The sequence below is a fragment of the Anopheles marshallii genome, chromosome 3 (assembly GCF_943734725.1).
Source record: "Anopheles marshallii chromosome 3, idAnoMarsDA_429_01, whole genome shotgun sequence".
In the NCBI taxonomy this organism is placed as follows: domain Eukaryota; kingdom Metazoa; phylum Arthropoda; class Insecta; order Diptera; family Culicidae; genus Anopheles; species Anopheles marshallii.
In genome coordinates this window covers 75398429-75470517 of record NC_071327.1, presented here as the reverse complement: position 1 = coordinate 75470517, position 72089 = coordinate 75398429, and the positions used below count along the sequence as shown (strand labels likewise).

The 72089-nt window shown below is 46.1% G+C and overlaps 1 protein-coding gene across 1 annotated transcript; it reads left to right on the top strand.

The window, feature by feature from the left end:
• The first annotated feature begins 25743 nt into the window (after positions 1-25743).
• LOC128712158 (BMP-binding endothelial regulator protein) lies at positions 25744-67166 on the top strand. Its single transcript, XM_053807052.1, has 6 exons — positions 25744-25846; positions 30387-30463; positions 46622-46721; positions 46801-46977; positions 65174-65610; positions 65880-67166. Exons 1-6 carry the CDS (start codon positions 25744-25746, stop codon positions 67164-67166), a joined length of 2181 nt encoding a protein of 726 aa, XP_053663027.1.
• The last annotated feature ends 4923 nt before the right edge of the window (positions 67167-72089 follow it).

Below are 72089 nucleotides of genomic sequence, written 5' to 3'. Positions count from 1 at the left end.
GCTTGCGCTTGCGTTTTCATTTCCGATTAGAAACCGGCAATTCGTACCTTGGTGCCGAACGTGTGATGGAAAAAAGAATTAAATGCACAGCGAAGGTTTTGCACCCTGAAGGAGACGTGTTGCAGTTGGCAATGTGTGTACCAGTGCGCTGGTAAGGTGTTGTGGGCGTAGTGAAAGCCTTCTTTACTGACTTCCCTGTTGCGTTCGCCAGGGGCCCGGGCCAATTCTGATCCGATTGCGATCGGTTTGCAATTATGGGTTATTTGGATAGGAGCAAGATAAATAAATTAGCACCTCCTCAGATAGGTTGGCCCGTTGGCGAGCTACGGCGGGATAAAAGTAAAAACATCCAAAGGGTCGAATCACGGTATTGAGATACAAATGTAAAACAGTGCAAGACTCATGCTGCTCTAGGCTTTGGGGAGTTTTTCTTGGCAAAAGGTTATTTACGGTAAGGGATAAAATTTGGATTTTGTGTATGATATATTTGAAAAAATAGTAGAAAAATGATTATAATTTATGGTAAATCTCACAACAGAAACTAATTGAAATTAAAATAATTAAGGGCTATTTAAGAAATTGGACAGCGATTTAGTCATAATATTAGCATTTATTATTTGAACATTTTTAAATAAATTTCTCTATGATTTTTAAAATAAATTTTCATATCTTATAGCACTCTAATCATGCACTGTAAAGTGAAATTTATTGTTCACTTGTACAGCAACCCACGAAGGCAAATACACCGGTTCATGCTCAGACATGAAGTGGCTGAAAGGAGTATTTTGACTTGTTGTTCATACATTCTTTGTGCAGTCAATTAAATAGAGCAGCAAATAAAGAGGGACATGAGATCGTGTAATTGTTTTTTATTGGTGCATACAAGCGCACATTACTCTCTTTATGCGGAATGAGAGAAAAAAAAACGTAACGTTGAGGGACTTTTCGAATATATTAAGATACAATTCGAGACGTTCTACTTTAACACTAGAACTAACGGATCAGAGATTATTTCATTTTCATCTTCATTTTCCTTACATTAATTTTTGATGTTAAACAATCTCACCGTAATCGATGTATGACTTTTACATATCTGTGTTGTAGTACAAATTTACAAATATATTAAAACATAATCCAACTTCTTAAAAAAACGTTCAAAACACTTGGAAGTTCTAGCGTTAAAGATTTGTTAGTAAAATATTTCATGTTACGCTCCCGATCTCAAACTAACCACAGTCCTATGATTGTTTACCGAGTAGGTGTATAAAATATATGTACTCGACATCAGGTGGAATATGTTTACCGGACAGGCGAGTAGGACACGAAATGTCTACAGCACGAGGTATTATTTATCGTTACACCGTCTCGAAGACCTTCAGTAATATCAATCAAAATTTCCACACCGGTCGCGGTACGGAGCCTTGTGGAGGCAAGTTAAGCAAATAATGCTTTTTTCGGGCGTGTGAAGAAATGCTACAACCCGGGATAAATTATTGCATTGTTTGCTTGTAACCCAGCGCTGCACGTTGCTTTACGGTTGCACGTGAAATTATTTATTCGGGAAGGACTTTATAATAAAGCTCGCAACCAAAATAAAGCGTATGCGTTTGCGATGGGATGACTGGGTCTTAGCGACCTAAATCTTTCGTGCGTCTTGCAGGACACACCTGGGACAACAACACGGGATCTCGCGAACCGGAAAGTTACAGTACGGCCAAAACCTTCCCAACGCAACCAGCCGCTAATGAGGGTAAAATGATAGTTTACTATTTATTTGTTTTTGCCGCGATCGGTCGGGAAGCTAGCTGGCCGATTACCGGTACCGTCCGGTAGTACGCATCCGTCTAGTACGTAGTAGTAGCCGCAACCAATGGCAGCTGCATGCGGCGTGCATCGCGCTGCAATTATTGCCTGCACGCGTCTCGTTTCGCACAAGACAAACAGTCACCGGCGGGCAAACTTTATTGAACCTTTTTGTTTTGTAATCAGCCATCGAACTCTGGCCACGGAGCGGTACGGTCTGGGAGCATCCTTCTAGTTGTTTTTTTTTCTTTCCAGCACCACACGAAGTATGGCAAAAGCAATCGATGTGCACTATCGAACCGGCTGGAGCATATTGCGAGCGATAGGCTGCTGCTCGCCGGGTCTCCGCGGGTCACCATTATTGTTTGTGTCCCATCGAAGGGTGTTGTTGTCACCGTTACAAACATTACACACTGCACTGCAGTGGTTTGATAATCCGTGGCCAATCTATCCGCTCCGGTCGATGCGATAGGGCCGAGTGTAAGGGATGGTGTGAGCAGACCGGCGAAGCATGGGGCGAATAATATTATTGGTGAACTTGGGATCTTTTGCCTTGCTGGGCACCGACTTTTGTTTTGTTGCTGTTGGCGAGCAGTGTTACGCGTTACGCGCGCAGTTCCCAGCGTCAGCTAATTGGACGGTGTCCTTCACGGGGGCAAAACTATTAAATTGATGCCACGCCGGTACGGGAAACAGAAGCATTGTGGTAAATATTTGTATTTGAAAACAGCATTTGAGTGAAATCCAATTTGTGCGATAAGAGCTGACGGAAAGGACACTATTGCTGACGTTCGGTTTGATTGATCGGTGTACCTTAATTAATGACGTAGAAGAAAGGAGTGATGTAAAAGTAATTGGTGATCTAGCTAATTACATAAGTTACATAAAATTATATAAGTAAAGTGATGTGATTTTATTTAACTCCTCGCTTATTAAGATCGTCCAGTCAGTACGTACTTTAAACTAAACTTAATATCTTACATAACAAATCGAACGTTTAATGAAACAAAAATCTTAGACTATAGAACTTATAGCTAAAAGAATGGGAGACATTTCCTTCTCCACCCTTTTATGTTAACCATATCCATGGGGGACTCGAAAGCAAACGATCTCGGATCGAACAGGTGGCGATTTTAAAGGTCCAAAGTTATTCCCGCAGTAGAAGTTTCGATTAGTGAAATGAAGCAATACTGGAAAAAATACTGTTGAGTAATATTGCCAGTGTAGGAAAAAAAAAATTACTTCACATTCAAAAGTTGTTGCATGTTATTCTAAAATTACGTTTAAAGTAGATTAGGAGTAGAAGATTCCATTGGCGCATCGCTATCTTTTATCTTCGTGCCCCTTGGTGTATTGCCAAGTGATTGCGTGTGACTTTGCGAAGAATTGGAGACTATTTCATCATCTAACGCTAGCCTTGTACGTGTAGAAGTCAATGGGGACGAAAAATAGAACGATCAAAAGGTATGTAACGCCAGCAATTCCCATCGTTCTATTCGGCATACATGTCTCAGTTTAGTTGCATTACCTTTTCCATGTTGTGAAATGTTCCTGTTAATACAGGAAACAGTGTGAATCATAGTATTTTGTACCATCCCCCAAGTTATTGTCGCCGCTCTACACGTGGAACACTCTTTGGAACTCCGTGCCTGGTGAAGATGATTCACCGATTAAACTGAGCAGCTCGACGCAACTCGACTGCAATGTGCCACGCTCAGTTGGACAGTGTTGGACGTAGCGTGGCCCGCCGGATGGTGATGCGCGCCGTCATCATCCTCCTATCGGTGACTTCAGTTCGATCTCGAGCGATGGTGATGATGGTAAGGAGGTGCATATGTTTCCACGAATTCAGAGCATGTGTCATGTCGTGGGGTGGCGCGTTGGGCGTTTTTATTTTTTTGTAGTATTATTGCTCTCCAATTCTGTGTTGTTCGTGCTGGATCGATCAGAAATGAAAAAAAAAAAAACAACAACAACGATGCTGATCTGGTTGCTCGCTTTGATGATCGTTTGAGCAGATGAGACGATCCGGTCGGGAGTGACCATTCCATCATTACCAGATGCTAATTTTGTTTGACTGCTCATGCCCAGCAGATTGGAATGTTGGCGCCAATCTTGTTAAGTTGAAATGGTTTTGTGAGGCGGGAGCGCTGGTTGTAACTTGCGATGGTTTATACTCGACATGGACTGGCGCATGATAAATAGTTGAAATGTTATTAAATGAGTAAAAAAGGATAATGAAACAAAAAACGACAAGAATAGCTTATTTCGTTACTTAAATTGAGAGTCATTATTGCTTGCAATTCTAAAGAAGATGCTTTCGATCGAATATTGTTTTATTTTCATCACCACACTTAATGTCTCGTCAAATTCAAGCATAAAATGTACTTGCCATAGGTAAAAGTGTGATGAAATGGAAATGACAAAATTTTTCAAACAACCTACTTCGCGCCGAGAGTCAGCAACGGGCGAGAGAGATTACATTCGCTGAGCGTAACTGCTCGAACCTTGTACCTACTCGCCGGAGAGCTGCCCGAATCGTCTTTCCCTTCGGAAACGGTTTCTTCGTTCGGTGCGGTGTGATTCTACCATTCATTTTGAATTTATCTCTTCATCACAGCGGACACGAACGCGCCGTGCTTGTAAACGCTGATCTGTAACTATTTATTGTGTATAAGCACGATACATCGTGCCGCGATTAGTAAACGAAACCAACGCTTGCGTTGGTCGCATCGGCGTGAAGCTCGCACGGGGCGGTAACTTTGAGTTCGGAGTGGAAAACGAAACAACAGCAGCGAGGAAGGAGTTATGGAAGAGTAGTGAAATTGCACCCGGTATGCACTAAACATATTTAAGGATGCGAAAGTTTACGGACATTGCATGGCGCAATGCTAGCGAATTGGGTAACGAATTCCTAGTGCGAATAGTAGTCACGGCCTGCTGGGACTCTCTGCTTCGATACTAATCGATAGCTCGGTTAAGAGATGTGCTACACCAAGTGTCTGTATCAACGTAAATGGTGCACGCAATACGCACGGACCTGTTCCCGCCAATTCGCCCTGTAAGCCCTCCAGATTGTTCACTTCCTACCTTCCCGGTTCCCATCCTCATCTTCAGACTTCACCTCTTCCATCCCATTTATCACCCAAATCCCCCCACTACCCCCCCCCCCCCAAGCCAAGAGCGGGTGGCTGTAGGGGTGTTACTTTTTCCACCCTTTCACATTCACACACACGTGATCGCGGCGTTTCGAATTCGTGTGGCACCCAAGTGTTGCGTGAGTTACATCTAGTGTTTTGGTGTTTGGTGAGCGCGTGTACGTGTGATTGTGATGCGTTACGGTGATCACTCATCTCTGCAACGGAATCATTTGCCATAGAAGAGGAACTTTACGACTGGAGAAACCCCGCGTGTGTGTGCAGACTCTTTGTTGCTAGCAGTGCAATGTTGGGCGCCCGTTGTTCGACCGACTCCCCGCGATAGATCTAACCTGTCGGCGTTAGGCTCGGGTTTGCTGCCAGGGTACAGCAACTGTTTGCGTCCGTGTACGGCAAACCAATCATCTTACCAGAGCCACAACACGGAGCCAGTTAACCGGCCAATCTCGTGTTGGGTCGCTTTAATGAAGAGTGACGTTTATTGACAGCCCGAATCCGTCCGGCTGCCGTAATTTTGATTGATTCTGCCCTGAATCTCGCTTCCTACTGTCCTCCTTTGCAATCTCCTTCCCGGCCGCCATTCCCACCCTCATTCGCTCCTATTAGGACGATCGGGCAATTGGTTTGCGAGTTGCAATTTCATCAGCGTGGTAGGGAATAACATATTTAACGTATTCGTGTGTTTTTTTTCTATTGTTGTCTCCATCACAGTCGGTCGGTTCGATCGTGTTGTTTTTAGTGAAGTGCATTTGCTGTTTGTTGCCTGTGCGAGGGCATTAGTGTCGGTGTGTTTTGTGATAGTGGGTGTGCTTGGTTGTAAGTGAGAGTTTATTGGGCACGACCGTGCAGCCAGCAGTGCAGTTGGTTCTGATCGAGTTCTCTATCAAGTAGCCGCCGGTTGACTGCAGGTGATCGGTTTTCCATCGGCCGACAAGCATCTGTAGTCTACCGGAACGATCCTAAGGCCTTTTGTACCCCGGGTTTATCTTTCTTCTCGTCAACAGTAAAGGTAAGTCCTCAAGGATGCTACTGCTCATCGCTGCTTGTGAATGTGTGAGTCGTTCCACGCATAGCTACTCACCAAAAACCGGTGGACAAATCATTAGCGAGGGATGAATATGTAAATGTAATACCTCCGGGAGCTTCACGTCAGGTGGAATGTAGCTTTGAGTGCGTGCTCTCTCTCTCTCTCATAAAACTGCTGGAATTCCCTAAGGGTGAGCTTCATTGATTTAAAGGTGTCATACGCTAATTGGACATTGGACGAGGCAGACAAGGGTACAGGTGTACGTCTTGTGGAACAGGTACCACCGAGCTCAGATTTGCCTGTTAATTACACACCGATGTATCTGGATCCTCTACTACCTGTCCCATGATATTGAGGCTTCGCTTTAAATCCTTTCTCCGGCGCAGGATTCTGCACTTGATGTTGTGCTCCACAAGTGCACAAGTGTTGTTTGTTTTAAACCTAGCCGGAGGCACATAGCCTCGATCTCCGGCCTCCGTAGCTCGATCTTCAATTGATCGCAGTTACCTATACGGAAGCACGGCCATGGATGGCCGTAAAATGGATGTACCGCAAGGCAGCCGATTGGCACAAGCAAGAGCCCTACTAAAGGCCCTTACAAGGACTTATGGATCCCGCCCACCGTAGTTTGCCAAGTGCTCCACCCTCTTTCGATAAAGCGTGCTGGCGTGCGGGCTCGGTGCGTAACCGTTGGGCCAATGTCGATTGAGCTGCTATTCCTGTTTGGTTGCTGTTGTAATAGCCGGTTTCTAGCCGAAGAGGGCTTAAAGTAAATGAAACGAGAACGAACAATGCACATCAGCCGCACGTTAATCGTCACTTACCAGACTCACTGTCACTGGTTTGGTATTTGAATGTATTGATAACAATCAGTGTGTACGCGGTCCACCATTTCCTTTCGATCAGTATCGTTCCCCCTCCGATGGGGCCGACGGCATTTTTCTTGTGCAGAATTGATAACACCCTGCCAGCTCATCGCTCGCCCAGTCCGCGCCTCCCACCCCCCCGGGAAAGGGTCTCCGGTGTGATTTATGTCTGGCCGTCGTAATCAACGGTGCTTCGCGCGTGTGTGCCCTTACGCGGGATTTCACAATCCCCAACCTTCCAATCAATGACCGGTTGAGCAGCGAATGTGAACCGACTGATCGCCACCGGAATGCGATACGAGTTTGATGAGTTTTGCCGCCATTGTGATCTGCTGTGCCTGTGCGAAAGATGAGGCATGAAAGTTCAAAACCCCGTATCAGGTACGACGCGGCGACAACGGGAAACAACGGGTGCGGGAAGATGAAATATTGAAACAATCAATTTAGTCCATGTTGAACAAATTGTTTGTGCTTCTTGTGCGATTCACCGACTGCTGGTGGAATGATTTCCATGTCCGCAATCATGCGGTTTTCGGTGTGTAGTTGTTGCTTTTTTGTCGGTTGAGTTGAGAGTTGAGCAGCACCGTACAATAAGGTCATTTTTTCCTCAAAAATTTTCTGTGTCGTTTTGCACTATCAAACGGCAAAGTGCGCAAAACCATCGCGGCCCATCACCACAAACCCGGGAGCCCAACCTTATCGCAGATTTGATGCCATTTCGTGTGGTCGTGAGGCGCACCAACAGCACGAAGACACGGCATTATTCGACCAACTATTTTGTGGCGTTGATTGTGCGTTGGCAGAATCTGCTGCTCAAACAGCTGTTTGATGGCGTATGTGTCGCGAGAGTAGTCGATGCAAGAGCAACATGGGTGACTTCGGCTGTTGGCTGTTTACCAGCGCGTCCTTATCAAGCCGAAGAAATGGTCTGGAAAGTATCAGATGCTTCAATCTCTACGCTCTTCCAGAACGTACTGTTCAATTTCAGCTGTTTTATGTGTTTGTACCGGCGATACAAAGCAGAGATTAACACAATTAGTTATGTAATGTTTATCATTGAAGCACGAATTATTAATCCCAATCACTCCGTAGCAAAACAAAAAAAAACATGAAATCGCGGCCTGGCCCGAGCAATTTTATCTTGCAAGCAGCGAACGAAATGAAACGGTTAAAATGTCCCAGCGAGATCTTATGTGTTATTCAACAAATAGAGCAAAGGATTAAATAGAAATGCCGACCGGGAATTCATAGGGGACCGTGTGGCCATGGCGAAACCCCCAAGTGCGATGTCCGACGGGATGGTTGCGGTGTGACGCGTGGGGCTTGGATGGGTTGTCAGCTTTGGTGGCGTGAACGTGAAAAACGTGCCACGAGTTGCTAAGTGGAGCCGGGACACGCTGCAAACCGGTCAATTTCGGCGATGAGCACGGCAGCAGCTACGCCCTGTGCGTACAAAGACGTTCTAATCAAATTAGTAAAGTGACCAGCGTGAGCGGAGGTTTCGTCAAACGGGTTGAAAAGGGGTTGGATGCTGCGCGGCCAGGGGCGGCGACTGTGAAGGAGGATTTTAGTTTTCGACAGGCTGTTTTTCTTGGCGTTGCTATACCATCTTAATGCCCCGTTCCCTGCACTGGATATGGTGGTATTAAGGGAAACATGTTTATTCATGTTGGTTCGTTGTTTGTTAAATGATGTTCCTAGAATTTGGGATCATGTTTTTTGAGAGAGAGAGGTATTTTTTTGGACTTTTATTAGGTACAAAAAAAAATTATCAAAAGATAGCAAATGTATCGAGCTCTTGCATAATTGGGAAGAATGCATGCAAAAAAGATTCGATTTTGATAAAAATTATATATTTGCTACAAAAAAAATGTGGTGGGACCCGCTTGAAGTTCTCCGTTATGAGTTTTAACGATAAATCAAAGAAAACTTAGTTCAACTATATTTTATAATGGCTAGCCAATATAAGCACGAAGGTATTTTGTCCAGAATACCCCGCTCTTCATTATTTGCCTCTTGGAAAAGTTCTGCACAACCAACGTATGAACTTTATACCTTCCTTCAAACGCCACAAAAGAGTCGTACCACTTTACGCAATGGGTCAGTTAATGATGATTTACCATATCACTAACCAAAACGGCAAGTATAAGTAACCACCGGAACGGTTCGCTCGCACACATCGCCGTTTGTGTCGGTTCGGTTCACGATCTGACCCAAGGACGACCGTTCGTGATTCGTCGCGGCCCTGTTTCTCGCTGGTCCATTAATTGAAACTATTTCATTGTTAATTAGCGCCATCTCGATTCCGGAGTGAAATCAGTTCACGGCAGGTCCCTAAGATTTGCCCCGGCAGGCTGCACTGCCTAGCGGCCGTTGGACCAGTCTGGTTGACTGGCGTTCAATCGAATTGATTCACCATAACCATTAACGAAAGGGGCGCGGGTGAATTGCGCCGGGGACACACCGGGTTATGCTCCTGGTTTCTGTTAGCACCTCCTAATCGTATCCACATCATCCGCACCGACATTGCACGCGCGTCTGCTTCGGTCGCTCGCTGGTTTTGTTTGTTTATTTACTCATGTGTCACCGTGCGTTTTGTGTACTTTGATTTTCATCGCAGCTCGTATTGTAGCGGATGAGTGTGTGTTACCTCCCCCGTCTTGCAAACGGTTGTACTGGACGGGCCGGGCTTTACTGTAAGCCTCTACTCATCATCTTGGAGCTGGAACTGGTGCTTTGTGTTTTGTTCTGCTTCTACGTGTTGTTTATTTAATCGAATTGATTCGATTGTCATTGCCGATGATTCGACGAGGTACGTGGATCAGCTGAGTTTGTATGCATCTGTTCAAACTAATCTGTCGCTTCGCGTTATGGATCTCTGCAAGATTGTAAACGGTTTGAGCTAAACCGTTTTTTTTTCTTCTTGTTGTTGCTGTTGTTTGTTCAATGTCTGAGAATTGGTAAAAATGTGTGCTGTGAAAACTGTCCGATCGTGGTGTCGCTGGAAGCAAACAATCATGAAAGAGGATATCCCCGCACAAACCGATAGCGTTGGGGGCATTTATATAACCCCTTATTAGCACGCCGAGGGCAGTGGGAACTGTCACCCAACTCCCCCAACAACGGAGGACTGGAGCGCTGCCCTCCCCTGGGGCCAGCATCGGCACTTAAAAGCTGTCACGCAAGTTGAGTTGGCGCCTGGCGCCAAACGTGAGTCCCGATGAATCCAGATGGAGAACTTCTACCACGGCTGGTGGTTTCATCTTCGCCGATTTTGTAGTAGCGTCACAAAGCAAAACAAGCAAGCAATACAAGCAAGGACAGAAAAAAAAATGCGCGCGAGCGGCGGAATTGAGGTTGAAGCTTTGTTTTGACAGTCGGACGGATCCGGATCTGGACGCTCCACCCGAACGGTAGGCAGCGGGTGAGAAGCCCCGGGTGGATTAGGAAATCTAAGCCGAAATCGTCTGCCGCCAGCGTTACGCGGTTAAGCACCCGCCAACCCGCCACAAATGATGTCACGTTAACGGACGAAGCTTAACCTCCGCGGCCGGCTAAAAATTGGAAAGGAATTTAAAGCCACGCTAAAGTTTAAACAACTGTCTGGACCATCGGCACCGTCTGTTCTGGCCGGATGGTACATCTGGAGAAGGTTTGACGGAGGTGAAGGCTTTTTTTTCTTTTCGGTGTCGGTTTTTGTGCCGTGTTGGTTGGTGTTTGTTATTATTGTGTCTTGGTTTATTTATGTACAGCATCTTTTTTCTTTTCTTAATTCTCTCGAGCAAAGTTGCACATTTCTTACTACAATACACGCCCGGGGCATTTGTTTAATGGGACGAGTGGATTGAACGGCGAAAGCGAAGCGAAATTGTTTCAAGAGAAGTCGCCGCGTCGTCTAACTTCTAAAGATTTTAATGGTGCTACCACTATTCCCCTGCTATGACGTACGACTAGATTAAGGACGATGATAGAGAACTGTGCAAAGGATGGGTAGAAAAATGTCTAACGACGAACATCCAGCACCAAATGATGATACAGCAAGATTGCACCACAATTGATATCCCGCGAGGGCCTCTCCTTGGGAAGCTATTAGATAGCGGGCGCACGTTAGCTTTCGTACTTATTTTCCTTTCTGGACGTTGCCGTACTGGGGGAGTTTGGCAAATTTCTGGGAAAAAAGTTCTATTTTTGGAGCAATTCACCAGGACAAGGTTTGTCGAGATATAACCAATTTGAGAGCTATATCTGAGAGCTCGTTTAGCTTGGTTTTGCAAGTAGTTAGTCGTATTCCTACATCTTGGTTTCATGATTGGTATCCTAACTGCTAGATGATGGTGCCTAAATCAGGTTCACCCAGCATGCAACTGCTCGTCAGCAGAATTTTCTGGAGGATGTCTCTGTATGCTTGAATTACCATTCCAACCAGCGATCATGGGCGCTTTTTTCTTCACGCCAGCTTTGTGACGTGGGTACGAGCAGCGTCCATCAGTTCCGGTTGTAAACACCGTAAGTCATCAATTTTCTTTTGCAACACGAGCCATTAATGCTGAGGTTGAGGAATCCCCCAGGTCCCAAAATTGGTGGCGCTCAAGACCAATAACAACATGGAATCAAGAATTCAGTTCGCTACAGGAAACTCTATCCACTCGCTGGTCTCAAATTACGGACTTTGCATCGGATCGACCCTGGACGCGAGCCACGCACACCATCTTGTCCGGTTTTGCATGCGCGAATAATTGCGCCAACTAAAGTTTTTGTCAATGGGGTAATAAGAAGACGCAGAAAACATGTTGGCTTGGAATCGTAGCGGTGACGTAAAATCCTTTCCGTAGTTCGTAAGTACCTCTCAATTTGGGACTAGAACCTATTACCTATACGACCCAGTCTTCTTTGGGAAGTGCTCACACAAGATTGTTCTGCATCTAACATTTTATGAAACTTAGTTCTAAACGGTACGAAGAACGTCAATGTTTGCCAGTTCGATTGTCACCTCAGATTGGGCGTCCTCGTGTGCTAGTTCCGATTTCTTTCCTCAACTCCAGCTGATCGGTGCACTTTTCAACGGCCCGTTCGGATGTTCACATCCGTAAACTTGATCGGTCTGGCCGGTGACAAATTACACCACACCGCAGCAAATGTCACCGGATCGCGCACGCACAAGAGACTGCTGTTGGTGCTGTCTCAGTGTCCCCATGTTCCCCATGCACGTTACGCGCCGGGAACATAATTGCATCCATGCGCCCGTCACCGATTAGCACAGCTGATTGGGCACCAGGTTCCGCCTCGCTGTAGGTTATTGCTTGCCTGGCAACGGGTAGAGCCAGAACACTCGAGAGTTGTAATTGGAACTCTGTAGGTGCCTCTTTTGTCGGAGGATTACAGGGTGAAAGGTTAATCACAGCAATGTTGGAAAAAAGATCAACACAACATCAATACTCTTGGCAAACAAATTACGAATGCAAAATATAACATCACATAGCGTACTTGAAAGAATTCCCGCCCGGTAAGATGATAGCAAGCGATGGTAGAAAGAGGGAAAGATCCTTCTCCGGAAATAACAATCGGGCCATTGCGAATGTGAGAGAAACTGTGGGACGACGAAGGGAGATAGAACCAGAAGAACAGACACTGTAAATAACACTCATTAATCAGGAACGCGGTCTGGGGCGCAAATCCAGTGGTTTAGCGCGATTACCAGAAGTGAAATTGCGAACGCATGTACGCCCAAATCAAGCGATGGTTAAACGGGTGTCCCACGGTGATCGATCGACCGGTTACGTCACAACTGTCACTGCTGCAAGGCGACGGTTTCGTGCGGTGGAGATCGTTTGAATTTTTATAGCTTCATTGTTCCCCGGTGTGCTGGTTGATATTTGTCACCTGACCACACAACGCCCAACGCTCATCGATGCCGAAAACGTGCCCAAAACCGATCGGCGCTAGATCTGTGCCCGTACGTGATCGGGTTGCTAATAGTGCGGTAGTTACTGGTCGGAGTACTATTGTATTTCAAGTTCTCATCAAGAAGCTTTCAACCTTTGTTGAATGGAAAAATGCAAAGAACTCGAAGATCACGATCAAATGTACAATCAATTAACGTTCGGTGGAGCTCATGTTGATTTAATGTAAGAAACCATCAACTCATCGTCACGATATGAGAATTTCGGTTTTGTTTTTTTGATTGTCTTTTGGTGTCTTTTGAGGATTTCTTCATTTGATATTGGAAATGTGAATAGAGAGTTCTGGTCGATTGCATCAGCTCTATATCTAGACTAAATATAAGGTCTTGAGGACCTAATATCAGACTTATGAGGTTTGTGGACGATTACATAAGTCTGGTATAGCGCTGATCTACTGTTGTTGGAACTTCGATCATGCCGAATTCAATTCCCATTAGCTTATCCGGAAATCAGATTTCGTCATATTGTAATGAAACTGGTCCGGTTTGTGTGCATATCTAATAAATAATTAAACGTCTTCAAAAACATACAAAAAATCCATCTCTTTAACTCCAATATCAAATGATTTTGTATTTTTTTGGAAACTATCTCTTTGTATATTTTTATATCCCTTTATGTCATATACTACGAATTATATACAAGCATCATGAAGAAACTTCCTGATTGGAATTATTAAATGTTCCCAGTGTAAAATAACGAATAAAATCTACTCCCAAGAAGCAAGAGCAGCATGGAATGTATCGTTAATCGGTCAATAAGGAAGACGTTGCTCTTCGGTAGGTAATAAATTTTTCCACACTTAATGGCAATTATGGTTTTGTTTTTTATTTCAAACCATAACCCAAAGCTGGAAACCCCAGTCGGATGGAGTCGAGTAGAAATTTATGAACCGGCTCAATCTTCCGACAGTGGTGATGAGATACTAAATAAGCAGTAAATCCCCTTTGCGAGCATGGATTTGAGAGGTGTGTTTGAGTTCATACGTCAAAATCTGGGCAGTAAGTAAGTGGTTCGTTTCATTGTGTAGAGCATAAATTTGAAGTTAAAGAAACGTTTATACAAACGGGTGGCTGGGCAGCGTACAACGATATCGTAACCGAGTGCAGTACGATCTCGGATAACTTGTGTTCGATCTGGTGACCTTGATCAGAACAGCGTCTTCGCTCGCGTACGTATAGTATGCGTATAGTTGGTGAGCAAGAAATACATCAGATGGAATGGTTCAACGTGGCCACAGTTTAGACGTCGCTTCTCCAAAGAATCGTAAACAATCCGACCCCACAATGCAGGGTAGGGTTATTCGGGGGATCTCACCTCGGAGCCAAGCGGTGCAACAACGGCTGGCGTCAACGATGACGATGGATGCGACGAACTGGGACGCGTAGACGATGCGCCGGTGTTACGGCTCGGTCTGGTTTTGGACACGGGATGCTCGGGAAGGATAAATTAGTAACTGATCTAGAGAAAATAAATAACACTAATTGCGTTTGAAGTGAGACGCCGATGCCGCCGTTTTGCGCCGAAGTGTTATCGCTGGTCGGGTGGAGATCTCCCCGTTCTGCCCGTACAGCAACCCGGTAGGTTGAAGCGAGCGATCTCCAAATCATGGACGTTAGACCGTTTTGCGATTCGTGATTGAGTTGTTGAGTTGAGGCTGTAAGTGTTGGTTGGTTACATGATGGCGGTCACTGTTTATGGGCTCATTTGATTGGTAGACTTACCTTTTGTATGTATTTTTTTTATGGTCCATAACTTAAGATTATGCCACTTTACGACAGCTCAGACACACGAAATTGACGACAAATAGTTTGAGTATCGTTAAAAAGCTGCATTAAAAAAAATGCTCAGACAAATGCAATCATGTGCCTTTTACATAACGTTAAAGCGTTAAATATTTTATCTACTTCACCATCCACTTGGGAATTCGCTTCATTTGAAGTGAACTTGCGGCGCACCATGGATTGACTGTTCAAGGAGAGTTCGAGGCAAAACTGTGCATGTGTCTGTTTGTGAGCGAGTGTCTGAAGTACGAAGCCTCAAGCGATCGAAATGGTAAATTGATACAACGATCGGACCAGCCTCGACGATCACTTCCCAGTTGCAGCCGTTGCACGGGATGCTGCAGAGCGGGTGTTGTGAGAAATTTGTTCGATCACTGCTTGGCACCGGGCTCCGGGACGGGACGCAAGCGAATCCGGGACAGAGCGCCCTTTTTTTCTCTGATCTCCCTTTACGATCAACCACCCGTAAATCGTCGATTGATCAATTGCCATCTCGTAGCTTGCTGTAGCTTGCTGTGTCCGCACAGATACGGCTAGATGTTGGCCCGACCAGCTGGATGTGATAAAAGTGAACGAGAGCAAACGATCAAAGTTGTGTGTGGAGATTGAAATCAACTGTGTAAACCCTTCCTTGTGATGGAACGGGTTGCATATCGGGGCAGCAGACAACCCCATTCAGGTGCACCTTGCAACTCTGCCCGCCGGACAGACCGCCGCGCCAGCGTCGCCAAGAAGCGAGTGGTCCACCGTACCGAAAGTAGTTGATCTCACTTTCGACCGTTACAAGTGCTGATGGGAAACACATCTTGTGGATCGTATTTTTTTTTGTGTGTGTTTTCGGTTTATTTACTCGATAAATTTTCCTCAACAACTGCGGTGTAACGTATGCGGACTATAATTTTTTTTCTTTTCTCTCCCTATCTTTCCTCACCTGTTCCACTTGCTGTACGTATACACTGAAAGGGACGCATGGTGCACCACGTGCCCGTTTGCTATTGCGTTTTATCAAGGGTGATTATTTCACCGCACGAAAAAGTCATTGCGGTAAGGCGTACAAATTGCATTCGGTGCGTTGTGCGGGTAAGAAAACACCTAGGCACCCGGGTGAGAGACACTCAGGCGTAGCAGTTCGAGTGCAACACGGACCGCATTTTCCCTGTGTGAATAATCCATTCCCAACTTGCTCATCGACCCGGTGCACTGGTGGACTGCCCTAATGCACTACTAATTTAATGGTGTAAACAAGCAATTAGAAGTGATTTACAAAAGTTCCGCCCGGATACCCCGGTCCCCGGTGGCGATGGTTCGGGGCGTCTCCATATTGGGACACCCCGTGGTGCGTAGCAAAGCATGGCGCGTAATGGGGGTATACCGGTGATGCTGTTTACACGTGAGAAAGTTCCGCACTACGACGGTAACGCACCGGTGGCATGTTTCGTAAAAGGGCAGACAGCCGTCGGGTTTTTTGTTTTCACGGAACAAGGATAGCGTGCGGTGTTATTTTAACTCCGTTTCGGAGGAAACTACATCTAATTCCTGGTAGTGGGATAGTTTGGCTATGCTGCGGAAAATTGCACCCACAGCAACACAAAGGCACATTTCAGTGGACGGGTAATACGTTCGCTACGAAACACAATTCGCGGAAAATCCTGAACGATTCTTTGGAGGTTGATCGTTGATCGTGCAACCAGTGTAGTGATGGGAAAATCGTACATCGGTGTCTCACAATTTTGGGCTGGGAGTTTTCCTTTGTTTCGTGTGGGATGTAGTTCAACTATATTGCAAATTAAACGTCACAACGTAATGAATATGGATACGAGATAAGACATCTTTTTTTTCAAACGCTAGTGAGCGTCACACACAAACCTGTTCGTGGTGTTTATCATCTGAACATCTTCCCAAAAACATTACCCAAAATCGAGTAATATTTCATAGGAACTAGCATTCCAACAGTGTGCTTATCTTTCAGCATGAAACACTGCTCCATACTCCGACCAGCTATCTGCTGATGCGATCGCAGAAAGAAAGCAAAAGTACAAACTCATCCCAAAACCAACAAACGAACGTTACTGTTGGCCGTACGGCAAATCGCGAAATGTACACACATTGATCCACACACCGGCACGAACAGTTCTAGCATTAGATAATTTCCATTTATCTAAACATTTACACTATGCAGATGGGCAAACGGGCAAAATTGAATTCGCGCCCCCCCCCCCCCCCCCCCCCCCCCCCCGCGCCCTTCCCGAACTCCCATTGTACATTGACTTCCAACTGTTGCAACACTGGCCCGACACACGTATCCAGGCACGATAACCCGTATTGGTAAGATCTAATGAGGTAGAGGTAGGTAAAGCAAGAGAAAAAAAAGCACAATTACCTTTGGTGTGTTGGACACCAAGAGGGGAGGGGGGGGGGGGGGGGGGGGGGGGGGATGGAAAAACAAAAATGGTGCGATGAAGCGAGAAAATGAGCGGTGCACGATGCAAGACTTTGTTGCGGATACACAATGTGTTTTTTAGGGGGCGATTTCTTGCCCTGAAGGTGTTAATCTGATACCATTAGGCAGGGCAACTAAAATAAACAAGGCTGGTCAAATAGATGGGGTGGGGTTTCGGTCCCAACTGGCACCCGCACCCTTCACCCGCCAAACGGCAGTGCGCGCAAAGGTCACTGCCGGTTTCGGTAGCTACGGTGAAATGCTCAGTGTTTGACCTCCGGCTACGGTTAATGGACCCACCGCTCGGGTGCGGAAGATGAGTGGCTATTGTAATGGTGCCGTTTGGCAGCATCCACTTGGATTACTTGGTCGTGCATGATAGTCGCGATCCGGTCTGTTACTTTGTAATTAGTGGCCAGATGATACGGCGGTTCTTGAACATCCCGACAGACGGCCCCCCGCATCGGAATGTTTAGCAAACTGATGGGTATGCTTTTCACTGGTTGATTGGTCATATTAGCCACATCATGGTTTTGTGGTTTTCGAGAAACGCGCGATACGACCGCGATTGGATATTGGCAACACCGGTAGCAACACGGTTCCCCAGATGATAAGGATATCTTAAACCGCGCTCCGGTAGCCGGCCACACGGCGGTGGTCTGTGGTGAAACTCTACAAATGCACGGCGAGGGGATCGAATTTGATAGATGGTCGGCAGCTATGGTAACAGACCGTATTGAATTCCCTATCCATCGCAAGCACCTTGACCACCGGCGTGCACAGCGCCGGAGGCCTGCAAAGTAGATGATCTATGTACACCTTGGTCACCACTTACAGCCCAACAAAGTGTAGCATTGTTACTAATGTCCCCGTAAGACACTGTTCGTGGCCATCGATCACACCAGCAACAGCAAGAAAAAAGTCAACTACAATGTGCAATACCTCCATTGGAGGTGGTCTCGAACTGCTTCTTTTTTTTCACTATTGGTGCGCTATAAATAATGTAAAGATAGTGGTACAAAGCGTGTAAAAAAGCTCTCCCCTCCTCCCCCCTCACGTCCCACAACCGCTGGAGGGAGGCTCTTTTTTTAACGTTCGTACGTTTCAATTTACGAGCTTTGGGGTGGTGGTGCTGCTGGTTACTTTGTACTGGCGGCGCTGGCCGGCAATGCTGTGGAATGTTTTACAGCCAGAACCGTAATTTATGGAACGGGCAAAATGCATGCTGAAAGCAATTTATGAGCATTTTCTTTCGGTAGCAGGTTGGTTCTTTTTTTTTTGGTGTTTGTAGTTTGCCGAGTGCTTTTAGTCGATGTCGCCGTAGATCGTCGCAGTTGTTTAACTATCGTGCGCCATTAACGAACGGTGACACATATTGATAGGATTTTTTGAGGTTCGTCCCGAACCACAGTCCTTAGAGCCAGTGGCCAGTGATGCACACGTTCATTGACCCCCCACCATTGGGGAGGAAAAAACCATCGCAGACTGGTCGTTTATCAGGGAGGCCACAGAAATGGGCGCAAAAGTTTCACCATTCATCTCGGTCGGTCGATTATGGTGGAAAGTTTTCAGTACCTTCGGTCTGGGGACCCGAACAAGAATATATCAGTACCAGCAAATACACGGCGCTGTAGATAAAAGTCAGCATTTGACCATCCGTGGCAAAGAAAAAAAAATACAATTTTGCCAGATTTATAGCTAGCAAGTCACAATAATTTGGAATTACCAATGCCATCCATTAAAGTACAGACGCAGCACAGTGCTTGGCTGCTTATGGTCGACAGAGCCCCATGAAACCCGTCGCGACCGGAAGAGCGTACGCGTGCATGTTTCGGCGACTTAACGACTGACGACACGAAGAAAGGTAACTCCCCAAAAAAAACAAAACAAAAATCCCCAACTACGAAAAACGAACATTCTCTTCAAACACGGATGTATCTCGTCTGCCGCCTTTGCAGCATTCAACAACGGCCAAGACACCCTGCAACGGTTGGCAACTCTTTTGGTACCTAATTAACCGCAAGCAAATTAGACAGGATGACTGGCTGGGTGGAGAACGCATCGCCGGTCGAACTCCTGCCGAGGGAGATCCCTCGCAGTTGTTGCGAATTAGCAGCAGCAAACCGTTCGCCTGTGCCGCGCCACTCTAAACACATGTACCACGTTATGCTATCGGTGGTCTAAGCCGGGTGCGCTTCTGCCAGAGCATCCCCACGTTTCTAGGTTCTCCAAATAAACATTGACCTTCTGAGTTTGTGCCTGACTGGTACTCTACGCAGTATCCGTCACATCCGCTCAGTTTTCGTGCGAGATACTTCATGGTTCTGTGTGTGTGTGTGTGAATGTTTTTTTTTTGTTGGAGGTCCGGGAGGTTTTGAAGAGTACTTTTCCAACTCGTTTGGTGTGGTGTTTAGCTATTGGAAGCTGCATCAACACAAACCCCTGTTGCTGAATGGTGTGACCCCGTTGCGACGGCCGAACGCTCGGAACAGGCCGAACTCGCGTTCTGACCTCGAGAGGCTACGCAATGTCTACCGCTTCTAGCTTAGCTGCTGTCGGTTCCATCCAGCTCCATTCCTATCGCTCGACGAAACGTGTTGCGAAGGACCGTAAACCGTTGGGGCACTTCGGTGCGACGTGGAATAATTAACAGGTGTATAAATATTTACTTCCTCATAATTCCTGCCGCACATGCGTTTGCGCGAACGCGGAACCGTGCGGGTACGGGTGGGCCGGGTGGATACGCGACGGTGTAGAACATGGTCTTCGCTAGCCGCACGGTGCGATGATTCGCACGGTCAGGTGTTTCGTCGCGTTTTGCTTTGCCGACCGAACCGAGCGGACGCTGTTCGCAACCGTGATGATGAATGATCCTTCTGCGTTGCGTCTTCAGCGGCCAAGTGACGTCGTGTCGTCTGTGTTACGGGGTACGGATTTCGATGCCGCGACCCTTTTACGACGCGACGCGTCCGCGGTGCTGCGTACGGCAGTAGCGATGGCACAGATGGCACGCTAAATATCATCCGCCGATTATCGAGCGCGAGGCAGAATCCGGGGAAAGGGTTTCGGGTTCGTTAAATATCGCTTACGAAGATGCGGAGGGCTGAGCGGCATGGAGTTGGGCGTGTGTCTAACGGGTCTAGCGAGCGCTGATTTACGGGGCAACACGACCATTTGGGACGGTCTTGCCTTGCCTTCCGAGAGAAAAACCCCGCGAACCCGGCGACGATGCGCGCGTATATTTATTTCACGCGCGCGCGCTATTCATTCGGTGGTATCGTAAAAGTGAACCGGCATAAGTTATGATTCGATTTGATATTTCCTGATAGCCAAGACCAAAACCCCCCGCGGGAAGCCGGGGTTTGGGCGCGGGTTGCGTTTTGGGGGAACGTTGGGTATCGTTTCATCTACGATACAGGACGACACGAGCATGATGTAAAACCGATGCGAAAACATGCGCTCGGCGTGGGGAAGGTTTTGCACACAGTCACCAAATGGTCGTGTTTTATCTGAATTTTAATGTAAGCTGATCGGTCGCCTGAGGGGAAGCTACTTAAAACAGTTTGCTAATCGGTAAGATACACCGCTGGACGGCTATGCTAAACAGAGATGACGTATAATCGATGTAAATGATTTAGTAGCATTAATGTCTATGCGACACACTCGCTTTATGTGGTGGCGGTTAAAGTCCGGGAGAGTAGTGAAGAATTTTTCCAAAGGAATATTTTAACCAAAAATTGTAGCATTTTTGCTTGTTATTTGGTTTGTTTATTGCTTGTACTAATATTGAAAACCTATCAAGAAGCAGTATCGGATAGAGAGGCAATAAAAAGTTGGAAAAAACTACTTACATTCCAACCTCTGATGCTTTGTCTGCAAGTCATTCGTTCTGATGATTGACCAGAAATGGTTCTAACGAGTGATGTCAAATTAAGTACGCCCTCGGGAAAGAATCTTAAAACAATCCCCTTCAAGAAAAGTGCAGGAAAGAACAAAACATTTGTACATCGTAAAGAAATGACGAGATTTCCTTCCAGCTCCCTCCCACAGAGGAAGATCTCCACAAAAAGTGTGTGAAAAATGTACGCACGCAGATAAATGTGCCGTTCGATGACTTCGTCAAAGTGGTCAAAAGAAGGCTGTGCCCTTTCGAAGCAGATGGATGGATGATGCCTCGGTACGATCAACAGTCATGGGAAAAAAGGCAATGCCCACCGCACGCTGCCGCCAGGAAGCTTGTTGAAGCAAACGGAGTGACAGGCCTACGGCGGTGGTAGGAATTATGGCATACAAACTTATCAAAACGCTAATGCGTTGAGCACCGATGGGCACAGAAGCCGGGGACGGTGGGTGGGCGGTGGACGTTGCCCGCGAAACAAGACAGACTGCGAGACTCTCGAGCCGGGAATGCCAAGCAACACAGGGCGTTCAGGCCGATTCAGACCGCCAAGCCTTCGGTATTGCGTGTAGTAAAAAGCAACTCTCGCAGCACCGAAGTTCAGCTCGCGAGCACGGACTGTTTCTGGGGGGGGGGAGGTGTTTTGCCCAACTCACCGCCCAGGTTTGGACAGTGAGCGACCGGGATACGAAACCAAAACGGCAATTAAGATGATGCTTCAGAGACGAGCTACATTTATGCATGCACACTCGTTCGCATTTAATGTCTTAATTAACGACCCCTCCACGGTCTCCGCACCCGTGTTCGAGTGCGCGGCATGTACCAACGGTTCGGGACGGCATCGGTTGAAGCTGAGATTTTAATGCTAATTGTTACTTTTATTGTTACTACTGGCCACTATTGGTAATATGTTTTCCGCTCGTTGCACACGGCGGCATTCCAATTTCGGTGGTAAGACATTCTTTTCCGGGGGCAAAAAGGCGAACACACATTAGGGATGCTTTCTCTTCCACGGCAGCTGTTTGTGGGGTATTTTTTGGGAGTGCTGTTAGGATCGATGGTATCGTTATTTGTTATTCGGAAGGATTAGGAAATCTAATCCAGCGGTGAATGTAGTGGCAAAATGGAAGAATCGTTACATGTTACACGCATGTCTAGACAATAAATTGAGGAATTGTGGTTAGAATACGAGGAAAAACAATTTATTGGCTTAATTATAGCTGAGATTAGCTAAAGTCGAAAGGAAGACATAAAAAACAATTTAATTTCATCTTCCCAAAACACACATTTTCGACTTTTTAGCTCATTGACATGTGCAAAATTCCTCAAGTCACTAGTGAAGTGTGAATAAACGATTGTCACATACCCCAAAGAAGGTGCTAACAGAAGTCTATTCTAAGGCAGTCGTGTGGTAATATTGAATCACAAGCTTGTTACTTACAGAACTTCCACAGAGTTCCCAACATCCGTTTGGCGTAGATCATGGATTTTGAAACGTTCTATTTACCAGAACTACCAGAACTTGCGCTTCAAATCCCACTACATTTAACAAAGGACATTAACCGATCCACACAAACCTCCTGCACGATCGCGGCCCGTCGCCTCACTCAGCGTTGATCGTGCCTTCCCTGCAAAATACTTAAATAGCCTTAAATAGTGCAAGCATCGCTCGTTTGTTGTTCCCCCCTGTACGACAATCCCTGGAGAAGAGTGAGAGACCCGCGTGCCAATTTTTCGCTTGTAATTGCCCGTTGGGCCACTTATCTGAAATGGTGTTTAGTCTACGATGCGCTTTTAGTACAGCGAACGGGGTCTCTCCTGTGGCAAAACTCTTGCACAAATGCGCGCGCACTCTCGTAATTCTTGGTGTGCCCACCGACCCGGTGGTGGTAGTATAGAGTGCCCGTTTGCTTTTGGTTGAAGGCGCACACAAGTCCGTGTCTTTAAACGATCTAATCTACACACTCACTCACTCTCGCCCGCGGGTTTGTGTGCCTCGGCTTGATGAGATAGTTACTATGGTTAGAATATTACTTCACAAATATTCGCAGAGTGAGAGTAAGACAAACGGAGCGCGAGAGGGCAAGTACAGAAAAAGGGAACGAAGAACCCGAAGAGGAGCGATGGTAGAGAAACTCCGCTAACGTCCTCGCTCGAACCCGGAACATGGTTTCCTGTCCAGGGATTGAATGTGCTGTAGGCTCCCACGCTTACCGTTTGTGCTACGAGGCGATGGATGGCTAGTGCGTGTTTAGAGAAGCATTTTATACGCGCTGTTCCCGGGTTGCTTGACCGATCGGGAATGGGCAAGAAGCAGCGCGCAGAAATTGAGCCGGTACCGGGCAATCAAGACTTAATTTGGCCATTGAGATCGTTTCTTTTGTTTCGAAGAAATTGTTCGGGCAAAGTTACGGGTTTTTACACACTCTTCCCTTCTGGCCGATCTTGCTACATTTTTCTGCTTCACGATGTGCTACCGACCGGGAATCACCTGTCCATGGTTGTACACTTTGGTCGGTGTCTCTGGGCAGCGAATTGCGGCATTCGCTATCCGATCTTTGTAGTCTTTACGCTAGCAACCACGTGATCACGTACGGTCGGTATGTTTTAACCTGCGATAGGTAATTGATTTGATTATTGGAACACCGCATCGATCGGTAGGGGAAGGTTAGACGCAAGGCCTTAGATTTTCCCAACCTGCCACGCACCTCCAGCTTCTAATCATCTACGATTTATTGGCCATCATTGGTGGGCATTGGGAAGAATGTGTCGACAGAGGGAAACCAACACTGGTGCGGGCATAGTTTGCCAGGGGAGGGGGGGGGGGGGGGGGGGGGGGGGTTCTGAAGCGCACCGTGGAGATACGTGTGAACGTGGAATTGTTGGTTGGCCGACTTGATTTGCCTGCAGATCGTCAGAACGCTTTAGCGGAGAAGGGAACAGTGGTGGGAGTTTCTTCATCACACATCGGTGTAATAAATTTCAAGTGAAACAAGATTTCTTTTCCCATAGGCCCTGTGTCGGGGCACCATACGGGGTCGTATACCGTCGTACATCAGGTTAAGTTGTGGGTACGCTACTAATCGTTGCTTTCTGTGTACCGACGTCTTTCGTAGTGTTTCGTGCGGGTGCTTAGTAAGATGCATATGATTCTACATGCGGCAATGCAGAAGTCACCTCCACCGAGGGGTGCTGATAGGGATGATTGGTCGGATTGGTAATGTGAGCTTGGATTGTGTAAGTACGGTTATTAGCAATTAAGAAAAACAACGCACTAGCTACTAATAGCTACCAGCTACTTACATGGATCGGATGTAACGACAAGTGGTGACAATTTTTGAATTGACGATCTTTTAATGTGATTTTCGCCTATAAAAAAACCTTACATTTACTATCTTGGTTTACGAGCTAATTTACGAGAAGTACAATCATTTTGCAATCTTTTTTTGCTGCAAAAATCACTCAGCGATCAAATGATCTTTGTGCATTCTCTTACCCTTGATCTGTGGCCAGTGCGATTTCTAGACGTTTGATTGATTTTACCATGCTGCCGCAATGGAAGGGGACCGTCGTTTTCTGCACGTAACAGGTGTTTCCTCTTTGGGCAGGTGAAGCTTTCGAGAATGCGCAACGCGCCATCGGCTAAGTAGGGTTACATTTCAATTAGAAGGGTTTAGCATGTAATGTATCACATCACCCGCGGGCGATCATTTCAATGCCGTTGCATAAGATTGGCAGAGCTTCGGCACGGTTTATATCATTCAGCCTCTTTTTATCGCCGCCTTGACACTGATGTGTCAATAGATCACGTGTTTCGTGGGCCCCTTATCACAAGCGAGCTGTGCGACTCAAGAGTTTGCCCGACTCGAGAGATATGTTGCCGGTGCCGATCTTCCTATTAATCATCCGAGCTGTCCGCTATAAGTCAGCAGCCGTTCGTGAAGCTAACGAAAGGCCCGGGACGCTCAATTAGGCGTGAGCGTGGAACGGAAATAAAGCATTGGATAAATCTGCTGTATCAACAGCACTACGGCGCAGAGCGGGTGGATTTTTTTTGTGGAAGATAGCGTAGCGTTTCAAGAACCCATTCCGTGCGGTAGAGTATTTGCGTCGAAAATCTCTCGAAAATGGTACTCGACACCGGGCCGGTGTGCTGACATCCGGTGAATCTCACCGCAAAGGGAATACCCGCTGTCGCGCCAGCCGGCATACGGATTCTCTGATGGCCTGCGCAGAGTTAGTTCTGGCCACTTCAGTGCAGGGGTTTTTGAAGGGTTTGTTTTGAATTCCACTGCTTCCAGTGGGGCTCAGGCGATGAAGGGGTTGCGCACGATGGTACTTCTGATGCTGCCGAAACGCCGTTGGCCACTCCAACGTGCTCAATCTTCATTGACGGCGATGAAAAGTCAGATTTATGTAATTGTTTTTTTTTTTTTCGGGGCGGTTAATGTTCGGCCTGTTCTGGATTTTTTCGGGTTTCGGGTCGAGATGATGGTAATTTGTGGATGGTAAGGACAAGCAGAGGATGGGTGGACCGTTGATGGGTGTAGTATAGATTGAACTGTTTCGTGTGGCACTTCCGCTAATTAATGAAAAGCACCCAGAACCGAAACATCATCCAGACGAAAGGTGAACTAATCATTATTCGTTTTGGTTTTTAATTTCGTTGTGTTGTTTTTTTTTCTCTTACAGTGCAGTGTGCGACGACGGAACAACGGGCCATTAATTTCCAGCGTGACACGGCACACAAGCCGTGTAACGAGCGCAAACGAATAATTCAACCAACAAAAAACGGCAAACGCACCACACCATGCATCCTTCACAGGGCGCGTCCCGGAGCAGCCGCATCCTGCTCGGCGCGTTGGTGATCCTCGCGATCTCGATGCGACAAGCCACAGCCAATGCTTCTTTGGGTAAGTTGTTCGTAAGTTTTTTTTGTTTATCATTCTTTTGGGAAGCCTTTTTTATACCACGCCTTTTAGCAATAGTTTAAATTTCTTGTACCATTCAGCTGACCATAATTTCTCCCTGAGCAGCAACATGTTGCGTAGCCTAAGGAGCGGAAATGAATACTAGCAGCAAGAAGGTTTCCATACCATGCGTTGCATTCCTTTCACTTACATTTAAGCGAACGGTTCATCAATACATGAAAGTAAATGATAATAGCGAGAAAACAACACACAAAAGTTGCCTGAATATATAAATAAAACCCTAATGACCGCCTCACGGCAAATGGTGGATGGGTACGGTGACAACTTCTTGCCCGTATTTCCGGGAGAGGTGGAAGATGGGGTTGTGGAAGCGCACGAATTTCGGGGATCGAAATTGAACCCGTCATCAGAGTTGCCACACGGCACACTCGCGCCAGTTGTCGACAGTCCCCGTAACCGGGTCCTGAAAGGAAACAAAAAACAGCAACGACATAAGCCTTTAAACGATAAACTTTGAGTGCGTTGCAGCGTCCGCACGGAGCAGGGCGTGAGCAGCGAAAACAAGCGCTCACCCAAACAGGATCCTGCTGCCAGCGGCCATTCGCACAACGCGCAAAACCCCGTGCCAGGGTGCAGTTAGGTTTCGTATGGCGATTGCATGTGCCTCCTTTCTATTATGGTGACAAGACGATTGCAGCGTGAATCTCCCAATCGCGAGCCATAAGAAAAGAAGTCAAGACATGTGCGAACCGTGGGGTGGAAAGAAGAAAAAAACTCGTCCCGGATGAGATTCTTGTCGGAGAGTTCGGGACAAGTTGCATCGTTGCGCTTGAAGAATGTGGTTTGTTTTTGCGTTTTGGGAGTAATGGGCATATTTTCGACCGTCAGCTGTCGTGGAATACACCTGTGCCGGAGACGACAAAAGGAGACGAATGAGAGAACTACGGTTGCCATTGGCCACGTAAGAGAAGTCCTCAGGTTCTTCAGGTGGGCTCACATCCTGCAATGTGGACATTTCTGAGGGACTTTAAATAATAAATAGAAGCATTAATGAAAGAATTCGGAATAATATACTGAGAGCTAACTTTGTCTAAATTCAACGAATTCGCACTAGAAACCCACAACGAGTAGAATTATATCCAATGTCCAAAGCATCTTATCGCGCAGTGCATCCCAAGGCGACGGGTCGTGTACGTGCATTCCAACGATTTCCTCTGCAGTTGTTGATGAGCTGTGGGGACTCATCTCGTCAAACTACCGGCGACGGTACGGCTCGGAACGACAATTACTGTTGTTTCAACACCATGCCGAGTTCACGTAGCAGCTGTAAAGTTGGTTAATCGTTGTTGATAACAACAAAAAAAACCTCCCCTCACGGGTAGGGTTTTTGATGGTAGGTGACGATGGTAGTTACTTTTAATGACCGTGGACGTTTGTTGTAGCCGAACGAATACGTAGTCTGGAACGTTTCGCCAGGCTCGTTCCGTTATCCAAAACCACGTTTCTCGGTCCGTTCGACCCGTGGGGAAGTTTGTGCCTTGTTTTTTCGTTGCTTCTTCAGAAGATGGACTGTGAAACTTGGCAATTAAATGAGGTGTTTCCCTGAGATGGGCCGAGAGTCACCGATCGGACGTTGCGATAGTGCATGGTGTTGGTGTACTATGATGTTGTTGCACCCTTGCAGGATGGTGTCGCTTGATGCTTATCGGGCACCTATCAGCAGTTCAGTATCCCCTTTCTTTACAATGGCAATGGCCACAGCCCGTACAGCTGAAAGTGTCGCGGTACACAACCGATGGAGCATGTCGGTGTGACAGCACCACAGCACGGGATGTAAAAACTCTGCACTTTGTACCTATCACTGTGTTGGGTACGGCGGGAAGCGGGTTTTGTTGCACCACTATCACGATTTTCTGCTGACGATCGGAGCGGTGTACGTGTTATCGTAGTGTCCGATCGACGATCTCGTTAATATGGAGCTTCTTAGCATCTTCCCTAGATGGCGCTCGGGATGGTTTCAAACAAGGGTAGCAGCGGGTCCCATCGGGCACTCGTGACAATAAACGTGACCGTTGACACTTACCGGGCTAAATGCAAACTTCCGGCACGATCTTCTACCAGCGGGTGGCACGGTTCGTCGCCGAGTGTGGGAAATGCATGCGGCGTTCTAAACGCCACCCCGAAACCGTACGCACCTAGAAGCTGTGGAAGCCATGCGCAAGACAAGGTAGAAGAGGATGTAAATATTTGCCAACATACTGCTGGCCACTTTTTGTCGGCACTGATGGGCAGGTCGGCGCTGATGGGGATGATGACGGTGGTGGTGTTCGTATGTGTACCCCATTTTAGAAAAAAAACGTCATCTCGTGAGTCACCGTGAGCTGCGCCGTATTTCACGCGGCCCGACTGTTGTTGTGCTTGTCGGTTACCTATTTACCACCAACCACCCGGCTCATCCGGTCAGGGCGACACGGCGAAAGGGATGGTTTATTTACTTCGGACCGCCTGTACCGCACCGCACCAGTACGGGTGGAAGTTGAACGATGAACCGTCGGGTAAACATGGCGCTTTGTAGGTGTGGTATTGACACCGTACCGGAGGTGGATGGATGGAAGGGTATCGTTGGCGTCACCGGAACCGGAATCGAGCATCTTTCGGCTTATTCATTCATCTACGCTGCACTTTGTTGCACGTCGGACGGGCTGGAGAGCCGGGCCGGGGACGTACTGTCCCTTATCAGCGTGCTCCAACTTCCGACCGTATCATATATCCCGGGCCAAAGTGTGAATGGCAAATATGTGCACATGTAGCTGGCAACCGCTTTCACCGCACCGTTCCGCAGATCGGACGACCAGGGAGGATAATCTTGTTTGCCATCGCTATCGCTAAATTTTGTGCCCTGTGTTGGGTGCGAGCGTACGATCTGCTCGGCGGTGAATTGCCGTCGCAAACGTAGACTCGACCGCAAACAGTCCGGATGGGAACCGTGCCACCGGTTTGTGCATATCCCACCTCCGTTTGCCTTCGTGGTGGAAGTTGTGACGAACGTTGTGACGTCAGCAGACAATAGGCAAACGGATGAAACGTCCGTGAAGTTGGTAGTGGATTTAGCGTACCCTGCTGGATACCGATGTTGCTCTCGCCACTCCCTCGAAGTCCCCATGCGAAGAGGATCTGTTTTGGGGGGGGCGAAATGAAATCAAATCCGCTGACGTGCTCCGTAAAGACACTTGAAACTACGGTGCGTAGAAAGGAAGCATTATATCCGTTCATATGCTAACGGCGACGCATTCGCTCCATGTAGCGGCCGAAAACAAAATTCGCAAAAGTGAAACAAAAAAAAACCGGAACGTCAGAAAGCAACCCTCCCATCCCCCCCATCACCCAAACAAAAAAAAACGGAAGCTAAACGCTGTATCACCGGGCTAAAAATAACTACCACGGAGAATTAAAAATAAATACATTTGATTTATTTTCGGAACCGAAATATCATCATCCGGACCAGGATTTGTGGAGGCAGGTGAACCCGCCGGTCTCTGCCGCCCACCTTTAAGGTGGTAGAAGGTGGTCCCGGGTGTTGTGAAAACAGAAACAAACTCGTGACAGCCCGTCAGCGCACGAGTGTTGTGTTGCTCCAAGGCAAGAAGTTGACAAATGGTCCCGACAACATCCCCAGCCGAGGGGATTGACCAGGGAATTGGTACCGTTTGGTTTTTGTTTTGTTTTTGAGATCTGCTCTTTTTGCACGGCCTGCTGTGTATGCTCCAGCTGAGTCGCCACTTCTTCAACCACCACAAGCATGCTCCATTTTCAGACCATTGGACGCACCTATGCAAAAAACAAGCAGAAGATGATTTCATAGCGGGATGGGCTTCCGATTCAAATCGAGCAGTGGTTGAAACATGCTAACTCATAACGCGAACGGGTGCAGCGGTCGAGAATTGCGGTCCGTTTGAAGTTGCTCGTCCATTACTGGTCAGGATCGCGCGTCTGTTTGAGTATCTTTGCGAGAAAAGGTTTTGCTAGTTGTTTGGCACTGTTAACAACTATCGAAAGAAATGTGCAAACAGGGTGTATCAGCAGCAATGCTTGATGCCGGCGTTTGACGTGCTAATGCGTGCGTCACCTTCGATACTTTTGTGGTGAATATTGTACATCACACTTTGTAGTTGTCCGACAATTGGGAACGCTTAGGCGAGTATTTGCAGAATGTGTCCTCCTAATCACGGCTAACAATGAAGCTCTAATTCCGGTAAATTCGTAAAGTGAATTGTAGTGATAATTTACAGATCGGCTTCATGTTTTGATGCTATTGTTAAGCGCTGCCTTACCTTCATGAATGAAACGGGGCTGGTTCATTAAAAAAAAGCGGAAAGCCTTCCCAGACGTTTGTTTATTGATTGAAGAATGTTTTGTGTTTCTTTTTTTTGCCCTCCGATCTTTTAGGCTGTTTATTGAGTGTCCATTTTTATGGGAACGTCTCGGTTTTCTAAAACTTTTCGTTTGTTCTTCTCTTTCACAGCTGGATACCAGGCACCGTGCACAAATGAGGGCGAGGAAGTTAGGATCAACATGCGCTGCTTCAAGTGTATCTGCAAGGTAAGTTTGGTCCCCGGGCCATGATGTCTTGATGTTTTTTTTCCCTCGATTCGTTCCGGTTGAAAAGGGATTTCTCGGTAATTTTCGGACAAAGTCAAGTGGAAAGCGGCCCTGTGCTATTGTTTCTATCCTACTGTGCTTTTATTAGCTTAAGGACCAGCCGGACCTTGAGCGGTGTGACAGGTAACAAGGAGGAATAAAGGACTCTACTCGCGACGGATGTGCTAAGGACGATCGGTCGACTGTCGCCAGCACCCGCTGGTACTCAATTTGAGAGGGTGCCTTCTGGGATGGCGCCATCGCATTTCAGATGATGGGCCAGTTTGTGGTCCTTCTTACGACTCCGTTCTCCATTCATTGATAACGCGTTTATTCACGTGCGGAAGATGCACAAAAGTCCTCGTGGCTTGTGTGGGCCAGTTGACCATACTACCTGCCGCTGCACGGGATGCCCGATCGACCAACCGATCCCTGCCAGTGCGGTAACGTTTCCTTGCGTTTTGTTTGTTCGGTTTCTCTTCCTTCTCACAAAACCAATGTTTACCACTGCACACCGTTTGCGGCGTATTGAGGATCGACCCAACCGCGGTCCATCCATTGGCCTGGGCGCCATCTACCTTCCGTTTATTGGTTTCTATCGTGGAAATGCTTGTCCCTCCGAGACCCTCCGCAGTGGCGTTTCTGGTATGCGTTTCTCAAGTCGGTGTCGGCTTCTTATTGACAAAATGAAAATGAAGACAAAGCGACAGGTACTAGCGACAACAAAACGCGACACATACCGAGGCACCGGAGGAACGGTAAACAATACCAGACGTGGAAGACAGAAGCAACAAAAACCAACCCCAACTGGCAGTATTAACTTTTTCCTTTTGCCACTTGTGTCGAACAAATAACCTAAATGAAAAGCTAATACACACACACACACACGCGCTGGGCGGTAGGCAAGGTGCGTTGTTCCCTTTCCGCATGGGAATACGTTGTTGATCTTGGCAAAACCCCTTTTACCAGCGAGACGATGAGCTGCGTCGCTTGATGGCCGACCTGCAATAAAAAAAGGATCCGGCTGGCGGTTGGGTGTATGTAGAAGGAACTGTGTGCGATCTTCTGTCGAATACTGGTAGCCAGTTTATAGAGTTAATTGTGATAATCCATGATCAGCGTTTTGGCTGTTTGGAAATCAATTTTGCGAGCGAGATACATTTTATTCCATAGAATTTAATTTGAACTGCCAAAGAATATCGATATGCAAATTTTAATGTCTTGTAAAAGATTTAAGTTCATATGACTCATATGTTGTTGGGCTTGAAGATCCACGCTTACGATTTTTTTATATGTAAAAGGTTATATTACAAAATTTGTAAAAATTAAGTTCAAACCACCTACAAAAAGCGAAATGGATTAAATTATAAAATTTGATCATGAACATCTTCGTAAGCAATAATAACAACCAGAAGGAACTTGCAAAACCTCGCCACGTGCGATAAGCGCTGCAATAATGCAGCAATAACCTTCCCGATTATCAAATCTACCGGGATCTCCCGAGTGTCGTGAACGTAACTATCCGGTTCGTCGTTTTGTGCGTGTGTGTCCGGATTTAGTTATGTCTCGGCGAATTCTTGATCGGAAATCAAGCATAAAAAATTCTTCATTTCATCCGCTCTCCCCTCGCCGACCACAACTCCATCATCTTCGCTGCTCGTTAGCGGAGCGCTGCACAGCTTCATGGACGACCCGTATTTTTTTGCTACAAGAGTCAGAGATCGTGTGTGTGTGTGTTGCGTTCGGTAGCACTATCTTGATGCGGTGAGAGCGAGAATACGCTGCGTCTGTGGTAGTCCCCGGTCATGCTCGGGTGTATATACCTCCTGCCGCGTGAGCATCAGCTGGCCCCAAACGACACCCACCGAAAGAAATGGCGAAATGATCAGCTTGCCACCGGTTACACCGGTGCTGGTTAGATCATGTGACTAACGATCGACGATCGACGGAGTTGTCCCGGGGCGTGTTTCGCCAGCTGTTCCGTCCAGATGCGAGGGTGCGAGGCCCGTGGATAGAACGCTCTTTTATCGCACTGTCCGCGCATCCCCCATTTACTCCCTCACTCCCTGCCTCCACCGCTTCCCTTAGTTCGTCCCACGAATCGGGAGGGAATTAAAATCTTTGCATACATTAAACACAATATTAGTATTCATCGGATGGAATGTTCCGCGTGCGTGCCATGGTTCGTCTCGTACCGTCGGCGATTTTTCTCCCTATCGCGCCTATCGCACTTCCTGCTCCCGCGGTCGCTGGTCGCCACTCGCCACATCTTATGTGTGGCCGCCACGATGTAGATTTAACCCTCGTGGTGAAGCCGGATTTTGCGAGGGAGCTTGCTACGGATTCTTGCGTTTGTATGGCCGGTCGCACCAACATTGAGGTAGATCATCCCAAAAGTTAGAAAGCTTAAGCTTAAGCCGGTATGTGTCAAATAATCGAGCAGATTTCGAGCGGCTAATCGGTAACGGGTTGCATCAATCACATATGGACATAGATTTTTGACATAAAGAATGACATTAGGTATTCTGTGCCGAGAATTTCAGGATATTATTTTTTTTATTTTAGTTTAAAATTGTATCTACATTTTTTATATACATAGATACTTATAATAATTAACCTTATTTATATCTCAGTCAATTGAGCCGTCTCAACAAGAAAAGCCGGTTCAAAAACCTTTATGAGCATATTAATCCTACTCGGTGTTTACATGTCTTTCAAAAGATTGGTTCAAGCATGTTCAAACCGTTTTTTATACTCATACTTATGTGAATACGTAAATACAAGCTAAGAAATTTCCTCAAGTATCGTGAGTCAAAAACAATTTTATGTGATTTATAAAGGATGAAATTCCTTTATTTCAACATTAAAAAAAAACATTCAACTTAAAAAATTATCAATTGTTGAGTCGAGCGAAGAACTCAAGAATTCAATCCGATGCTGACAACTAACCCGTCACCCGTCACGCCACATGTTAAAAAAAATCAAAGGATTATATCTCATTCGCTCTTTCGTTCTCATTCGTTTAAATACTGTGATTAAAGAAACATCCTTTTTGTGATCCTAGCGACAACATGTAAGTAAAAGCAATTAGGTTGTTAATGTATTGTTAAACACGTTGGTAGCCATGGCTATTATGTTTGATAGCCAAAAGTATATAAGTTATATGTAAATCAAATGACTGACTTTCAAGAAAATACCCGGCAACTAACGTGTTAAGCATAGATTTGAAATTTTCGATAATTGATACATTACATAGCATAGCATAACATTGCATTGATACATAGCACTCTCAAGCATCCCATTTTCCAAAACTGACATTCCAAATGGTGCAGGTAATTAAGATCTCTGTTTATTCTTAACAGCACATGCTTAATTTTAAAGCAGTCGGTGAATCTCGAATCTAACAGAATGCCAGGGTCTTTTATATAAAATTCCATGTACAACGGTAAACCGCAACGGGTTTAATTAAAGTAAAGGACTACAAAATGTTAGTTACTCTAGATCGCTTAGTTTGGGTTCCGTGTTGTTGAAGTTTGACATCAAACAGTAAAAATGTATCAATGCACGAAACAGTTCCATGAAGTAGAAAGTAATACATCACCATATTTTTTAAAAGGATAGAAGCTACGAGGGTGAGCTATATTAAATGAGCTTGCGCATCACAACGCAACAACAAACGGTATGTTCATCTGTATGCTATTATAATCGAGAGAAATAATCGGAGGATGCAAACTTCGGTTCAGTTTTAAAGCATAATTTATGTTTCGTGTTATTTTCAAGGCAATATTTAAGTGATGTTTAGACTTTGTAAACTGTGAACTGGAAAACTGCAAGTAAATTGAAATAATAATTTACCTTTTTTGATAAATTTTTTTTAACTGATTTTTTATAAAAATAATAATTGTTAAACACCAGAACACCAGAAATTAAAAAAAAACTTATTAATTATGCGTATTTATGTATTTTTTTTCCTTTTTTAACATCCTAAGCCTATGGGAAATATGGCCTAACCTAGTTTAAACCTGCTAGAAAAATGCTTTGTTTTGATATTTGTCGAGCAGCTGTCGAGCACTTTTATAAGCAAAACAATCTAACCATCGATTCCCAGGCTTATCTGGCTTGGCAGTTTGTATGGGAAGCTGTAAGCTTATAAGCCTGGAAACGTCAAAACGCATACAAAAAACTGGCTTATCCCGTGATCTACCCCATTGTTAGCATACGCTTGCGAGTATGTTGGCTGTTTTGAAATGCGAAACGAACAATAAGACAAAAAAAACAACCAAGAATGCTACCCGTTCGTAGTACTTTAGTGCGATTGCTTTGCGAATGTTTTTGCTCGCCGGGCATCGTCGAAAGTGTACGTTCGCCCTGGGGGTTTTACAAACGGGAATTAAGCCGTCGTGCGTGTTGAGTAGGTTTGGCCGCGCATGGAGAAAGATGTTTCTCTAGGTGATCGTAAAGGACCCACAAAATGTTTCGGTTGTTTGGTGCGTGCGAGAGAGCGCGCAAAGCACCGGTAAGCAGAAGTGAAGTGTCGAGGGGATTGAGCGATGAGATGAAATAAAAAAAAAAAACATCCGTGATCCACCTGCGATGTTCGATGAGCTCCGCACGTTCGCCATGTGTGTGATGCTGCTCTTGAAAATACTCTACGCGCGCATAGTCACAGGTGTCGTGTTGGTTGTTTGCTTCCATCCTCTTCTCAGCCCGCTTTGTATGAAGAGCACCGCGCCGGCATGCAGATGATGATCGTTTCGGATAGGTTTTATTTATTTATTTATGTTTATTCGGGTTTTGGAATTGTTTCGAATCACGCTCTCGGATCTGCCACCCGGTGTTCGGTATTTTGCCATCCGCTACCAGTGTTGTGTTGGCTGGCAACACTGGAACCGCTCATAGCGCATAAGGTCAAGCTGTTAACGCAGGAATCCGTCTTGTGGCAGCTTGGATCGGGTGTTGTTTGGCAGAGCAAGCTGAAATAGGCGCGCGTGTAGCAGATCCTATAAAGGCGATAAGGTTTACGATCGATTTTCGGGGGTCCCTGCACCAACACCGTACACGGCCAGGTCGCATCTTTCGATTATCACCGTTGCGGATCGAAATGCAAACTAGGATGCCGTAGTTTGAGGATTGTAATCGAATAAACCGCAAATTAGCGACGTGACCGCTCCGTTGATGGCGATCAAGGATTGTCTGCGATGATAATGCAATGGATCGACGCGATAAAGATCAGTCGGTTGCGGATTTTTGGTGTCCTCCCGATTGTGGAATGCGTCTCCACCGAGTGTCAGTGGTGGTGAAGAAAGGACACCGGTGGGGGAAAATGCTAAAAAAGAATCATGATGAACATAGGTCGAATCTGCGAACAGGTGCGTTCGGATACACCGCTACGACCGTGCGCGTGTGTCCGATGAAGAGAAAGGTTTTGCCCTCAGTTAGTAGACGGTAGACATTTTACGGCGAAACAAAATGAAAAAAAAAAAACCCGAAAGGGAAGCGGGTTGGAAAAAAGAAAAAGGCAACGAATGGTTCGAACGAGACGCAACGATACGCGGCCGTGCGCGGTAGAGTGAAGAGTCGACTTTACGACTCGCATTTGCCTGGCGGGGTCTCTGCCAGAGAGTCAACATGTTAAGGTGCCCCCAAACCGCGCTGCACATAGTGCAAAGGAAAAACCGGTCCATAATACGGTCCGCACGACACAGGCAACCGGGCAGGCGGTTCGGTGGCGAACGGCAAGAGTTGCGGTTGATGAGAAGAAGCAAAAAGAGAAACACATAAAAATATGGCCGAGTGTTATTATACAATGAACAAGGTCGATAAAGGCCGTTCGCGCACTCACTTGCCGTGCCATTCCCGTGGTTTTGGAGGGTTGTGGCTGTTTTTGTTGTTGTTGTTGGTTTTCTTGTACAGGTTATTGGAGTTTTTTTTTCTCTCTTATTCAGGGGGAGAAAATAACACCACCCCTAGCAGGAGTGGACTGTAGTGCTGGTGATGGTGCACATGCGAAAGGCATGCGTGATTTCCTGCTCGTTTCTTCTCCTGTTAGGCAAAGCTACGATATGAAGGTATGCCGAGCCAAAGTGAGTGGGACAGGGGAGGTGAGGAGGGGGGGGGGGGGGGATTATTTTGCGTTGGGAGGGGTGGAACGTTGAGTCGTTGAAGCCCATCTCGCTTTCATCTCGTACAGTTTTATATCAGATGGAACGATTCGTACCGGTCCATCCCTGGTCCCATCTTTGGCTGGCAAATGCGTCTTCGGCTGCATCGCCACTAGTTAAAGGTGTACGTACGCTTAGCGAAGCTAGCGGTAATTTTGCGGATTAAACGGAAACAGTTTAGCGGCAATTGGCGATTGCAAATGGGGAGCGATTTAGTATCGTGCACGCACGGTTTACGGATAAAGATGTTGTGATAGGTATGCATTTCTCAACGATCGTTCTTCGCATTACGACGTAAACCGATTCCTTCCTGTGGGGAGTGAACAAGGTTAGCATCGATTTGCGCCAAATTTACGATCGTGTAACCCACGTTCGTATCGGTTTGTTTGTTTATTTGTTTGTGTTCTTTTTTTGTCGGCACCCTGCACAAGAAGTTGTAGCTTATGCCACATTTTTCATACATCCAGCTGCCAGATTCGCTTCAGCAGCACTTGTTGTGCTCCAAACAGCTGTACATTGCTTTCCATCTCCTTTTCCCTTCTGCCTGCACTCTTGCTTCGTGCTGCCCCCGCGGATCACCTGTTTTTCCATGCCTTGTCATCCCCAATCGGGGGAGCATTTATGTTGGTTAGGTCAAAGCATCGAGATACGCCGGGCACCGTCGAGAATGTGGGTCATCGAATTTTGGTTTCCCTTCGGTTTGGTGGTTTTGTCTTGTGACTGTGTATGAGTGTGTGTTGTTGTTTTTTTTTTGCATACCACGGTTTTTATCGCTCCGCTTCCCTTCCTTTGCCGACTCGCGAACGACTTTGAAGGTTGTTGCGGCCGGTTATATTTGCGCGCGCTGATAAGTGAGGGCAGCATTCCATTTCCCATTTTTTTTCGAAGTACTTCATGTCGAATGGTCTCGTTAAAATCTCTCGGTTGATGGTGTGTTTTGATGGTTTTCCGTGCAGTGTTGGCATTGTTGTTAATCTCTCCTTTTTCGAGGGAATTAAAGTTCAATAACAGTCATTAAGGAACATGAACTGAGTGCAATATTTATTTGTTGTGCCAGTACACATCAAAATGGTTCGTTCGTCCTTGGTAATAGTCGCTCGACACACTGTTTATTGCAATTGTTAGTCTTTTTTATGTGTGTTATTTTTTTTTGCATATCTGTGCCACTGAAGCGTCGAAACATTGGACTAAATTTGGAGTAGATGGACAACCTTACGTTCCAACCGCACCCTCTCGGAGGAAACATTCCAATGCCCGGTCGGTTATGGCTTCTGCTCGCCGCTTAACTCTCGTCTGCTCTCATTGTGCTCTTTTCGGGGTTCCTTCGATTACAGTTTTCACATAAGCCTATCTGCCACTGTTACCAACCCCCAGCTTCCCAATACCCTTGCGCGCTATCTCGAGAGCTTCCAAAATGTCACCAATACAATGCGTGGCGATCGTGAGATGATGGAGTTCCTCCAAACATTCACGTACGGGCCCGCTCTCGTGCCCGGGGGAAGGCAAAACGGTCAGCAGCAGTAGGATCACAACATTGGTCAGGCGAGTGAAGCGGTTTATGCTGGGGATATGTATGATGCATGTACACGAGGCCCTCTCTCCCCTCCAAACCAGCACGACGGCCTCGAGACGATGGCCCGACGTAACGATTAATGATTGACGTTGATGAATATTGTATGAAAATAAATAAATTTCGTAGAAAGTCATTTGCATATCATGATTTCAGCAGTCCGGCGAGTTATATCTCGCTGTCTCGAAAAGGGAGCGAACGACCGTACGAAACCAAGCGCAAGATGGGAAAGGGTAATAGGAGAAAAAGACAAACACATACAAACACACACACACACATACGTGGGCCGTGTGTGAACGGGTTGGAGATCAGCGAGAGGGAAAAAGAAACGTCTTTGCAAGGGCAAAATAGGTAGTGCTGTGAAGCCTAAAGTTGATGGAGCATCGTCTCGAGGCCTTTCCAAGATCCGGTCTCGCCGGTCTCCGGTCTTAGCCGTTCCCACAGCGTGGCCTTGCCGTTTGAGCGAGATGGAGGCGGTTAGATAGGGTGTGGGAAGAGACGTTAGACGATGTACAGATACCACTGCTGCTACAGCTGATTGGCAGACCTCAGTGTGCGGCAAAGCTTATTTTTAGCAGTCCGAAAGGAACTTTCCATTTCATCTGCTGCAGGTTCCGTTTCCGGCAGGTTCCAGTACGGAGAATCAATTTTGGGTGGTTGGTTCTAATGATATGATAGTGTTGGGATGGTTCATTAGACGTCTGATGGCTGCATTTTATACGGTTAAGCTGTAAGAGAATCTTCAATATTCGCAAACTGTGCGAATCGATTTAATCTGCCCCCGGTTTCGAACACGCCTGTCGCTCCAAACCCAGCAAGCGCAGAGGCAGGGTAATTCCAACCGACCGATCAATCCCATTATTATTAAGTAGTGGCCCTCGACGCCGTGGAGATAGGTTTTTAGCTGGAAGCACACCTTCATCGCGAAATGCCAGCACCCTTATAAAATTACGAGACACTTTAGTGGTCCATCATTGGCACCTGCAATTTAGCCACCACCAGCACTAACTATTCAACGGCCACATTACAAGCCTTTTGCTAGAGAGTCTGTGCCTGTGGAGAGGGGGTGATTTTTTTGTTTCGTTCAGCTTGAGCAGGCGTTTTCATCATAATTAAATTGTCCGCAGAGAAATGGCGCACACCGCTTGACCTGACATTTAGCCCGCGCAATCGTCGAGAGGCTTGATTACGCTGCCAACGGCGATGATGGATACTGGTTCCCTGTTGAAGTATGTTACCAGGTGGGGGGGCAGAGGGGGTTGTGGTGAATGTCGCAGGTGGAGCGGAAATCCACCCCCGTGGAATATGAGACAGTGGACGGTGGACGCTAACGTGCGAGCCGGGAAAAGAATGCCACAGACGTCAGGCTAGACGTCTGGTGCCGCTCTTGAAACGTGGCCCGTACACCAGCAAATGGATTCCGAGCGGCATAGCCGTTTATTGGGCGGGTGGTGTTTTTTTTTCTTCAAACGGTGGGAGTGATGCGGAAGGAGTGGGGAGTAGCATTGGAGCATGCAGATACGGTTGCATTACCGCTCGGTTTGCAAACTGACGGAAGCGGCATTGGCGTCACGTTTAGCGGTAGTAGATATTGTGCAGGTGTTTGCTGCATATGTGCGTTGCTTTCAATCAGGAAATGGAAATCGTTTGGCGGCGGCTGTTATTCAATTTAAAAAGCACCGGAGAAAATAAAATGCAGCCAATATCAGGGAATTAATCAATAAATTGAGATATATATTTTTTAAATAGAGACAATATTTAATGACACATTTTTTGTATTATTAGCACAAAACCATGCAAACATGAACTCTAGTGAAATGATTAAAAATCATCATTGCTCAACAGAAAACGTATTTTCCAATTCTTACTTTAACTTAGTTTTCAAACAGATTATTTACTCTTCCGTTGTACGCAGTGGAGGCGCATGGTACATTTCATGAAATTAAGTGAAAATGCACTATTTTCCTTCCTTTTAGATAGTAATTTGACATCCCTTTTTTTGGATAAAGTGTGAAGTCAATTTGTGAAGAAATATTTCCCAATCTCAAAATGGACCCGAACTCTTTAGAACGACCAGGCCTTTGGGACTTATTGTATTGACAGTCTTGAAGCTGGGAAAACCGGTTTCCTTTCGCGTGCACGGGTGAAAAGGAAAAACCCTCCCAAGAAGGACATTCAGCAAAGCAACCGGATGCCGGATCGGACCGGAAGCGTACATTCAGTGTACGGTCCAGCATAAATCATGCGGCCCCATCTGGGTCAATGCTCAGCGGAGCGCATCGGGATGGAACGGACGGCTTTTGCTGTTGCTCACGGTGGCCTCGATGGCTTATGCCAGGCCGGAGGGTTGATATGTTGATGCACTCACTGCGGCACTGCAATTTTTACGCTGCCACGGGTAGAGTGAACGGTACGGGAAAACCCGGAAGCATAAAGTGGTGTCCCAAACGACCGTAGTGCAAGCTGCCCAGCCCGATTGGTTCGCAGATTCTTGGTGGATTGTTCTGTCTAGTTTCTCGTGCGGTCCGAGTGCGTGCGCTTGTGTGTCGTTCAGTGAGTGCCCGAAGGACAAAAGCTCCCGCTGGAACATGAGACACAATTCTCGGGCAAAATTTGAATCCATTTTACAGCACATAAATAACGTCTTCGCCCGCATTAGACGTCCCGTCCCTATGGGGAAGGTTTGCCGAATCGGTAGTAAAGTGTTCCCCGAAAGCTTTGTGAGGGGGGTTCTTTTTCAAGAGCAAAACACTTAACGTGGGAAACATTCGTTCACTCGAGTGTCCTGCTGGCGTACATCAGCTGGCGCTGGTCTTGGAAATGAGAAACCTTTACTCAGAAATCCTTTTAAGCGTCTGTGTGGGCATAGAAAAAAGAAATCCAACACAAAGATTCTAAGAACGAAAAATAATGTACGTGGGTACGTGTTGTGTTCTGCCGTTCAATATTTACGACAACATTAAGCGTATTTATCGTAGCATTGGTACGATATTCTCTGTATCGGTTTTGTGTATCCTTCGCAGAAGGAGAGAGACAAATTTGTTTTGAGCGTAAGCCACATCAAATTGCGATGGCTACATTGATCGGCTATTTATCTTCCACCGGCGTTTGCTAACAAGGTTAGATAAGTAATAACGTGTCGTTTGGTGTAGAAAGATGAATGATAGCATCTCGCTAGCCCGACTGCCCGTGTGTATATTTTAGCATGCGGTACACCTTCATCATTTCATACCAGTTAGATTAACATTATTTGTGCAAAGTGGAAATTGAATTGCACATCGTCAAATGTCGCTTTTAATCAATAAACGTTTGACGGTAATGAATATTCTATCGTTTCGTTTTTTCCTCTCTCCCTTCATTGTTAGTACAACCAAGACTAAAAGACCTGGCGCTTCGCAAACGATGTGCCCGCTGGACGTGGTTGCAATGTTGCATTTGATTGTCCGCAGATGAGTTACGTGAGCGAGGTGTATAATTTGTATTCTCTGTGTCTTTTTTTTTCTTCGGTCTGCTACTCTGCTTTAACAACGTTTTCCAGTTGGTTTGCAATATTCATCCTTCTCGCTTGTCGACTGTGATCTGGTCTGGATGCGCTTGCATTGAAAATGGCTCGCGCTTTCGGTAGTTACTTTCGAGGAACGTGCGATCAATTAACATATTTAATTCCATGGATGTCAATCAAAAAGCACTGTCGGAATGTGTGCGTGTGAACGGGGTTGAGATGTTCGCGAAGTATTGTGGGAGCAGAAATAGTTGGTTTATTGCAATGAGATACATGCTTTTTTCCTGCTATATGCATATAGCTACTTTGCGGAACTCATTTCCATGACAAGGGACAAAAAAAAACAATGTTTACTTACAGTGAGTGTCATAATTATACAACAATAAAATTGAGGATAAAAGCCAAAAATTATAAAACATCGAGCAAAAATAAGTAATTTGTTGATAATACCATTATTAGCGGCAAGATTCTACCATTGTTTTTACGTTGCATTACTATGACGTCGCATTCCGTACCGATTATGGGTTTCCCTTCTAGTGTGTGTGTGCTCTGTAGCTATTGTCTCATGGCTTGGCGCCACCCGCACACATAAGCTCCCCAGAATAGGCGAGACTGAAGCAGAGCAGAACGATGGTAAGGGCGGGAGAAAATGGCTGATCAACGAGCTGTATTTAACGCGCACCTCGGTACGTCTAGAACTCACGATTGTTTTATCCAGCGTCATTGAAGGGCTGTCCCCCGGCAGCTGGACTGGTTAGCGGCCTGCCCGTGGCAGTGAGGTAACGGTGTAGTTCCATTTTGAATGCACCATTCCACGGCTGATGGAGTTGCATCGACGATTGCCGTGTTCCATTACCGAGTGATAGTGATTGGAATGATCGTAATGCTTTTTTTGTGCTCCAGCTGCTGTACTGCTCCTGTCACTAATCTCCTCATCTTGCGTTTAGTTTTATTTTTGTCCCGTCTTTTTTTTTTAATATACCCCACGGTGTAATGAGATGGCAAAGATAGCAATCCACCCGGATCGGTTAGGACAAGTACTTAGCTCCCTCCCCACCCCTACCCCCTCCATACCCACACCACTCTCTCATCGACGGCCGATATATGATCTGCATCGGAATGACGCTAATGTACAGTTTCCGCGGCAAACGGCGACGACACGATTAGTTTCGCACGGTAGCACCGCGTTAATCGCGGCCCGGCGTCAAACGAATGTGTATGAGTGTGTGTGTGTGTGTGTGTGTAGGTGCGTGGGTATGGGAGTACACAGAAAATTGAAGAGAAGGGGCACGGTTTTGCCAATCTTTGCACCGCTGGTATGTCTGTCAGCTCGTCACCTACTGCAAACGCGCGTGACGGTGACTACGGTGCCGGTAGTGACGACGAACTTCTTCTACTGGGCAGCCGGGGGTTGACGACGATGCACGTTGATAATATTATTAATGGGCGCGATATCGAATGGGACGATCGACAGGGAGGGAGGGTAAGGAGGGGTGTTACATTGCAAGACCCTCGCCCCGATGCTGTTGACGATAATGATAATGATGATGTTATTGATGCGTACGATGATCGTCAGCCCGTATGGTTGTGTTGGCGGTGACGATCATGCCGATGCTGATGCTGATGATGATGATGATGATATACATGTACGATTAAGCGCAGCTTAAAGTGACGGCTTAATAGGTACCCCCGCAATGGCGCTTGGGTACGCCGACATGGCGTCCCGTAATGGGAGGACCCGAACACCTCACGACCCGTACCGGCCGCCCGCGACAGGGTTTGGTTCTTCCGATCGGATTAGTGTTGCGATCGCGATCGGAGTGAAGGTTTTGCTATTTTGGTTTTGCATTCAAACAACAACAGTGCACCACTTAAGCAGCACCCGTGTGTTGTGCAATTAAAATCGACTCGTAATTGCTTCCACCGGTAGCTAATCATAACGGTAGCGGGACGGTTTGCGAGTGGATGAATCGAAGCAAATGGCTGAAAAGGGGGAAAAAAACAACAGTATAATATAAATTACTAAACACGTTCGATTGGCGGTGTTGTAGCGGGCGTTGTTTTGATTCTCGTAAATTTTGCAATTACAGAAAATTAAACACTTGATTGCGGTTTTGCTCGCAAACCGCGATCAGTTTGATCGATAATGCTAAAACGATTGCTTGTAGTGAGTAGCAACATTAAGCTTCCATCGCAGCTTGCTTAAGACAAACATTCGCTGATGAGTTTGTTGCACATTCTTTTCTTGCAGTAATTGATTTTTATTAAGAGCTGCATAGCAGCATGTGTGTGCTTTATCTGCCATCCGCTTTTGGCGTTCGAGATGGCAACCTTCCCCCGTTGGGTACGCTGCATGCATAATGACCCACCCCGAGTTGCAAATATAACGCAATGATAACGCACACAACCGCATTCCCGCGTACGGCCGGCTAGGGGTGCAGGGTAGCAAAAATGGCGCCACGCTTTACGCGCATATTTACACCGCCATTGTCTCGGGCGTTTCGTTTTCCTGCCACACTATCACGCTTGGATAGTGCAGAAAGCAATGCTACTAAAGTTTGAATGGGATGGCTGAGAAAGAGAAAAAAAACAGCAACAACAACATAACACTTCAACGCACGACGGTCAAGTTTATGCTACGAAAACCGGATTAGACCGGTCTTATCAGTACGTACGAAGGCACAAGCACATTATGCGTTTTTTTGTTGTTGGAAGAAACTTCCGATTGTCGATTTGCGTGGATGGGTTTTTTGTTGTTGCTTTTTGCTTGGTGGTGTGCTGCGTTGGATAAGCCTTGCTTCGGTCTGTCTTATTTAAGGACTTGCTGCAGCTTTATGGTTCATTATCACCAGTGTGCTAGCACGCGCTAGCGGTCAAGAACCAAAGTCAAGAGTATTGCAGGGTTTTGCAATAGATAGGATATGGCAAACACAGAATGGCGCAAACGAATCTGTAAAGTTTTTTTTTGTATCTTACTATCCATTTTCTAGCTTATCTCATTCGTTTGCGCGATTCGGTAAGTTATGGTCGCCATATCCTATCTATTGTAAAACCCTGTACACCACGTTAGCCCCAATCCTTTTCATTTCTCGGATGCGTTTGAAATGAGGTAAATTAATCGAAAAAAAGCTTTTGAGCCTTCCTGGTCTATATTAACCTCGCGTGTGTTGTTCATACGGGCGCTCATAATCGTGGGAGCGCTAGGCCGAAATTCGGCCATGTGATGTGGATTTCGACAAAGAAAATGCGCGTGTAGGGAATATAAAGCAAGTAAGCATAAAAATTCATCCAAATCTCATTTTTCCGCACGTTCTGGACGATTAAAGACGAATGCGTATCGGGCTCAGTGAAGTTGAAATAATAGAATACAAACAGATAGATAGAAAGAGCGGGAGAGAGACAAAGAGAACACGAAAGAATGAAGAAGCAATCCTATCCCAATGCAAAACAGTAGGCCTATGCTTCGCAGCGCAAAGTTATGCTGCCGCCCAAATAACAATGGTCCGATGGTCGGCGTCGGCCAGTTTCGGTCAAAGTGTTTCGCAATTACGCTCGCAAATGCGTCCGGAATGTCAATGGAGACGTGTGGGAGAGCAGCCCTGGGGGAAGATTTTATTACCCTTTGGCGACCCTTTTTCACCAAAGCGCTTCAAATGCCGGCTGCTTCGAGTACGAAAATGAGACATATTAAAGGAAAGACCGAGCCGATTTGTTTGTGAAGCCTCTGAAATTTGAATTTCCTTTAACGAGTTTAAGTTAAATTTGAATTTTATGAAAATAATACAACACCGGATATGAGGGAGGTTTGATTTTTCATAAATGATGGTGGTCTTTTGTGTCCTTCCGGATTGTACAGCCCAACGGCGCTGCCACAGCAATGAACGCTCAACGAGGGGGAATAAAAACCATAAAACAATCATAAAGCGCCAGATTCAATCAAATATTCACAGATAAAAATCAACCACGTTGAAATAATTTGTGCAATTTCCGGACCCCGAACGGATCGTTAAAATTGGTTTTTATCGCTTGAAAAATATTTCATGTTACCGATACAATTGTGTCCAAAGTTTGGTCAGTTTCAGTGAATGGAAATAAATGCAAATTAAATGTGTACATAAAACCCTTCACAACAAAGCACCGTAGTTTTGCAGTTTGAAGCAGCATTGTTTGTGGTGTGGAAAAATGTAATCAAATATAAAACTTTGGCTCGCTTTTTGTGTTGCAGAAGTAAATACAGCACACAAAAGAGATTTAAAACATGTAACGACGAGCTGGAACGAATGGTTGATTTACGGAGTTGTAATCATGACCACGTCCAATTGATTACATACTGCCGCAGTTTGCCTGCCATCTACCGGAAGCTTCATCGGTGCTGTCACATGTAAAAAAGAAAAAAGTTTAGTTCAACAACACACTGAGGCACTGGGTTGTCGGCTAGCTTTGACCCAGCTTCCCAGGTTTGAAAGTGTGCCAATGTGTACTCCACCGTTCCTAAACTCAACGCGACACACAGCCAACATACACGCCACGGTTCCAGCGAACGTGAAAGGAAATGCACTTGCATATGATCGTTTACGAACCGGGCAGCCGGTTGACTGCTGGTCCAATTCTCATGGCTACATTTCAACAGCGCTGCTGCAAGCGATGGGTTTCGTAATATCGCGCGGTAGGATCTTTCGACGCATTGTCGCAGGGAAGCGTTACTGTTACTGCAAGCTGTCGCCAGCAATAAACATGCGATGCGAAAAAGGACAACGAAATATGCTGGGTGCTCCCCAGTTGAATTGTTGTACTATTAAGTATCTATTTTGACAGCGTATTTACGTTCGCTGATGATTACTACATTTCCATTTCAATTTCGTTTTCTTTCTCCCTCTTACCCGCAGAACGGTTTCGTGGAGTGTGAACAGGAAAGCTGCCCAGCAGTGGATGACTGTTACTTCTACAAAAAGAAAGGTCCCGACGAATGTTGCGACAAGTGTATGGGTAAGTTTAGCAAGACAAAACAAAAACTCGCCTCAGTGCCGATGAAATCTGACCACCAACATTTTACCGATCACGGCAGGATGTTTATACGAGGGTCGCCACATCGACAGTGGTACCGAGTGGACCGATCCGGAAGATCCCTGCATGCACTACAAATGCGTTTCCGGTGTGGTAACGCGCTCGGAGATGAAGTGTTACGCCCCCTGCTCGGATCCCAACCCGCCACGGAAAGGCCAGTGCTGTCCGACTTGTTTAGGTGAGTTGCAAATTTTCCTCCACTTTTCCAAACGCCGTTTTTCACGCATGCCACTCCAGCAGTGCCACCAAGGTCAGGACCGGCGGTGCCGCTAGGCGTTGATGGGCCTGTGCTTGTATGTGTGATTGTGTGAGATCAATTTTCTTCGCGTTGGGTGGTCAAGTGCGCACTCGTTACCAACAAAACACCCCTTCCAATATATCGCAGATACCGCCGCGAGCATCATTATAATCGTATTACCTGGCCGGGTTCAGTACGGTTAGGGGGTTCTTTTTTTCGGCCCGATGGACTCACCTGGTCACTCTGCGGGTAAGCGCTACGGAAAGTCCAGCTGCGCGGTGGTGAGAACGATAATAAGCGTACGCAAGCGCCACCAGAAGATTGAGCGATGAGCAAGACGCGGGGAAAAGCGTTCAATGTTCTTAGCGCCTTCCCGAGGAGAACAAAACATTGGAACGCCGATTCGAATAGAAAGATCGACCGAGAACTCTTGATAAAACGTAAAAGCATTAGTTAAAGATGGAGTTTGGGATGGAATTCTTTCCCGCTTTCGACGTAGAAGAAATCCCTGAGAGAAAACACCTGGCCAAGGCGTCCAGAGACACTAATTCTATCGAATGTCTTTTGATCTGAATGGTTTAATGCTTCTTCAGGAACGTTCTGGAATGTTGAGGTTTGCTTTCCAAATGGGTTTCCCTTCGTTCCCGTCACGAGTCGATGATTTATTAACCAAACCCGGGCGTAATCAGCCTGCGCCTGTGTACCTTTTTTCCATCCATACGCCCGAACTGTTCCAGATGGGAAGCTCACGGACCATTCAATGATTGATGGAACCCTGGGTCCCATCCCACTGGACATTGGTAGTAGTTAAGATGGCATTTTAGTTAAACGGTGCGGGTTATAATCTCACAAAGGGAAGAGGCTTTCGATTTTATGACTCAGGTAGACTCGTTGTCCATACTCGTTGACCCATTCGTCGAAGAAGATTTATGAAGTAGCACCGAACCGAACCTTCCTATCTGGCGCGCACATTCGAAGGCCCCGCACAGGTCGGTGAAATTAGCAAAACTCAAACCACTCTCCCGTTGGGTCACATGGTTTTTGCAATCGTACGGTGAAATGTTGAGGGTCTCGGTTTGTCTAAAGGTCGCGCAACCCTAGACCGACTTCCGCCATTACGATCCGCGACCCCGCGACGGCACCGCGCGGTAGAAAGCGAGCGCGTTCGCAGTTAGTACACAATATTTGTGTTGTTTTGATTTATGTTGATAATTGTTGCGAACGTTTACCGCACGTTGGGTGGTCCGGGCGCTTCCCTGCCAACAGCATCATTGTTTGCAAAACGCGCATCACGAGTCGGCGTTGCTGTCTGTGCGCGCTCGGGTGATGATTAAGCAGCGTGGAAGAAAGCAACCGGCGCAAAGTAAAACAAATCACGCGCATCATCCTGCCCCGGTGACGGCTGAAGGTCTTCTGGTACCCTCTTCTTTGTAGGATGTTCGTGGAACTTACCGCTGACTAGTTAAAAGCACGTGTGGGCTGTGCTTACGCATCTAATGGATCCATCTTTGAGGCTTGAGGTCGATTAATCCGATCGGTCTTATAGGTTTTTGTGCTGTTCTTTGTTCCTTCCTTGTTTCATTCCTTTCGGGTTCTATATTAAGCCCGGGCACTCGTCTTAAAACCGGGAGTTCTTTTATGGTTTTCTTTAGTCCAAATAATTAGTTCAATAACTCTCCTGATCACTTTTCAGTTGTCCAATTGTTTTAACTATTATTTTACAGTAGCACACTTTGTGCTTGTGTGACTTTCATTGCTTACAGTACAGATTAAAGCGAACCAGTCATGAATCAAACAACACGAGCGATAAATTAATGCTTACTCTCTGCGGATCAATGCAGATGCAATCTATTGCTTCCTTCACGATACACAGCACAGGACGTTTAATATATTGTGAACTTTACCATTGCGCGAGGCCACACCGCCATCGACCACTGACCATGATAAGATCGAAATGGAAAACCCTTCCAGTGCTGTTGTGAGTGACTCCCTATAATGCGGTAATTTATTGCTTCGTTGAAGAGTGGCCCATTATACGACCGACTATAAATTAAAATAATAAAAAAAATCACCCAATGTTCTATTACATGGCGGCGTTCCCACTATGGCTGGCTGTGCTGTGCTAGCCTCCAGATAATTATTCCTGCTCGCACTTGTTCGAAGAAGTAATTATCCACACTTACTATGCTAATATGGCCAACGGGGCCGACGGCGAGAAGGTGCGTGTAGAATATGTTTTATTTGATCGCCTGCACTCGGTGCAGAGGTGAGCAAGAGATCGATTTGTGATAAATTAAATCAACACCTTCTTCCAGCGACCGGCACAGCATCCATGTTCCGCCCTACTCACTCAAACCGATCGCCGATCGTGTATCGTTCGTGCCTGATGTGATGGAGTGCTGTTGTTGCTCTGTTTTCTTTGCACATAATTATTGACGGATATTCGCCACAACCGAACAAGGATCCGGTGAAGGATGCTAGAATTGATTAAACAGATCCTGTTTCTTAACAATCGTGGCTGTGTGTGTTCTTCTGATACACCTTCGCCTAACGGCCGAATCGGGGTAACTTTAGCATACCCATCTTGGGCTGTAAATTTTATCACAATCACCCAATTGGAGCCGGCAATGTTACGCCGAGCCAACATAGACACACGCACACACACACACATACAACCGCAAACTCGAGTTCGCTTTCCGTAGCCATCAAAACCATTAACAAGCGTCTCGTTGCCCTGGCGTCAAACCCCTCGCCGAGATGCCAATTCGTAGAACTCCCAGGAAGGGATGTGTGTTAGGTCGGTGCGCGTAGTAATAAGATGGTAAAATTTACGATAGCGCTCGTTGCCTTTGAGATCGCGCTATAAAAATGTCGTATTTACATAAGAAATATCTTTCGCGATAAAATATTTCCTATCGCAAACTGGGGGTCGGGCAGTTGCCGTGGACCTCAGAACGACGCGAAGATCGCTTCCTCCTTGTAGCGGGGAGTTTTTTTTTCCGTTGCTCAAGTTCAATGTTAAGCCTTTGCTCACAAGATTCCTCGCCAGTGTTCCAAGTGCGACTTTCACCCAGTCGCTCGTTGGGTTACTTTGGGTGAAGCCCACCCAGTTGTGCGCTTAGTATTCGTAATTTCTCGCAGCAGAAGATACCTCAATTTTCATCCCTATCGATATAGTGCTTGGCCGTGTTTGGATTGTTGTACATAAAACAGTTTAGGCGGCAAAACAGCTGGTGCTCGAGTTGTCTGTTCGGCATTGCGGGGTTATAATGCGCTCTGCATGGTTGTTTGTGTGTGCAGCTATTAGATAAATGTGTTTGAAAAATGCGGATCTCGCATAAAGTGTACGCCTATTAAGAACCAGCCAAAGGCGAAAAGGCCACATGAATCTAGTGACAGCCATCGACTCGTCTAGCGCACTAATAAACCCAATGTCTAGCGAATTATTACATTCCGATTCACAAACAAGTCGTAAAATCGACTGCAAAAGGCTAGACGATTGGTTTTGATGGCATAAATTAAGAATAAAAAAAGGGTTCTCGTTTGCAATCACAACCGCCGTCGGGTACTTGCTTTGCTACGCCTAAAAGCGAAGTGCTTGACAGTGATGATCACGTTGCAGTCAAAAGTGGTGGTAAAAACTTCACATTTACCTTCCTCCTCAAACGGAGATGCTTCCTCCGTGGAATGCCTTTAAACTATAGTTTTTTTTTTCATTGTGCCACGCGGGTTAACCATTGCTGACCCTATGCGAAATGTCACGCCTCGCAGCACGCGGTGTTCGCATATGTACACGGGAGGTTTAGCAAAATGTTATAATAAAAAAAAACTTTATATTCAACCCATCAACCTCGCCCCCATTGTCATCCAATGATTTCAATTTGTCAACGATTTGTCTAGTAACTAATAACCGCAACAACAACAAAAAAAAAAACGGCAACAAATGCCTTCGCCTTTGACTGCCACGGGGACGCACCCGAACATGAAGTCATGGCGCTTGAAACTCTGTGCGTCCTTCACGCGTTGGGAACGCACTGGGAGGAATGTTACGCAGCGCGCGACATACCGAAATTGATTCATCAAATTCCGGTGCTTGGAAAGGGGTGAGCTTACGCTTGTCGATTCGCTGCGCGATAGCATCTGGGAATCCTAAATTAAGACGGGGGAACGGAATGGATCTGAGTTTCCTGATTCCTTCGTGGCCTCGACACGCTAGACCCCAATTTGTCATGTGGCACACGGTGAAGCAACGGAGGAGCACCCAACTGTCAACGATGTTCAACGAGCGGTTAATTCTCCGTGCGTTGAGGCTTGAGGCCGTAGGAATTGGACAAGAATCTCGCCGGGAATAAAAGGAACAACAAGAAGTCCCGGATTGTTTCAGGGTGTGTTCTATGTCTTGCTTTTATCATTAATTTTCATTTGATTGTATCGCCGATGTTTTACGATCCGATCTTCGACACCGTAAGATTTAGCCGGCTGTCTCTCCTCCAGTGGGGTTTTCGTTCCTCGTTTGCTATCTCAATTCATGGTTGAGGCTATTTTTATTCGTGTTTCTTTATCTCCTACCGTTACCCTTTTGTGTCTTTGGCTGCCTTTGTCAAGCTGTCAGGCTAATTTGACTATGATTAGTTCGTGCGTTCCCGGGCTCACCGAAGACCCGTACGACCGGACATTCCTACCAGGGGGACCTCCCGTTGGGCCCGATTCCACGCTTGGAAGCAGCTTTCATGGGGCTGCCTGGCCTAGTAAAACGAGATGCAAGCTGCTGCACTGCATCGATTCGGCTTGCGGGACGGAATAGAATCCATCCGACCACCTAGAAGCTTCATAGCCCCGTGTTTCCATCGATCGGACCAGGAGTCGGACGCGCCTTGCTCTACAAAACGTTCGACATCTCTCGTTCTCGGAATTGATTTTTATCTGCCCAACGAGATCTTAATTATATGCTTAATCTATAATTAACAAGCGCATTAATATACGATTCGGCTCTTCTTTGGTGAACACCAGCTCGGGGTCTCGTCCCGCCGCACATCGACCCATTATTAGCGGAGGCACCGTTTCGAGTGTTCGTTCTCACTCGCACGTTGCATCAGAGCTGCTAGGTTCCCCTTCGCTGCCCCGATGCCACAGTTCGTTCTAGGGCCGCACCTATACGGCTGTACGAACGATGAAACGGTTTGACGCACAACACGCGGGACAGACTCCTGCTAACCGTTTTGACATTTATTTATCGATTTATTTATTGTCGACAGGTATCTGGACGATCGCCGATACCTTAGACGCTCGTCCGATCTGCAAATAACTAATCGTTTCGGTCGGTTTTCATCGCAATCGATTACCGCTGATAGATTCGTGACATGGTCTCGCGCGAACGATGATGTTTTGCGCTGGCAAACGTTAACCGGCCATTTAACCGGTCGCGTACATGCTAGAGTGGAATTTTTCCTGCTGGAGAATGTAGGAAAAAGCATCATCTCAGAACGAATCAAAGCATCCGAAAGTGATCGTTGGATTCCGGCTGGTGCTGTTTTGAGCAAGCTTGATGATTTAATTTAACCGTCAACAGTCAACCAATACCTCAGCTTATGGGAGGCACACCGATGCGTGATTTATCACCAAACATTTCGCTTCGGACAGATAGAAATGAAGACTTGGGGAAAGCTACATTTCACACACACACACACACAGCCGGTCCACGCCAGCAGCAGCGATCATCCCGCAATATTAAGATATTGTGAAAGAGTTGTTAAAATTATGCGCCCAAGGAAAGGAGGAGTCGCACGAGGGGAGACGGTGAGGGCGTGAAGTTCCCAGCAAGGTGATGGATTTGGCGACCTTGGCGTGTGGAATTCCGCTTGCTAATTTATGCGTAAGCCGCTCTCCTCCCGCCCAAAACCACAGAAACCACGCAGCCATCGCAATTCGCGCGGGCTGCTAGGAAGGTGTAGCGAAAACGCGAATAAAAAACGGCTGTGAAATCCGGAATTCCGATACGTGTAATAAACACCTAGGGACAAATATGGAAATCATCATACGAATGCGCGATAGTCCCGGGGCAACCTTCGCGGAGGGTTTTGTGTTTTCTGCTTTTGGGCACCCAATATTACCTAATGCTAGTTTATGCGGCACGCTACACGTTACCGGTACAATCGGTGCAATAATTCCCGCGATGTGTGAAGATGTTGCTTTATTGTCTGCTCGATGGTTGGATGGGAATTTTTGAACTTGATTTTTGATTTCCTTTTGCGAATGATTTTTTTTCTCTATTGAGCTTGGACTCGGGCTCGGGGCGGTACCGTCTCGATTTTAATTGAAATAAACCGCACGGTGCATAATTGGATCCTAACTAGCAATAAGTGAACCTGCTCCTGATCGCAACCGTAATGATGATGAGAATGATGAGCATGATTTCGTTCGCTCCTGGGCCGGGCGCTGTTCAGCAGCATCGAAACCGTACAAAATAAGGATCTGATTAATGCAATCGACATCGCGTGGAGACGTATCGAAGGGATTCGGGACGGTCAGCGGAGAAGTGGACACCCCGCCAAGCAAACCGAAAGCAAATAAACACACCATGTAATAATCGACGGTCGTGCGGCAAATCATGATTATGCGCCTGTCGATACGGCGGGACCCCCAGCTCCGCAAACGGTCATCCTGGGCGGTCCGAAATTGGCTGGTCGGTCCGTTTCGGTTGTACCTTCTTCGTTTGCCGGGCAACCTTATGGCGTGTGGCGGTAGGTGCGGCGCTCTTATTTTGGTGGAAGAAAAAGGGAGCAACACGCCGGCAATCAGTCATCGGTTCGGTGCCGGAGATGAAAACATTAAGGTATGCGATCTGCACCGACCGATCGCTTCCCGCAAAATCCGTTTTGGGTATGTAAAATGTTTGCACCAATATGTGGGTTGTCCCTTTTTTTTACTTTGGGCTTTTCATCCATCCTTGCCTTTGCCCGATGTCTAACGCAAGCTGCGTGCGCGAGGTAACTGCCGACTGGCCACCGGTTCGTGATGGACGTTGAGTTGACTCTTCCTCGAAATTGGACGGAATTTTCAAACCCTGCAGAAGGTTTGAAGGGCATAGAGAATGAGCAAAAAAAAAAAGTCGGACCCAAAATCGTCCGGAAGAAAACAAACAACTTATACATAATACGGCCCGAGGTCAGACTCATTTGGTGGCCCTCTGAGTCGAAATGTTCCGCAATGGAAGCATCTGTTCAAATGTGTGTGTGTGTGTGTTGTATTCTTGTTCTCGCCTCCCCGCGATCACAAAAGGGACCCGTTCGGTGGAGGAAAAGTACAAAGGAGGCCAAATTATTGCTCAGCGCGGCATGGCATAGAAATGTTAATAACAACCCGATTGAGCGAACAGAAGGGTGGGAGATTTTGGTGGCATCGACATTTTGATGAGTTTGTTTCCTTCAGTGCGGACCATGCAACCATGCTTAAGCAGAAGCGACCGCAGCATCCTCGCCTCGCCCCATTGATATGGACCGGAACGACGTCGTTCGTAGGTTCGCCCCTTTCGACTGCTCGGCCCCCTTCTTCCGCGAGCGGCACGAATCGATTTTATGGAGGTCCGCTCATACTCCTTTTTGGTGGCTCGTTACTTTCGGTCGGCTTGTCGAAATGAATCAGTTTGGTCCGAAAATGAACGCGGCCCGATGAAGTGATTGTTTGATTATGGAGAAAATTATGGAGCCATAAAACAACTGCCCGACAAGAGGTGACGGCGCTTAGAATCCCATTCGTCGGAGGGGTCGGTTGTTGAGCGCGTTTGAGAACGGAAGGGTCGGTTTGGGAGATGATGGAGAGAGTCACCTTTACGGCGTGTGGTCTTAAGTGGTGTGTGTTCTGGGGGGCTTTTATGCTTCGTTGCTGAAGAAGTCATTAACTAATTTCGATTGTATCTTTCACGACGGGTTCGTTGCTTTCAGACCAACCAGTCTTTGACACGGGTAATCAAATTTGTCGTAATTATTTGCAATTATTTATCTGTTTTGCTCCTTCAAAATTTTACAGAGATTGCAAGCGATATGAAATGTTAATTTTATTATATTATATGACTACAATTTTGTGTACATAATCATGCTTTATTATACATAAAAACTTTTATTTGTGTAACTGAAAGTTATTCATTAATCAGTTACACATTAAAGCAATAAATTAAGTATACAATTGGGAAGATCATTACGATTTTATGCAACTATAAAACGGCTTTTTAATAAATATTTTCTTCTTCGTTTTTCGTTTTTAAATCTCATTTTGCAATTTAACGATGTTGTGAATGTCCCACAATTGTCGCATAGTGGTAAATATTCGTTACCAATGAACTATGATCAAGAAAAAAAAACGATCATTTTAGATCGTAAAAATACACACCCAATAAAATAATACCATTTATGGATGGGTGCAGATATTCGTCCATCAGTTGCATCTGCGCTGCATTCCAGGAAGTCCGAGCCCGTGCACACCGTGCACAGCCTTCCAACATCGGGCGGATTATCATTTATTACGTCCGGGAAGAACTTATCGAACTCGTATTGGCAGCAGGATTAACGATGCCCTGCCAACGAATACTCTGGGCCACCATTATATTCCCTCCCCTCCTTTCTGCTTCCACACCCCATCCCGTTCTTCCATCCCTTTTATGGGGACAAGATGCAAGATTTTCGCATTGTACGGCGATGCACCCGCGAACTTCGTGTTTTGAAGGATTCGCACTCCAATCTAAATTGAATACAAATTACCCGATTTATTGGGGCTTTATCGCATATTTACTGCTGCACCGGAGAAGGTTGCTTCACCGTTGGTGCTCCATTGACCGGGAAGCGTGCCAGGCCCATCATTTGTTTTCCCTTAATGAATGCAAATACCTTGGGCGGGAGCTGTTGGTTTTTTTTCTCTTGCTTCTGTTTCGTTTCTCCGACTGGTGAAACTTTTCTGCACATGCTGCGGGACTTTCGGAGCTAATGGCGAAGGCCAGGTTGATTTCTTTTTTATTTTTTCCCTTTTGCGTGTCTATGACGATGGTTTGTTTGTTTTTGTGTTATGTTTTGCAACAAATTTCCTCAAATCTTGTGATGTTCGGCGTTAGGCGTATTTAATCCGATGATATTAATTTGCTTTTGATGGAGTTTTGGTAGCTTCTGGAATTTATATCAATGTGTTTCGCTTTGTGACTTTGGATACATGGCCACTAGGCTCATTTAAGACAGGCAGGAATACAAATATTAAGTCCAGTGTCAAACAAAAAGATTGATGAATTTTTTTGTCCACATGAAAAAAATATTTGTTTTGCTGGTTAAGGATTTATCCTTATGATTTAATATGTATTGGCCTAAGGAATTGGGCTCCATTTTCTTGGTGTCATCGATTTGCACACAAAACGGATGCAAAGAGAGATTTTGGGTGTTTGCGAAACATGAAGCAAAAAAAAAAATACATAAATAAAAAAAAACACACACACTGGTCAATAAACGGTTAAACATCTCAAGCCCGACCGAAAACTCATCTCCCAAGCTCCGTTATAGGACCACCAATGCCGATTTTTAACAGCGAATTTGCGGTCGTTTCGAAACCGATAAACGATCCGGTTTTGGCGCGAAACCATAAGCCAGAATGATTTGCCGCTGCAAACGATGTTGCCGGGGACGATCGAAAGCCCCGGACAGCAGCATGAATAAGCAACGGTGAGCGCAAAGTAACAACAATAAAAAAACAGACCACTAAAGCCAACAAAATAACACATTACCAACCGCGGCTGCTCATAAAGCTTGATGAACATGTTGATCTTTTTCGTTTATTTTTTTTTTTTGGGTAAAATTTATTGAAATCCATTCGGAAAAGCTCTTCGGCGGTGTCGGCTTGGAAAGGTTTTGGAAATGTCGCCCTGCCGGTCGTCGCCGGTGATCGGTTGGCGAGTGAGAAATCCCATTACGCATTCCGGAGAAGACATTTAGAGAGGTGCTCGTCGTTAATTCTCGTACCGGACGCAGTGGAATCCCTGCACACACACACACGCACACGAGCGAGCATAACAACTGCGCACCACTCCACCGTTGTTCGTAATCTCCGCTGTTACTTCCCTCGGCTATATCAGCTGGCGGGCTGGAAATCCTTCACGCAATCTGTGCTGTGAATAAAAACCACTCGCCAGAAACGCTAATTTCACTTGACATCTGACGGGGCCAAACGGTCGATGGTGTGCTGAAGCTAACGGCGTGGCACAGCAGCGTTTGTTATCTTTCCGCTCTGACGAAACGCTTGTCCCACACTCACACCCATCCCCACCGCTAGCCCATCCGCGGCCGTCAAAGATCACGCGGCTTCGCTGTCAGACTGCGCGACTGCAGTGCCCGGACTGTGGTCTTGGGGCCGGTGATAAGCCGTAGGAGTTTTCGCTCCCTATTCACCATCCGAGGGCACCACAGCACAGTTGTGTGTGCAGCGGGTGTCTCCGGACTGGCTGGCTGGGTTTGTTGGCTGGCCAAGGCATGACGACCACGGCAGTCCCCCATGAACAACCAAACGACAAAACCACCTGCATGCGGCGGTGTGGTAGAGCGAATTATGAATTTATAATTTATACGCTTTTAATGAGGCCGAACCGGTTGGCGATGAGGGTCGGGGAGGAGATGCGGGTTTTGATTTGATGTTTGCTGAACCCGAATTACCGCACACTTGCGTTAAGGGTGGCCTCAACTGCAGCCGCGTACGGATGGTTGAAGCGGTTGTGTGATAAAACCGCTCACCGAGGGTTGCGGATGGAGCAGGTTGTTAAGGCGGGTTTGTCATCATCTTAGAAGGTGTCGTTACATTTTGTTTGAGTTTCGGTGTGCTGGATACTGGATATGGCATTGGTCATGCAATGGCGATGTGGAAATGTTCCAAGCAAGCAATCAAATGTGCATGACAACTCCGCACTACATCCCTCAATCTGTTGATGAGATGGATTAATTTTATGGTTCGAATAAATGAAGCATTTCAACCAAGTGCTATCTTGTTGCACTTCAAGGAGATAAAGCTCGTTACAGTTATGTGATTAAAGATTAGTGCATGTTTATTTTCGTATTAATGTCTAATGCCGTTTCAGTACAGAATTAGTGAGATAAAATAGATAATGAGTTCGATTGAAATATTGTATAGTAAATCGTATACTTTATAAAAAAAAAGAAGAACAAGCATGCTAAGAAATAAAGCATAAATATATGAATATAAAATGTTTAAAAATACAATACTGGCATCGAAATTCGGATAATCATCATACTTAACTTGCGTGCGAAACTGAAATTCAATCACCAAATGTCCAAAGACAAATGGATACCGTGCAGTTCGGTCTTTGCTCATGAGTTATTTTCGTAGCGTAATAATTTATTTTTTCAACAGCAAAACAGAAAAACAACACATTAATTTTGAAATCGATGTTTGCCTGCTAAGAGACCTACGACAACATAGCGAACGTGATACGTGATTGCACTCACTCGCAATTTTTTGTTGTTTTATTACCAACGCAAACTGCACAAAACAAAAGGGTTCAATGATCCTGTTCCAAGTGCAATTCCGCACTGTTGCTGCAACTGTTGCCCAAACATTGTATGCAGCAGCTGTTGATCGACGTTATGTTGCCCACGGATGGTGATGGTGCGGAAGGCGCTCGGGCAGCATTTTGCCTCATCAGCATCAACGCTCTGGCCTCCTCCCACCGAAGGGACAGAGATTTATTTATCTGGTGTTGCAATTTGCTGGCATACCATTTTGGCAGCAGCACGCGCGTCAGCCTGCAGTTAAGCAGCTTTCGGGGGAGATGAAGATGTGGGAAGCGATGCATAATAAGTCACGAAACTAATTTCCACTATCCGGCACTGCACGTTTACCCGCTGTGCTGCTGTTTGCTGTTTGTCCAGGCCGGTCTTTTGTTTCATTTTTACTTGCTCTCTACTAGCGGTCATCATCGGTTGAGGGAATTTTGCACTGCAATGATCACTGCTTTTATGTTCCGATGTTATCCAAATCCAGATCGCTACTCTTGTGGCCAGCGTGAGCAATGTGTGACTGTTTTTTTTTCTCTCATTCCATTTTTTTTGTCGCCTGATAGAGCGAAAGTGTTGGTTCAGCTGTTTTAGTCTTTATTCCGGCTCAACGTGTCTTTGCCAGACAAAACCCACATACGAATGCTCTATCAGGTCCGGTGAGCCGGCCAGAGAGAATGATAAATTTTGGCACATAAATTAAAGAACAAATTTCGGTTCAGGTGCTGTTCTTGAGGCCACTCACACATACACACACACACACTCAAGCACGTTTTCCAGGAGCGATGACATTTTCTTCGCCCTCGTTCGAGATCCTGTTGCTATGGGCCGGGGTCAGCGAGTGTTGTGTTGCCGGTTGTGGCCGGTTATTACCGGTCCCAGCTACAGGTCGGAACAGTAAAGATACTTTAATAGAATCGAATAAAAACATCAGTCAGAAGAAGCGTTCGGTTTTGGTTTGCGGTTGTGGAGGCTGTGGAATGGAATTTCGTTCTCGAGAAGGAAAACTCGCCACGGCGCGCCACCAGAGAAATGAGACTATTCCGCTTTCGGCAGATTGTTCACGACATCTTTCAACCCGATTAGTGTGCGTTAGGTGACGAAGTGAAGGGGTGATAAGGGGGGGATGATGAGAAGGGAGTTTGAATGGCGATGTCGAGTGATAATATTTTATCGTTAACGAGCTTCCCGAGCACTCCGAAATGATACCGATGTGCCGATGATGAAGAAAACAAACCAACGCGCGCGTTTGCCATACGACATAGGAATGAGCTTTGGGGCGAACCTACACTGAAAAAAAGGCGACAACATCACCCCGAAACCACATTCCGATACTCTGGGACGTGTTCCTTTTTCTTCGATCCAGTTCGGCGGTGGTGTTGTCCGATCTTCAACACTACAAGCTAGATGATTTAAAGATGGCTACTAGTGTGGCCATCCGGGAGCGAGGTATGCGTGCGCGCGCGCCCGTTCGCTAACCCGGTGTGCGGGCGTGTTCGCGCGTGCCAGATGCAATATTTTAATAAATGGACGGTGCCGGTGAAAATTATTGCAAATCTGACAAACAAATCAGTCCCCGGGCGTGGACACGCGGGATGTTGTCGTCTATCGTTTGCACGTGGCAATACGCAATACGTACCCAGGAGGACGTGTAAGATTTATCACCATGGAAACAATTTCTTCGTGCGCAACTGTTCCTCTTCCGGCACCGATCAAGTTCCCCTCCCCGTGATCCACCAGGTTTGGGTGGGTATTTTATGATTATGTTTTAACTTCTACACTGTTTTTGAATTAATTTTTTCCCCCCCACCCGTGCGTTGCGTGCCTTCTGTCCCCGTTCTCCCAAACGGGAAAAAGGGTAAGGGGGAGAAGATAATTCGCACAAATAGCTTGCCAAATGGCATGCAAACTTGCCTGGTGTCGAGTCTTCGGATGGTTAATTTATGATAAACATCTCCATAAAAACGATAAAAAATCAAATATTTCCTCTCTCCACACACACACGGATGGAATGTGCGGTACATCTCTACATTTCTGAACGATCTTCAGATCTTTGGAGTCCTCTTATAGTCGGGATGACTTGTTATCAGTGTGATCCCAACAACATGGTTTCCAGTGGGGGTGGTTTTTTTTACATTAATCGGATTTGATGACCTTTTAACCTGGCAGAAGTCACAAGTGGCAGTAAGGATCATCACCTCTCGATAGTGCACTGGCAGAAGATCAAATTGCGGCATTCTACACCAGATGAAGAAGTCACGTCAAGTGTCTCCTGGCAGTAAACTTCTGTCACCTAGGTACGGGTTTGATTGACAGCCTATAATAACATTACCATATTATAAGCGATTATAGCGCCGTGAAATGTGTTGCTTGTTACTTAACTACTTTATTTCGTTGTCGTCGTTAATTTCCGTAAGCAAGCTTATCAAAATTGATCTTTTAAGTAGATTGAAGAATTTATCATTCTCTTTTTGTTTTCTTTTTTGCTTGAAGAAATTTTTTTTTGTTTCGAATTGCTTTAATGATACCATCCCCGTTTTTTTTTCTTTTCGCCAAAGTATGCAAAGCCTGCGTGCGGTTCCCGTGTGCGGCGGACAGAAAGGAATTGTTTTGCGGCTCTCGAACATCGCAGTTTAGTTTTATTTCCGTGCCTTTAAATTCCAGCCTAAACCAATACTCCCACCCAGCCCCAATGCCTCGTGCGGTGGTGTTTTTTTTTTGTTTTGTTTGTTTGGGGGGATTTATTTCGTTATTTTTAATATTTAATCGGAATATCAAATCAATGGCCTTTCGATGGGGTCTTCGGGAGTTTCTTCAGGTTGTGGAGAAGGGGGTTTTAGGAAGGAGATTGTTTGCATATAGTCTCCGACAAGGACCCCACCATCCGACCCGGTTGCGCCGTGTGCGGTCGTGGAAAGATCCTCCAGACAGACCGCCAGCACCGAGAAGAAAGATGGCCCAATCAAAGGCGCAACGAAAGATGCTGGGGACCGCGGTTTTGGAGGGAGGTTTTTGCCGGGCCGGAATCCCGCGAGGGTGTTATTACATTTTGTTTTATTTGTTACCACCTTCTGCCCGTCGCTTGTATTCCTCTCAGCTCGCTAAGTAGATTAGTCGGTTTGGCTGACAATGAAGGGTAAGAAGTGGTGAGAAGTGGTTAATGTGTAGAGAACACAAATAGAGTCGTCATCTGAAGGCCGTTGAGTGGAGTGGACCGAAGAAGAGAATTATATAGGATTTTAATAATTTTATTTGCACTTCAACCATTGTCGAACCCTTTTGCAATTATATTCTAATTTAATTAAATTATTGAACTTTTTTTTTTAAATTAACCATAATATAATGTTGCAGAACATTAAACATCTGTGATTATTCAACTAAAGAGCCCTGCTTGTTTTAATAACATCAGATGATAGTTTAAGAATTCGTTTCGGGCCAGGAACACTTTGTGGATCAGTTATGGTCAATTATCGTATTCTATGACGATGGCCATATGAAAATAATGTCCTAGCGTTTTGTAATAATCCAAAAAACGTTTTGGGTCATTTTTGGAAAGACTACAAAGATCCATGATGCCATTTGGATTAAGATTTCGTACCCCAGCGGGATGTAATGGGTTAATATGTTTTAAATGTGCGTTCCAATGTCTGAAAAGCACTCTTCTCGTGTGCTTCGACTCCAAACGATCTTATCACCGGCTATTGTAAAAGGTTCGAATCGTTTCAATCACACACGTTCCACCCCGTTTTGGACCAGCTCGGACCCAAGCTGACTTTGTGGAACATGTGCTCATCGCCATCAAGCCGATTGATACAATCGTACAAAGAGAAAGAGAGAGAGAGAGAGAGAGAGAGAGAGAAAGGGGGCGAAAACAAACCTAAAAGCTTGTACATTCTGTACCAAACCCTATCGTTGGATTATCGTTAGGCCGATCACCACTCGCCACCGGTGGTGGTCATTCGCCGTTGTCCCGGAATCTTCCGTTCTGAAAACATCCGTCCATTGTGAATCACCGGTTGCCTCCCTGTGCAATGCGCTCGGCATTCACCAACTCGGTCGTCTCGGTCTCGGCCCAAACGCTGTTGTAGGGCCGCCAATGTTTGCCGTGAACGTGAAACATGCAATTAAGATATAAAGTAAAAATCTGTTCCTTTCCCAAACCATTAAGGGGTTCCCCTTGGGTGGTGGAATGCTGCGCCAACCACCACCAAAGGACGGGGAAAAAGGGCACGGCAATAGAGCCACCTTCACCATCCCACCAGAATCGGAAGGAGATCCAGCAAACGGTGCGGAAGGAAAACGTTGTAGCGCACAATAAAATAAAAGAGTCCACCCCGAGAGAGAAGAAGGGAGAGAAAATAAGAAAAACAAATGGTTTTTGAAAAACAAAAAAAACAGACATGTATGGCAACTAACCGTTCTCTTTCCACTGTTTGGTGTGTGATTTTGTTCCTGCCTGCCGTGTGCTCTTTGTTTGTTTCTGTTTGACCACATACAAACAGCAAAGCAAAGAAACGGTGTCCGTTCCGGTGGTGATGGTCGACACTGGACACGGACAGGACCGTTTTGCCCCGGCAAGCTCCCCGGGCCGTGTCGAACGAAACTGGCTGACAGGTTCCGGGCCCTGTTCGGTGGTAGGTTTTTCGAAGTTCTGCGCTCCCTTTTAATGGCGCTGCGTGTTCCCATGAGCGTGTTTCTACCGGCACGGTAGAATGGACAACCGGGGGAAAAAAGGGACAGAACAAAATCCGCAGTGCTCGCTGCCGGTGGTCCGCTGATGCGTTACTCACGACATCGTCCTGCTCCTCGCTGGCTTGCGCACCATCCCCGGCCCGGACGGTTCGACAGGTTGGTTTTGCGAGTTGCTGTACGGTGCTTAAGCCTGATGACTGCTGGTTGGACTTGTGGAATGGGCGGGTGGGGTAATGTGTCAGTGAAATGCCTCACAATGTCCATTCGATGCTCTACCATTCATTCTCGACGATGGGCCGAATTGCCTTCTTGCTTTTTTTTGTCTCTATTGTTTTAAGCAGTCGATAAAATACCCGAAAAAAAAGGTTATCCTCTCAGGAATTCCCGGCGCGACACAGGACACGAAGCCGGTGGATGGATAAAGAGGGGATGAAATTTAAGAAAATATACAGCTGGCCGCACATGGAACATATCGTAAAGTACGGTGCAGAAAGCTGGTGGGGTAGGTAGGTGGTTTGCCACACGCGTTGGATATTCGTTGTGCGTTTTTTTTTTGCGCAAATTCAATTCAGATTGAGAAATTCACTGTTCCAGCGCTTCCCGGTAGATACTGGAGGTATCTCCTGCAGTCTATCTGTGTATCCGTGATCCTCAGCTTTTCATGAGATCTCGCTCCAATAACAAAACCTTCGCGCTGCTGTAGGTAGACGACGTAACGTCCTCCAGATATGCGAAGCTCGTTTCCTTCAAGAGATAGCGATAGTGTGTACCTTTGAACCTATTCAGCGGAAAGGTTCTGCCCTGTCCGCACGATCTTCATCTTGGAAAACTGCAGAACTCACCTCAGCCTCAGACCTTAATCTGCTAAGTCAGCAGTGAGTCTGCTACCGGGCTTGAAAGTTCCGAGTGTGCCAGACGGCGATCCTTGGTCGGCAACATTGTATCACACGTTAACAGTGGGGGACTGCAAATGTCGTGATCTTGTGCGACATAATCCCATACCAAAACGGAACCCGGCCGGTGGACATTTTTAAGAAGACAAGACTTAGGAGGACCAGTTTCGGCTCGTTTGGAAGTTGCTTTGGCCAGAGCACATTCTTTTCGCGGTTGCTTTCTCCCGAATGTTTTTACTGTGGCCCCGTGTGCGCCGCAACGCTACATTGCAAGACGCGTACGGCTCAGTTGTGTAGGCCGACAGTTATGGTACACCCGATCACTTCCTGCTCGAGACAAAATGTCAACTCCCGCTTCACGTGTGTGTGTGTGTGTGTGTGTGTGTGTGTGTGTGTGTGTGTGTGAATCAAAATTCCACCGGAGTTCGCCTCCATTACCTTGACCAAATCTGTCAACGCGACCAACAGGAGGCCACATGCACAAGCCGTAAGCGCACACGAATGCGCCACCGGCGTCGATTATAAAATCGATTTAAATTAGATGAAGATTGATTAACTCTCCGTGCTCTTCGCGGGTACGGGCGTAGCGGGCCCCGTACCGTGTTTGTGCGCTTGCGCTGGTTAACGCCTACGCGATCCTTTAGACGAGCGGGCCCGGCGCGAAACTTGTAGCAAGCGGCGCGGTGCGGTGAGATGTTTAGCATATTTTCTGATTCAATTCCGTGTGACATTGAACTTGTCAATGGTGCTGGCCGGGTTTTCGGAGCAGGCGCTGGCCAAGCTGGGAGCGTCTTTCCTTCCCTTTCTGGTGACCTTTCTGGTGGTGTCACACGCACGCATACAAGGTCCGGCTTTGCTGTAGGTTCGTCCCGTTTCCTTGGTTTTTTTGTCTCGTTTACAACTCCTCGCGCGGGGTTGACAAAAAAAAAAACTGCGCAAGAGGAATCGTGTTTCATGTGTTATGTTCCGTTTTTTTCGTCGCTGCTAACCCCGCTATTTCTTCGATCTGTTTCGCAGGCTGTCGGTTGAACGGGCAGAAAGTGTTCGGCGAGGCAACGCTCAGCGAGGATCCGTGCGTGAAGTGCACGTGCACGGGTCACAAGCTTACCTGCACGAAACGCTCCTGTCCGGTGTTGCAGTGTCCGCTGACGAAGCAGATTAGAACGCCGGGCGAATGTTGCCCGCGCTGTATCGAACGGCGGGAGGAGATTCATCGTGGCTCACCGATGTGCATCATTGGCAAGGCGGTCCACTTCCCGGGCAAACCGTACCATGGCGACCAGTGTTCGAACTGCACCTGCCAGAATGGGACGTCCGTGTGCGAGAAGAGCACCTGCCCGATACTGGAGTGTGCGCTGGAAGATCAGCAACGCGAACCGGGCGAATGCTGCCCGTCGTGTCCGATGCCGGCTGAGTTCCGGAGCACTTGTACCGCTGAGGGAAAGGTTTATCAGGTAAGGGGTCAACACACACATATGACAAGATTTTTTATTTTACATCACTGAGTTGTTGAACTCATGCTGTAAGAGCCATAATAATTATTGGTGACACTGGAGTTGTAGTTCTTTCGTTTATACTAAGTACAGCTTAAAGTGCTAACAGATGGCGCTAGTGTCCTACTGGTTTAGTTTTGACAACATATTTAGGTGATGGTTGTCACTTTAAAATGAATCTCTATTAATTTGGCTTTCTCTTTCTCTCTCCTTCTCTCTCAAACCTTTAGAACAACGAAACCTGGAGCCAGAACGCATGCACTTCCTGCGAATGCCGGGCCGGTGAGGTTCGCTGTGCGAAAATCCAATGTCCGAAGAAGAAGTGTGGCCCGAACGAAACGCTGCTCACCGTGTCGGGTGAATGTTGTCCCCGGTGTGTCGAAAGCCCGGCCGTCTGTACCGTGTTCGGTGACCCGCATTACAAAACGTTCGACGGTAACTTCTACAGCTTCCAGGGTTCGTGCAAGTACCAGCTGACGGCAGACTGCGTCGGCCACACGTTCTCGATCCGCGTCACGAACGATGCACGGCTCACGAAGTACTCTTCCTGGACGAAGACGGTCACGCTGAAGCTGGAGGGTGTGAAGGTAAACCTGGGCCACCGGATGCGCGTGAAGGTGAACGGGACGCGGGTCGAGCCACCGTACCGGTTAAACCAAACGCTACACATCTATCGGAGCGGCGACGGTACGGAGGTGATCGTGGAGACGGCACTCGGTGTGAAGCTGTCCTGGGATGGGCTGAACTTCATCCAGGTGCAGGTACCGACCGCGTACAAGGGCAAGCTGTGTGGGCTGTGCGGCAACTACAACAGCATCTTCCGGGACGATCTGTTCACGCGCGGTGGATTGAACATGACGCACAATGTGTGGCGCTTTGCGCGGTCGTGGGCGGTCGGTGGTCCTAAGGCGTGTACGCGCCAGAACAAGAAGGAACTGGCCGCACGCCATCCGCAGTGCAAGTCGAAGAAGTTCGTCCCGCTCTGCAAAGCGCTCCGCACGCCGGAAGTGTTCGGTCGGTGTAACTCACTGCTCAACCCGGACAATTACTTCGCGTCGTGTAAGTTTGACATGTGCGAGTGTCCCCATCGGCAGTGCTACTGCGACAGCATGGCGGCGTACGCACACGAGTGCGTCCGCCAGGGCGTACAGCTGCCGGACTGGCGCTCGCTGACCGGATGCAGTCGTAACGCGTCCGGAATGCTACCGAACGCGAGAGGATCCGCCGTACACGAACCGAACGCTATCGTTGCCGGTACAACGCAGCACAACAACATTCGTCGACATCCGAAGCGGTTACGACGACCGAAGCTGATCGAGCCCCAGGATCAGGAACTGGATCTGCTACCGCTAATGGTGCACGATCGGAATCATCACAAGCTACTACACCATCCACTCTATCGGAAGCAGCAACAACAGCAGCAGCAGCAGCAGCAGCAACAACAGCAAGAGCAAAACAACATCCCTTTACGGTCGTTCAGTGGTAACCGTCGGACACCACCGCCACTTCAGCGTTAACTTCTTCATCCTTCTACATCCCGTTTTTCACGTCACATCGCTTTAGCGGCACTGGTTTACCGGAAGCGAAGTGGCGACCCACTCAACTCAACTCGCCAATGTATGCGGCTGACCTCCTTCCTTTCCTTCCCATGCCCTTCTAACGACTCTGTTGTTTTCTTTCAAAGAAACATACTCTCGCTTGTTGTATTGCGTTTAAGGTGTAGTTAAGCTCTAGTTAGGTTGCGGACGGAATCGCGTCCGTTCTGTTAGCAAGGACACGTCCCCAGTAAGAAAGCCATTACGTTGTACATATTAGTTACCGCAGGTTGGGAAGTGTGTATGTATGTATGTATGTATGTGTGTGTGTGTGTGTGGGTGGGGCTTCTCTTCTTTTCTCCCTCTTCTCCTCAGCCACCTCGTCACGGGTGCATTTCCACAGCAAGGATTTGGCACGGGAGGAGTTGATGAATCTGCAAAACAAAATGAATAATCTCACAACGGATGCAAGGCGGCGACACGCATGCAACGCGCGTATATGCGAAAATGGGAGTAAAACTCTCGTCGGCATAGTATGACTGGAATGGAGAAACCATACTTACAAGTCCCACCCTGAAGTGTGTGCATGTGGGAAGGGGTGCAACAGGAAAGGACGGGAAGAGGGGAATGCAATTGTTTTAAATTTCCGGCTGATTTTACGAGTTCAATCTTATTACTAGCGCCTGTTAATGTGTTAGTCTAGGGTAAGGCAAGACGTAGACAGAACAGTGTTTTATGTTAGTAAGTACATACTGGTAGGATCTTTTGAGAAGCGATGCTCGTTTGCCTTGCGCGCGATCGATCGTTTGACACACAGTTCACTCCCATACAGCTCCTCCTTCTGCTCTTACGCTCGACGGTTTCTTATCTATTTCTCTACACCGGTTACACTTAAGGTTAGCATTTTATGTTATTTTTTTTAAATAATCCCCTTTCGAATCGCGTTAGTTTAGTAATGTTATTACTTTAGTACGTAATGTTTAACCATCGTTAGGAAGGCTTAGGTTCATTTTATGAGCGTTTGTGTCGGTTTTTCAGAGGTCTGCTCTGGGTGTTGTCATTGCACAACGGTCCTACTATTACCGAACCTATGAGTACTTCTATTTGTGACATTCATCAGTATTTATTTTCCTTCTTAATCGTTTGACGGACAGGTTCATCCTTTCTTCAGCAATGCTTCGTATAGTCCGAGATGTACACAACATCTGAGGTGATTTTACCCTTCTTTTTTGCGTTCTTATCATGTGCTTGTATAAGTGAGCGCGTCCTAAAAACAAATCTCAACATTCCATAATTTTGCAAATTCCGCACATCTATACCCTTTGCTCGATCGCCAACACCATTTTATCAATCTATTTCAACGTTCCGTTTCATACTCACACTGATTCTCCGTAGGAATGCTTATCCTCCTCGTATTTACTATACAACAATTCGGTAACAGCTCGCACATCGAAGAATAGCTGATGGAAGGACGAACGTAAGGAGTAGTTAAGATACAACGATAAACTAAACATAAAGAAATAAACATAAAAGGCCACACAAACAACAAACAAAACAACTCTCCAGTGAAATAAGCGGTATACTAAACTGTATGCTTTAGGTAGGGAATAAGTGAAATGTTAAACAGCAACAGAATATGAGAAAAGAAAAGGAGAGGATTAAAAATGGAGAGCAAGAAAGTGCGAAAGAGAATGAGATATAATGCAACAAAAACGGAAGTGAAAACGGAGGTATAACGTGTGTGTGTGTGTTTACTTAATATGGAAGGAGCATTAGTGTAGGAAAGGAAAAATAGAAGAAAAACAACAACAAAAAGAAGCATGTTAAACAAATAAAGCAGCAGCGCAAAATGTGATCTCGTGAGTGAATTAGTTAAATGAAATTGAACAAAACAAAAAAAAAAAAGCGTTGCGCAAACGAATGGTAACAAAGGTGAACGAATCGAATCGAACTATGAAAGGAGCAAACGGGCTGATAAAGTGAGCAATTAAGGATGATAAAAACGATTTCTGACAGTTACTCAAGAAAAAGAAACAAACAAACGAAAGGAAACAGGAACAAGGTGAGCAAGATGAAAAAGTTCTTTTTACACGGATGGTTTGTTTTAATGTATCTCTAATGGTTCCTACACACATACCAACGTACACAAACATAGAGAAAGTGAGGCACGTGGTTAGGGGCCCGTCGGAAGCATTCATAACGTACGAAAGCACATACATACACATACAAACAATTACGAAAACTTGGAACAAATAGCATTAAGCAGTGGAGGCGAAACGGTTTTGTCCAAGCAAGGAACAAATAATGGGCGTACATTATATAAAGTAAACGTAAAGTAAATCTAATTTATTGTGCAAAACCTCGAAGTTCATGAAGCTCTAAATTAATTAAAACAATGTTTACACATTACAGCGAATGCGTGCGTACGATCCTGTACTTGTGTATGTGTGTGTGTGTGTGTTTGTGCACACGTACACATTACTGCAAATACCCAAACCGTTGATCCGGTGAATATTTTATATTTTTATTTACCTTTCTTTTATTTTGCCGAACCGGGAACGATGCCAAGCGGTACGTTCGCTTCAGAAGGGAAGCAGCAGACTCCTTTCATACCATGAAGAGATCGTGTGTTGTGAGTGAAAATGACCAACAGTAATAAAATACATTGTATGTGAAAGATGAAAAATGCAGTTGAGTTATTATTGTCTGTAGCATAATGATATTGTGCGGTGGACGAGTACAGTGGTACCGCGACATACGAGTGTCCTAAGAGTGTTTTGAGATACCGAACGCTTCGGACGAATTTTGCTGAAGGTTTCTTCCATTTCAGGCTAGGTCTGTGTGCTTGTTTTACTCGCTGAAAGACAATTACCCTGTTTTCAAAGGAGAAAAAAATCATTTTTTTTTAATTCATATTTAAAATGATATAATTCAATTACGTGCTAAATATAATTATGAAATTATGGAAACACTTAATGAAAACATGGAAGCTTAGCTATTCGTGACTAATTACTCAATTAAAAACCAGTGGATTGTAAATTAAAACCGGTGTATACTTACTCCAATAATGAGAGAGCTGTGGCGTGTTTGTCATCAATGCGAAATGCTCGAATATGGCAGCGCCATCTATATGTCGACTTTGTCGTTTGTACCGTGGATGGTATGCAATGCGCAAAACAAATTTCCCGTTGCTTTTGCCCGAAAATGTATGCAATCTGTGAGACAAGCAATGGCATTTGATCTGACGGTTTCACACAGCGACAGGACAATAATTGAGAGCATAAGAAATACTGATCAGGATATATTTCGGCAAAAGGGGACCATCGGAACCAGCTAGATGCCAACCAGTTGTTTCTCACCAAATAACACTCAAACAAAACACACGTGCCATTGTTCAATCGTTTACTGATATGTTTTATTTTTCATCTCCATTTCCCGTTTTGCATTCCATGTTGCGATTGTATTCATTCATTCTGTTCCGATTTTTATTTTCTGACCATTCAACACCACCACCAGTGTTTTAGCATGTTAGTTTAGTTTTTTTTACATAACTACGAAGACGAGATATGAGATATGTATGCGATTTTTTGTTTGTTTGTTTTGGTATGGTTTTTTGTTTGTAGAATTTTAGGCTTTCTTTTTCCTATTGTTTTACAGAACGAGTTTTCACTGCTTTGCAGTTGGTTCCGTTACTGTATGCGTTTTTCCTTTTGCACAGCAGCACGAACATGATCTGAAGATGGAAGAAATGAATGATGCGCGGTATATTTTACAACTTGCCGTTTTCGTAAACGAACATCTTCCTGCTGTTGCGTGCTGTACATGGCTTATTGTATGCCCCCTTTTGGTAAGTGATTTCGTCGTAGATCGGTTTTGGTTGTTATTAACAGCGAGTAATAGCGAAAACGACAAATCAAAACACGAGCCCGTTGGCTGATAGGTCGGGATAGTTTTTTTTTCTAAACTGTTTTGTTCATACATCCTTTTGATTCACGACAACGAGTAGTAAAGAGACAAAGAAGTAGCATAAGTTAGCAGTCCGAAGTCGGTTTTTGTAGTTTGGTTCTGTTCGGTAGTGTCTGGTTTGGGTTCGTTTTTTCCATTTCATGTTTGATTTATGTTTTGATGTGAGTGTTTACAACGTTCGCGTTTCTTAAAATCTTTCACATTAAAGCAACATTTGTTACATATCTGAACGGAAACAACAATGGTAAATAGTTTGGGAAAAGCGGGAAACGCCCTTACGTAGTAGAAACACGCATTTAGATTCAAGTCATTTGAACAGAGCCTTTTGTAAATAAGTAGCTACGAATAAAACTCTACCAGCAACAGAATCAAGCAAACAGGTAGATAGACACATTTTACATCTAAAATTAAAACAACTCGCCGTTTACTGGTAGTTGTGATGATTGTAACAAGTGATTGAACATGTGCGTCGTTGCCATCGTTACCACCGTGAGGTAGGAGCTGCTGATGAGACAAGCACACGACAACGAAAAACGATTAAACTCTGTAAAGAAACGCTTCAAACGACTGGTCGGGTTTCGATCAAGTACAGCTTTCCATTTAACGCTTTTGGGGCTTTATCTGTGGTTTTTGCTTTAGTAATAAATTATTTTACACACTACTATTTACCGAATCGGTTCATCTTTACGTTCCGCAACAGGTTTTTAATTCTTTCTATACAAACGCAACCAGAATTGCTAACAAAGTTCCCTTCTTGCTTGAACTTTCCGTTCTAACCATTCTAAAACACCGTGCCAAGTTTTAAGGTAAGTATCAAACCGAAATTGGTTCATTTAATAAACAACACCACATGCCGTGTCGTCACACTGCTGTAAACTGTGTGTTTCATAACGTCTGCGATTAGGTTCGAAATTTATATTTTTTGTTGTAGTTAATAAT

Excerpts from the sequence above, each read along its gene's own strand:
- LOC128712158 (XM_053807052.1), top strand. The coding sequence starts at position 25,744 with ATGCATCCTTCACAGGGCGCGTCCCGGAGCAGCCGCATCCTGCTCGGC. Across the intron at positions 25,847-30,386 it reads CACAGCCAATGCTTCTTTGG|CTGGATACCAGGCACCGTGC; the intron begins GTAAGTTGTTCG and ends TCTCTTTCACAG. Across the intron at positions 30,464-46,621 it reads GCTTCAAGTGTATCTGCAAG|AACGGTTTCGTGGAGTGTGA; the intron begins GTAAGTTTGGTC and ends TCTTACCCGCAG.